The sequence below is a fragment of the Cryptomeria japonica genome, chromosome 3 (genome assembly GCF_030272615.1).
Source record: "Cryptomeria japonica chromosome 3, Sugi_1.0, whole genome shotgun sequence".
NCBI lineage: Eukaryota > Viridiplantae > Streptophyta > Pinopsida > Cupressales > Cupressaceae > Cryptomeria > Cryptomeria japonica.
Window position 1 is genome coordinate 460,553,673 of NC_081407.1, and position 72,089 is coordinate 460,625,761.

Here is a 72,089-nt window from a genome sequence, read left to right on the forward strand (position 1 = left end):
TCTACAACAAATTAAAAATTGGCAGGTGTTTGGAGCAGGCATAGGAACCTTCAAACCAAATGCAATCTGGTTTAGTTCCTCCTTGTTGGGCGTTGAAGTTAGCAACAGCAAAAATAAAAAACAAACTTTCAAATTAAATGGATTTGGGCAGGTGTAAAGTGCCAAACTCCACGACCTTTGCGAGTCCTCCCTCCTCTATGCATAATGAAAAGGGGCAAGGTATTAAACAAGAAACTTCCAGGCGCACTAAGGAAACTCCAAAAAACAAAGTCCCAAGCAAAAACGTTAATCCCGCATTGGCTGGGAAATGTTCTTTTTTGATATTTAAATATAAAGCTCCACAGTAGTAATATGTCTAAGCCATAAAGGCTTTTGATGGATGGTGCTTGATGGCACCCAAGGTGGGCCCAAGCGCGAGCACGCATCCCGAGGTGACAGAGGAGGTGACTGAGCAGTGACCAAGTGGACCCCACGCAGGCACACTTCTCGAGGCAAACAGGCAAAATTTTGCAGAGGAAGGCCGGCTTAATGAGTGAGCAAGTTCGAGAGAGATCAACGGTGCGCGCTATTTCGCGAAAGGAAGATGCACGCGAGTTACACCCTGCGAAGTTGCGAAAGCCAGGTGGCGGGTACAGTCAGTGGTCCAGCAGGCGGGTCCCGATGAGGTGGCAGTGACGTGGCACGCAGTTGGTGCATAGGTGGCACCTAGGTGGCGATGACATAGTGCTGAGGTGGTGTACGCGTGGCAGCCAAGTGGTAGTGACAAAGCAGATGACGTGGGGGTGATGAGGTGTCATCCCAGGTGGCGTCTGGTCAACCCCATCAGCCAATCAGATCCCACCATGTGGCAAAAGCATCAGGACCAAATGGAGGCAAAAATCAAAATTAAAATGAATAAATGATATAGTTTAAACTATATTAAATTTTGAAAAATTTAAATGACTGAGCACAAATGGGAATTAATTCGCCCAGGGTCTCAATTTTGGCCAAAATATAAAGTGTTATATATCATCAAAAAGCTCTCGGAGTGAGGAATCGAATTATGAGGTTAATTTTGACAAATGTGGGATATTTTGGAAGCAGTTTCCATGGGAAGAAAATTCAGTTAGAGGGGAGACACTTGGCAATTTTCAGTTGTAGATTTGATTCTCTTCCCTCTCCTTCTTATTCCCAATTCTTCTCAGTTGTAGGGGTTCTAGTTTTTGAGAGATTTGCTCCAAGAGAGAAATCCAAAATTGCAGGTTCCAGTGATGGCATCCTTTTATCAATGCAAATGACAGTGTGTTCGTCTATGTTTTCAGTGTTGTCTTTACTATAGGTTTAGTTTTAGTTTGCAGGTTCACACATATGCAAGGCATGTGTGAGTTTCCATGAAATTGTCTCCAAAATGTACTCAGTTTCATATAATTTCATATTATCAAGGATAATTTGAGTTGTCTCTTTTAGATTCCTCTAAGAGTGTAATGTTATCTTTTGGGTATTCTTCAAGGAAGGATTTAAATCCTAAAACCCAACATTAATGATTTTGAATGCATATTGGATATCTACATATAAGTATGGTTTTGTGACAGAGCAGAGGATTGTATTAATGTAAGGCATTGATACATGAAAATTTAATGTTGAAAAGAACTTGCATCTGAGATTTCTCTTCCAGTTTTATGCATGACTCTGTGGCCTGGATAAGGCACTGGTCTCTTGTAATATTTAAAGGTTGTCAAAACACCATTTAAAAATCCAAAATCAGAATATCTTTTTATATTTTATGTTATGTGGAAGTGTCCCTCCATCTCATGATTCAAAATGTTGAGTTGCAAGTGTGGATCTAGCCCATTTGCAGTTATCTCTTAGTTTTTGAACCTTTTAAGATCCATCTGCTTTTGATTGATGCAGTCTTGTGTGTAATAGGTCTGATTAAATGCATCAAAGGTATACCCGCCTAGGTTTTGCAGAGCCTGAAGAGTAGAAGGATTCATATCCTTGTCATGTTGTCCAAGCCCTGAGGTGTTTCATTGATTGAGATTGGCTATCTCATAGATAGATTTGCAGGTATACTTAGGTTATCACTTTTGGTGAACAATAGGCTCTTCTTCTAAGTGTAAAGGAAGTTGAAAATTTTAAACCTTAGAGTTTTTGAAAAATAGAATCAACCACCCCTTCACGCCTCTGGGAACTAGTATATCTTCTTGACTCCAACCTGTTTATAATGCACTAGACACTTCAAACAAGAAGGAGATTAATCCATTCATAAGACAAGCCTATTTATCTTATGATTACACATCTAGTCTTGTTATCTGACTCCTCAGTAGAGTCACCAAAAATCTGTTGGTTAACAGATTTGTCTTTTTCAAAATCTCTATTCTTCACTTAACCTTTGTTACCCTTTAAAGACAAATTTGCAACCGCACAGTTGGATAAACAAAAAATAATTCGTTCTTCTTTGAATTAAGGTACAAAACCCTTCAAAGATCTTCAATGAATTAATTTAATCTATGGGTTCATGTACACTTTTAACACGAAAGCATTAAAGGCATTCATCTCCATACATCAAGATGTTATGAAGATGCAGAATACTCATATATCAATTTAAGAAAAAAGCTCACTAACTATCTTAACTGATCCAACTTAATGCACAGAAATGAAAGAAGAATTTTTAACTCCTAACTTTGTAACTATTTTCAATATGAGGAATGAGATCAATTTGAACAAGAATTTATTCACACATAAATAAATTCCTCAGATTCAAACTATCAAAATCGATTTCATATATTCAATTCACAGATGAATATCTTTCCTCATATCTTCAAAAATAGATAAAGTATCAAGAGTTTACTTCAACACACTAACAAAATTTCTCAGACTATTCCAGAGTATCCAAAAATAATTTTTATAACCACAACCTGGCTAACGGTTTTAAAAGGGAAACAAGGAAATTCAAGATTTCTGCCCTGAAGTTTTAGAGAAGTTTTCTTAAAACTTTAAAAACTAAATCTGCTAAAACCAATGATAAGAAAACAGTTATGGATCATTTTGATTGGGCTCGGCAGTTTTGATAGTTGCTTCATTCTTCCATCCAGCATAAGAAATGGAGAAATCCCGAATTAAGGCACCATGAGGGAGTCCCGCGTGTATCATCCTCTAGTTCCAAACCTCTTTTTCCCTACAAACTTGCGCAACTTTGTCGAAATGACTATCCAGGTGTCCAATGCATAAAAATAGAAGAGATTCAATCTTTGCAATGGTGGACAAATCATTCGAAACTAGGTCCTTAGGCTCTTTGACATAATTAATTTTGCCTTCAAATGATTTTGTTATAAGCTCCGCAACTTCGAGGGTCTTCCCGTCATCTTTTAAATACTTGATTCCGATGCACGCAAGTTCATTTCACAAAGATGCAACTAATTCTATTAGTTGGTCCACTAGTTTTGCAAATTCTTCATAAGCTTGCTTTAATAAGGAATTCCTCCATTCGATGTTTCTCAAGAAAACATACAGGATACTATCATCTAAGCCAGTTACAGGTTTCTCAACAAGAAAATTCATTTCCCCGTAGATTTGCACTTCTCGCATCTGTGCTAGTTTCGTTGCCCATTTAGCTTCTTCTTTTTTTCAATTCATGATTTCAGTTTCCAACTCTTTCATCACCATTAACGCCCCATCATAAACTCTGCTCACATTAATAAAATACTCTGCACCCGATTTCCAAATTCCTTCTAACCACTCCATAAAATTTTATGTAATGACCCTGCATTTCTTTATTTCCTCCAGAGTCTCTTGATTAGCAGGTGATTTAGGGTCAAAGGATGTTTGAAGTTGCAACAAAGGTTGAGGGTTTGGATTATTAATTGCTTCGATATACTCAGCCATTCTCCTTGGAATTTCCTTCATATCATGCTTATCCCTCTCATCCTTCCATGTTCTATTGAGTATTTTCTTGGTCGATGTTTCAAGATGGAAGGCATTGGTTGCTCGGGTTCCAGCACCAAGATTTAGATTTTCAACTGTAAAATATTTTGCAGTAGGGCTGGCTACGACTTCATTTGTATTCGGGTGACCAATTTCTAGTGTCCAATTACCTATGTTGTCATCAAAATCAATTTTGGAAATTGTCTTTAGTTTCTTGGCTTTTGGTGTCTTTCCCAAGCATTTACTTACCCTATCTTCCAATGGAACTGAAACATGGACTATGTTCTTTTTTTACTACTGAGAGTGTTTTATAACCACCAGGGTCCAATGTGCATAGGAGTTTTATCAGGTTTAGATTTGGCTTCCTTTCCTTTATTTACCACCAATGTGGTAGCAGTGTTCAACACATCACCCACCTGATGATTATCACTTGCAGTATCAAAATTTTGCACCTTTGAGTCTGGATGGGATGAGGTGTTGTCCATGATAGGAGGGGCATCCAAATCAACTACCACTGTATCCATAGATGGTTGTTTTACTTTGTTTCTATCTTTAGAGCGAGTGATCCTAGTAGGAGTTGATTCCTTCTTCACCATCACTGCCCTTGCTGCATGTTCAGTCCTAACCTGTGTTTTGGAGGAACCTGCAACACAAGGTGTGACAAGAGAGTTAGCTACTGGAACCTCAGTGGTTGAAGTAGGGATTTTTCTTGAAATTCTTCCCATTCTTCACCCTCTTAACCATTTTTTTATTCTTCTAATGACTGGAAATGTTCTTTCTTGAATCTAATCCTCCTCATCTTTATCCCAGTCCACTTCTAAAATCACACCTTTCTGTCTACTATCTACAAATTGGGGGTCAATCAATTCACTATCATCTTCTTCAACATTAGAAACATTCATTTTCAGATCATAAGCTATGACCTACTGTAAGGTGAACCTTTGATCAATGCAACTATTTTATTCTTTCCATCATTTATTCTAAGCATAACATAACACAATTCCATTTCATAATTGCAAATGCAACTCTTATACATATAAACTATAGCATTCCACTTTCACATAGATATCATAAACTCATATTACATAATGAACATTGATACATCAAGGAACTCTTCTCCTAATCACTACATCATGTCCTATTACAATTTCCTTTACAATTACATATAGATACCAATTACAAGATACATAATCCCCTTTACATGTTCAATTTATCATGATACAATATATTCTTTCCATGAACATAGAAATCAGCTTCGAAGAATAATCACATTAAGAAGCCAAGTATCCATGCACGCTACATCCAAGAAGAATATCCCAATGGAAGAAGGCATCAAACCACCCTACCATGTGGAACCAAAGAGGAACCACTCCCCGTGCTAGGAGATTACAAAGGTTCCAACTCACACTCAAGACCTAAGTTGACACCTAACAACCATAGGATACAACATGACTCACAAGACTCCAATACAAACATAATATACAAGCACATCACAAGGCTAAATCAAATCAATAAAGCTTCCAAAGGCATTATCAACAACATAAACATATGGATAATGGATACATGTATGGAAAGAGTGTCATCACATGCTATCCTCACAACAGAAGGGGCCAACCCTCACCCTGATAGACATGTGGAACCATCTCAACCTTGGAGCCATTCAAGGGAGATCAGTTTACTGCTCCAACGGTCTTCCCAAGCTCATCCGGAGCACGTACGATTCTAGGGGTATGAGGTGGGGCACAAAACCAATTATTATCTTATTTAGTAAATTCAAAAATACCCAAACCCACTAATCAATTATTAAGGTTATCACTTGCAATTATAAATAAACTCTTCATGTGGTTCCATCAAGTCTAGACCCCCTCCTAAAGGCCTAATTCTCAAGACCTTGGTTCACACATGCAAGAGCCCACTCTCCCTACCATGGACCAAAACCATAGGGTAGAAATAAATTTCCAAGTAACATAGAACAACGTCATGAAGGCCCAAAAATGATATAAAAACAGTCACATGACAATTAAAACAAACTAAACATACAGTAGCACATATGACCACACACATGGAAAGAGCCTTCACCAAATAAATGTAAATGAGAGACAAACATAAATATAATCCAAAGATGAATCCAAAAACATGTCAAGTCCTTCACAGTGAAGAAAAACACATCTCACTAGAGAAATAAAACAATCCTCAACAGCAAGGCATACATCCTCTTGTTGGAGCAAAACGTTTCATAGAAACACTTCAACGGTAAGGCATGAACTCTCTTACTGGAGAATAAATCATCATAAATAAAATCAAGATGAAATCGTATAAAACTCTAAGAAGCTCAAAAAAATCATACTCGGCCTTTGGAAGGACCCAAAAATCGGTTGAAGAAAACCCAGACGATGTAAACCTCAAAAACTACAAATTACTCAGACTGGCACATACCAAACATGTTTTGGCGCATATGAAACACACATTAGAACATATGAATTATCTTTTGGCACATATGATTAATATTTTAGTACATATGATCATTCTTTTATCACATTTGAATCAGGATGCAAAATTTACAAAAGACAAAACCAGACCTTGATGAAAATGCTCAGTTTGGTCCCCAGGTTCACGAAATCACTAATGATCATTCCCAGAAGGCTCAAAAGGATAAATACAACAATGATTTAACATCTTAAATAGTGATTATAACAATCCAAGTAAGATTAACCAAGATACATGAACAAAACTATTCTCAGAATCCACACAGAAAACACTCATTTCCACAACACAAGGATATACGCACAAGGATATACAATAACATAATGAAAGGTTATAAGAAGCAATAAAAAGGATTTCCCAATCATAAAACATGACTCAAAGGCTCACGAGAAAATAATACCCCAAAATTGCAAGTTACAAGTGTGCAGAAACAAAACACCCAGCAACCATAATTTCCCAAAATTTCAAGAAGATCCAAACACAATAATGAATCGTTTCCCCAAATCTTTCAAATGCTAAAATGGATAATTAGATCTAATCTCCCCCAAGCAATCTTTCAAGCAAACACAAGGAAGACAATCTTTGTAAAACTAAATTTGCAGAGAAAAGAGAAGTTGAGACTCCAACCTGGAAAAACGCAATCCAAATAATGTTGATTTGATGAAGAGAAAGAATCCACAACAATTCCAATCTTTAACCATCCAAGACTAAAAATCTCCAAGCAATCTCCAACCGAAAATTGAATCCAAGATCAGAATTTCCGCGAATGATTAACCCGGCAACAAACATAGAGAGCCAAATAAATAGAAAATAAGTCAAAACTATGGCCAAACATCGGCCAATCAAAATATTCTGAAAAACAATATAACCTACCTACCCAAACTTTATATTATTCTTTATTTTCCCAAAACAATCTTACCCAATAGTAATAAAGGGTAGATAACTTTTATATTAGATCTATTTACTCATGTAATAAGAGAATATGAATTAAATATTCTAAAATCAAACAATAACCAAGCCCAATAAAATCAATTAAATAAATTAAATGAATAAGGCCTCGAAAATAGGATACTTAATTAAAATATAGAATCAAACTACAAATAATTTTACAAAGCCAATAAATCAAAAACCAATAATAATTATTAATTAAATAAATCAAATCAATAGTAAAATAAATAAAAAATCATAAATAAATAATAAATCAAATAGTAGATAAATCATTAAATAAAAATAAATAAATAAATAAATCATTAAAATAATTCATCAATAAATAAATAGATGATTAATAAATCAGTAAAGCAATTAAATTAATCCCAATTGGTTGAATAAAATCTCACAATGAAATCACCATCCAAAAATAATCAAATAAATATCTATAATCAAATAAATAAACTATAATCACACTATCCAAATAAATAAGCATAGACTAAAATCATCTTACGCCAAGGGGACAAACATAACACAAGATTCTAACCATGACTTGTGTCATGGCACAATTGACAAGGTACACATCTTAGACCTAGAGTGTGTGAGGGAAACTATGTCATCTCCGACAACTTGTCATTGGGATAAAAACATGCTCAAACCTATGAAGTCAGGTGGAGTCAATGTTTGGTACCTGCAAACCTGCATCAAATACCAGCACAAGATATATGATACATATACATCATAATAAAAAGATAAGTGATAGAGAATCACGACAACATATCCCGCCCACAATGAGTGATATGGCATCGTCTCTACTCACAAAGACATTCACACAATAGATCATAAATATCGCATAAAATCATAAACATAGAATAGGGCTAGTATCATATAAACCATATAGTCCACATAAGCAATGATCACATATAAAGCAATGAATCATATAAATTCATTCATCAAGGTGATGCTATGTATCAATATCCATAAGAATCGTCAAGATACCACATATCATATAATAGGTCTTGCATCATCAATTACATAAATCTCCAAAACATAATGAGTCATATCAAATAATCATAAATCCGCATAAGTCCTAACATCAATTATATCATCTAAGATAACAGAAGAGCCATAAATATCCATCCAAATATTCATCATAAGTCTAAATAAGTCTATCAGAATGTAAATCAAAATACAAGTCTAGGAGGGACACTACATCCTCCCCCCCTTTGACTAGGCTTACTCCTAGAACCTTGATAACAAATAGGGTATATCTCTCTCATCCATGCAGCATCCTCCCAAGTCGTCGAAGAATCATTGTTCAGATCCCATTGCACCCTTACCTACTCTACGTCCCAACCCTTGAGGGTCAACCCCCAACACTAAAGAATGCACAGGGGTTCCAAAGAAAGCTACCCATCCTCTACCTGCAGTGAATTCTAATCCAAAACATGTATTACATCAGGATAATGAGGCCTCAAAATTGATACATGAAACACATAATGGATGCGGGACAAGCTGGGTGGCAAGGCTAGGCGATAAGCTACAAGACCAATCCTCTCCAATATCTTGAATGGTCCAACAAAACAAGGCACCAACTTAGAGCCTTTTCCATATCGGATATGACTCTTTCATAGACGCACCCTCAAAAACACCTTGTCACCCACTGAAAACTAACGATCAACCCGATGAACATCTACATATTTCTTTTGTCTATCTTGTGTTGTTGGCATATGCTCTCTAATATGTCGCACCTGCTGCTCCAAATCCTGCAACATCTCTAGTCCAACAAGCACTTTGTCCTCTAATCTATCCCAACTCAAGGGTGTATGATGATAGTTCTGATACTTAATGTAAGTACAGATCCAATAGCCAACAAGATGAGAGGGGGGGGTGAATCATACAAACTTAATCTTCCATAAAAACATCAGATTCAACCTCGGTAACATATACTTCAGTAATATAACCAAAACTGCTAAACATGCAAACTCAAAAGCATATAAACATCATAAACCTCATAACACCAGATTTAATGTGGAAACCCAAATAGGGAAAAACCACTGTGGGATTTCGGACCCACTAAGAAATATACTCTTCTAGAGTATGCTCGGTTAAAAGCAAATCCTGTTAAAGATTACAAACACATTGCTAGATGTGACCCGGTTAAGGGATTTCCCTCAGATCTGTTAGGATCTTCACCTTGTTAGAAGTGACCTTGTTAAAGGATTTCAAACACTCAATCAGAATGTCACCTTGCTAGAGGGTTTTACAAATAAGACTGTTAAGTCCACTCGGTTAAGAGAGTTTCTGTTACTTTCACAAAATAACAGTAATAAAAATTTATCTGCAACTTCACATCTAAAATGCTAAAGCATATTCTTATTTTCTCAATACAATCTAGACATAGAACTAATCTTGTCCATCTATTGGGCTTCTATACTCTATTATTCAAATAGGTCTTCAAGCTTCTGTGCTCGGTAATCACTATGTAGCATCCCTGTGCATACATTTGCTCGCATACATTGTTTATCAACAGCTCCCTATTTATAAACAATTAGCTAACTGCTTAATCTCTTTGATCACATTTCCCATGATCAATCATAGCCATCAGATCTTCAAACTTGTCCAGGTTCAATGTATCCTTCAATCTGAGAAACGTTTTACCCTGCCTTGGAACTTGCATACATTTCTTGGAACTTGTGCTAGGGTAATGCGGTTCAATCTGCGTTGTAGATCTTCATGTCGATTTTCCTTTGCCATAGATTCATTAACAAACTTCATGCACGACATACCAATCATTTAATCAGTTCCAGCTCATCAGCTTCCTTCATTAAATAACACATGTAACCATTTAATGTATTATGTTACAGCTCGGTTACAACTCGGTAACAACTCGGTAAATACTAAACTTCACTCGGTAGACATTCTGCCTTCATTAACTGATAGCGATAACCTTAGGGTTTACCGACTAGGTTCTTTGCTTGGTAACATAGTATAGTATTAACCTTACAATTTACAACATATGTATGATGTTAAAACAATCTAAACATCATGATCTCATCATTGTTTGACTCGGTAATAGTTGCCCATTGAATACCTTATTCATCCTCTTATTCATCATATTCTTTCTGTGTCTTTTACCGACATCTTTATACTCATCAAATCATACTTCTCAAGATATGGCAACATCATACTAAATTAGAAAATCAATTTCTTGACATCAATGACAAAATAATAATATTAAGACAGTAAACATCCTTAATCGGTTATATCCATAATCATCAACAACCTTCTCAATATCCTTATTGAAATGCCAACAATCTCCCATTGTCTGTTATAATGCCAAATGCCAACATATGACATGGGCGACTATACAAAGCCTGAAAAGGAGACATACCAATTGTACTATGATATTCATTATTGTATGCAAACTCAACCAAATGTATATACTCCTCCCATCTAGACTGTTGATCCATGATGTACATCCTCAACATGTCCTCCAACACCTAGTTAACCCTCTCCATCTAGCCATTTGTCTCTTGATGATATGCTCAACTAAAGTTCAGCTGTGCTCCTGAATCATTTTGAAGGGCTCTCCAAAATGTTGAAGTGAATAGTGGATCACAGTCCGATATGATCTATTGAGGAATACCATGCAATCTCACTATTTTCTCCATGAAGATACGAGCCACTAACTTTGTTGTGTAAGATGATCTGACTAGCAAGAAATGAGCTACCTTGGTCAACCTATTAGTGATGACCATAATAGCATCATGATGTTGTGAAGACATAGGAAAATCGACTATGAAGTCTATACATATGATATCCCATTTCCACTCTAGAATCAGGTTCGACTGCAACAATCTTGCTGGATGTCAGTGCTCTGCCTTCACCCACTAACACTCTAAACAACATGATACACAATTGCTATGTCTCTCCTCATACTTGCCCAAGGATATAGTTGATACAAATCCGCATGCATCCTCTTGAAACCTGGATGTGCCGAGTAAGGTGGACAATGAGCCTCCGATAGAATCAATGTTCGAAGACCATCTGAAGATGGAACATAGATACATCCCAAATGATGAAGAAGACCATCAAACTCTAAAGAATATCATATATACCTGCCATCCAAAGGTCTCCCTGAAGCAATCTCCTCTCTGACCTCTAGATACCAAGCATTTGATGGAAGTGCACTGAGAATATGACTCCTCAAATCAACACTGAGAACCATTGTTGACATCTCATGCCTCATACGGCTCAATACATCTGCTACCACATTATCCTTACCTTGTATGTACTTCACCTCGAAGTCATACTCACACAAAAACTCCATCCAACGTCATTGTCTAACATTTAGATTTAGTTGCATAAAGATATATTGCAAACTGTGATGATCATTGTGCAACTCAAATCGATGCCCAAGAAGGAAATTCTTTCATCTAACCAACGCATGAACAACTGTCGCTAACTCTAAATCATGAGTGGGATAGTTCCCATCATGATCTTTGATTTTGTGTGACTCATAGGAAATCACACATTCATTCTGCATAAGAACTACTCCAAGGCCCTCCAAAGACGCATATGTGCATACCAAAAAATCACCCAAAGGATTTGGAACTACTAGAATAGGTGCACCAGTCAAATGCTCCTTCAAAATCTGAAAAAGTTGTCTCACACCACTCTAACCAAATAAACTTCTTCCCTTTCCTCTAAAGAGAAGTAATAGGATATGCAATCCTGGAGAAATCCTGAACAAAACACTGATAGCAGCACGCAAGACCCATAAAGCTACGTACTTCACCCACATTAGCGGGTGCTAGCCAATCCACAATCGCCTGAATCTTAGAGGGATCAACTGTGATGCCCTCTCCTAAAATAACATGACCAAGGTATTTCACCTTAGATTGGAAAAACTCACACTTTGCCACATTGGCGTACAACTTATTCTCGCAGAGACACTATAAGACTAGCCACTTATCCTCCTCATACTCCTCTGACCTTGAATAAATCAAAATATCATCTAGGAACATGAGAACAAATTTGTTGAGATAAGTCCTGAATACTCCATTCAACCAACTCATGAAAATCGATGGAGCATTTGTCAACCCAAATGGCACCACTGTGAACTCATAGTGGCCATACCTCGTGCGAAAATCTGTACAATGAATGTCTGCCTTATGTATCCGCAACTGTTGATATCCGGACTTGAGGTCTATCTTAGTAAAGACCTTCGCATCCTTAATTTGATCAAAAAAATCATCGATCCTTGGCAAAGGATAATGGTTCTTCATTGTCACCTTATTCAACTGTCTATAATCAATGCATAACCCAAGAGACTCATCTTTCTTCACCAAAAACACTGACGCACCCCAAGGTGAAACACTAGGTCGAATGAATCCCTTCACCAATAACTCCTCTAGCTACAACCTCAACTCACTCAACTCTTGAGTGGTCATCCGATAGGGAGCCTTAGATATAGGCTCTGCTCTTGGAATCAAATCAATCTTGAAATCAATGTCATACTTAAGTGGCATACCTAGAACCTCACTCGGGAAAACATCTGAGAACTCCTACAAAATAGGATGACGAACAAAGACATCATCTTGACTCTCACCCTCATCCAACTCATCCACTCTAACTGCAAAAATCTAACATCCCTTGCGCACGCAGCACTTCATCTGCATCGCGGAAATTGTGCTAAGAGAAATAGGTCTCTAAATACCTACTACCTCCACACTCTTCCCACTATCATCCACACACTACACTCTCTTACCCCGACAATCAATCCTAGCTTGATGAGACTCAAGACAATCCATACCAAACACCACTCCATAGGAACCCATAGATAAGACACGAAGAGTTACCATGGTAGAGAGTACACCCAAATCCAAAACACAACCATGCACAAGCGAATCCACATCCACCTTGGATCTTGTAGCCAACTCAACCTGCCACCTATCAACCTGCTTTGCCACATCAAGCCCGCATCTCTCTACTAAAGGAGAAATAAAATAATCAAAAGCACCAAATTCAAACAATATTGAACAAGAGATATCACCTATCTCACATGTAGTCTCAACAACTGTGCCCTGATACTCGGCCTGACGGTTTTCAACCACTACAAAAACCTAATGGGATCTACAGCATCACCAACTATAGGCTCTAAAGTTGCGGGTCTCTGTCTCGACCTCTGTGTGGATCTCTATGGAAACTGAGATGAATAGTGACCTAGCTGGCCACATGTGAAACATCTCCCTCTAGTGAAACCTCGAGCAACCGGAGGGACACTAGATTGTTGAACACTACCTCTACTAGATTGTTGAACACTCTATGCTAGTTGAGAGGGGACTAATTGTCTATCACACTGCCTAAAATGATCCATGTCCTACTGTGAACTACGCACAAAGTTTAAACCCTAAAAATTCTTCTTTCAATATCGCTAACCACCTTGGAAAGAAGAAGGATAGCTACTAGCCTGTCCTGAGAATTGTGACTAAGCACCTCTCGCAACCAATCCTAAAGTTGGAGCACTGATAGTCTATGCACCTGAAGTACCTCTTGATGCCAAGGATAGCTTCTCCTCAATAAATCATACCTTCTCCACCGCTACCTCCATTGACTTGGGTTTGACAACCCGAACATCACCACCAATGTGGTCGTTAAGACCTCTAACAAAATTTTGTACAAGCATCACATCATCATGTGTAATCCCAAAATACTGCCTAAGCTCAAAGAATTTCTTCTTGTACTGCTCAACTATCATGTTCCACTACCTCAAATCATGGAACTCATCATCCCTACGCTACCTCCAAAGATCAAATAGAAAACGACCACAAAAACGCTCAAGGAACAACTCCCACAATATTGTCGCAATATCTAAACAGAGCTTCTGCTCCTCCGTACTCCACCAAGTGGAAGCAAAATCTTGAAGATGCATAATTGCACATCTAGCCTTGGTGTTACTACCATACGGATGCATGGAAAAACACCTACCCAAATCGAACAACCAAGTCTCTGCTTTCAATTCAATGCCACAACCATCAAAAGTAGGGAGACAAGACCTAAGGAGATCTCTCATATGACCAGCTGAAACTGCATCCTGATCCACCACAACATCTACTCTCCTACAAGGTGATCATGAATGCTCCCTCTCATGCTCCTAATACTCAACTCTATCCTCATGGACAGAATGATGAGACTCCTAAAGATTATCCACCTATCCTAGTCCCAATCGCTCAAGGAGATTCTGAAGTGTCGTAACCAGTTGTTGAATCACATCACCACCACCCCGGTCCTGTTGTTGTTGCTACTCGTCGTGGTGTGACTCTTTAGAATCCTTAGGACAAGGATTCCGATGAGTACCCATATGACCACCACGACCATGGTCATGACCTCTGCCCCTAGCAAACATCTTCTCTAACCAAGACGCAAAGATACTGTAAGAAAGAATCTAGGGAAACTAATGAAAAAGAAATAACAAGTAGGGTTAAAATGTTGGGCTACCCCATGCTAATGTGCTAACTCGCACAATGGGCTCATGTGAAACTAGAGTACCCAGTGTATGAACATGGTCTCTGATACCAGATGTAATTCCTGCCAAAATACCCTAGAGAAATAATCTAAAAATCTACTAACAAATGGAAATAATTTACTTTTTAAAAACATCCAACATACTATGCTAACATTAACATACAAACATTAGCTAATTGCATGAATTATTATAACATGTATAACTCCATAATTCCATTATTCCATATTACGCGAGGGTTAATTCTTTCTAACATCAACATATTTCCAGATATACTCTTAAAATACATCAATTCCCTCAGGTATCTTAACGTCACTACTTGACATTATTCTAACATTACATTTTTCTATCTAGAAGATCATATTCTATTATACTTAACTTTTTCTCTTATGCATAAATCATTCACATAGTGATCTCTAAGAAAGCATTCTAGAATTCATTTTAACATTTAATCCCAATATTCTCCTAGTTACTCAAGTAAGAATCAATTCAACTATTCTATTATTTCCATAATTTATTCTAAGCATAACATAGCACAATTCTATTTCATAATTGCAAATGCAACTCAAATACTTATAAACTATATCATTCCACTTTCACATAGATCTTATAAACTCATATTACATAATGAACTTCTGATACATCAAGGAACTCTTCTCCTAATCACTACATCATGTCCTATTACAATTACATATAGATACCAATCACAAGATACATAATCTTCTTTACATGTTCAATTTATCATAATACAATATCTTCTTTCCATGAGCATAGAAATCTTCTCTGAAGAATAATCAATGAAGAATCCAAGTATTCATGCACGCTACATCCAAGAAGAATATCCCAATGGAAGAAGGCATCAAACCACCTGACCATGTGGAACCAAATGGGAACCACTACCCGTGCTAGGAGACGACAAAGGATCTAACTCACACTCGAGACCTAAGCTGACACCTAACAACCATAAGATACAACATGACTCACAAGACTCCAATACAAACATAATATGCAAGCACATCACGAGGATAAATCAAATCAATAAATCTTCCAGAGGCATAATCAACAACATAAATAGATGGATAATGGATACATGTAGGGCAAGAGTGCCATCACATGCTATCCTCATAATAGAAGGGGTCAAGCCTCACCTTGATAGACATGTGGAACCATCTCAACCTTGGAGCCATTCAAGGGAGATCGGTTTAATGCTCCAACGGTCTTCCCAAGCTCATTTTGAGCGCGCGCGCTTCTAGGCCTATGAGGTGGGGCATAAAACCAATTATTATCTTGTTTGGTGAATTCCTAAATACCTAAACCCACTAATCAATTATTAAGGTTATCACTTTCATTTACAAATAAACTATTCATGTGGTTCCATCAAGTCTAGATCCCCTCCTAGAGGCCTAATGCTCAAGACCCTGGTCCAAAAATGTAAGATCCCACTCTCCCTACCATGGACCAAAACCATAGGGTAGAAATACATATCTAAGGAACACAAAACAACATCATGAAGGCCCAAAAACAATATAAAAAATAGTCACATGACAATGAGAACAAACTGAACATACAGTAGCACATATGACCACACACATGGAAGGAGCCTTCACTAAATCAATGTAAATGAAATACAAGCATAAATATAATCCAAAGATCAAACCAAAAAAAGTTCAAGTCATCCATAGTGAGGCAAAACACGTCTCACTGGAGCAATAAAACAATCCTCAACAGGAAGGCATACATCCTCTTGCTGGAGCAAAACATTGCATAGAAACACCTCAATGGTAAGGCATGAACCCTCTTACCAGAGCATAAATAATATCAAGATTAAATCATAGAAAAATCTAAGAAGCTCAAAACAATCATACTCATCCTAATCACTACATCAAGGAACTCTTCTCCTAATCACTACATCATGTCCTATTACAATTTCCTTTACAATTACATATAGATACCAATTACAAGATACATAATCCCCTTTACATGTTCAATTTATCATGATACAATATATTCTTTCCATGAACATAGAAATCAGCTCCGAATAATAATCACATGAAGAATCCAAGTATCCATGCACGCTACATCCAAGAAGAATATCCCAATGGAAGAAGGCATCAAACCACCCTACCATGTGGAACCAAAGAGGAACCACTCTCCGTGCTAGGAGATTACAAAGGTTCAAACTCGCACTCAAGACCTAAGCTAACACCTAACAACCATAGGATACAACATGACTCACAAGACTCCAATACAAACATAACATGCAATCACATCACAAGGCTAAATCAAATCAATAAAGCTTCCAGAGGCATAATCAGCAACATAAACATATGGATAATGGATACATGTATGGAAAGAGTGTCATGCTATCCTCACAATAGAAGGGGCCAAGCCTCACCCTGATAGACATGTGGAACCATCTCAACCTTGGAGCCATTCAAGGGAGATCATTTTACTGCTCCAACGGTCTTCCCAAGCTCATCCAAAGCACGCACGATTCTAGGGGTATGAGGTGGGGCACAAAACCAATTATTATCTTATTTAGTAAATTCATAAATACCCAAACTCACTAATCAATTATTAAGGTTATCACTTGCAATTATAAATAAACTCTTCATGTGGTTCCATCAAGTCTAGACCCCCTCCTAAAGGCCTAATTCTTAAGACCTTGGTTCACACATGCAAGAGACCACTCTCCCTACCATGGACCAAAACCATAGGGTAGAAATACATTTCCAAGTAACATAGAACAACATCATGAAGGCCCAAAAATGATATAAAAATAGTCACATGACAATTAGAACAAACTAAACATACAGTAGCACATATGACCACACACATGGAAATAGCCATCACCAAATAAATGTAAATGAGAGACAAACATAAATATAATCCAAAGATGAATCCAAAAACATGTCAAGTCCTTCACAATGAAGAAAAACACATCTCACTGGAGCAATAAAATAATCCTCAACAGCAAGGCATACATCCTCTTGTTGGAGCAAAACATTTCATAGAAACACCTCAATGGTAAGGCATGAACTCTCTTACAGGAGAATAAATCATCATAAATAAAATCAAGATGAAATCATATAAAAAACCGTCACATGACAATGAGAACAAACTGAACATACAGTAGCACATATGACCACACACATGGAAGGAGCCTTCACTAAATCAATGTAAATGAAAGACAAGCATAAATATAATCCAAAGATGAATCCAAAAAAAATTCAAGTCATCCACAGTGAGGCAAAACATGTCTCACTGGAGCAATAAAACAATCCTCAACAGGAAGGCATACATCCTCTTGCTGGAGCAAAACATTGCATAGAAACACCTCAATGGTAAGGCATGAACCCTCTTACCGGAGCATAAATAATATCAAGATTAAATCATAGAAAACTCTAAGAAGCTCAAAACAATCATACTCAGCCTCTAGAAGGACCCAAAAATCGGTTCAACAAAACCCAGATGACGAAAACCTCAAAAAATGCAAATTACTCAGACTGGAGCATACAAAACTTGTTCTGGTGCATATGAAAAACACATTGGTGCATATAAATGATCTTTTGGCGCATATGATTAATATTTTAGTGTGTATGATTATTATTTTAGTGCATTTTAATTAGAATACAAAATTTACAAAAGACAGAACCAAACCTTGATGAAAATGCTCAGTTTGGTCCCCAGGTTCACGAAATTACTAAGGATCATTCCTAGAAGGCTTTTAAGGCTAAAAATAATAATTATTTAACATCCTCAACATGGATTATAAAAATCCAATGATTATCAACCAAGATACATGAACAAAACTATTCTCGGAATACACACAAAAAACACTCGTTTCCACAACACAAGGAGATACAATAACATAATGAAAGGTTATTGTCGTGCTCTGTGAAGTGTACCTATACCTACAAACATAGTGCACTCAAATAATTACAAGCAATGGTTAGTGAATTAAATCAAAGAAAGACAAAACCATAGCTAAGCGATCTATTGCCTCCTAGTAAATGCGAGTATGAATTTTGCTCTCTGATCTTGGTATGCAAACTCCAATGACTTGACTACACTTAAATGGAGGATTTAAATGATGAAGATGCATGATCTAGCAATGATAGTATGATTAAGCTACATGATTTCATGGTTATTCTAGAAAATAAGATAGAATGAAGATGCAGTTAAGCTAAGATTTGAACATGATAACAATGCTTGAAGTGAGAAACTAGAAGCTAGATGCCTATAGTAACAATGCTTTAATGCAAATGAGATGAATCAATCAAGATGCAAAATGATATGAAATTTGGGACCCTTTGTGATCCAAAATGGGGTCTATTTATAGGATTTCCCAAGGCTAGGGGTGATGTGGCAAGAATCAACGGTCAAGATTGATTTGAAGATATCAATGGTTAAATTGGAGGAGGTTGGCAAAGGGGTTGGACTAAAGGGAACATCTGTCATCCCTATGGTGACAAGTGTCAAGAGGCTTATAGAAGGGGTAGGATGAAAGGGAACATGTGGGTAGGTAGAATGGGTTAGGTTTAGAAGAAGTTAGGTTAGGTGGTTAAAAGTTAGGAGAATTTGAATTTAAAAATTTGAATAATGGGAAAAGGCTAATTAATCTCAACAACTCATGAATTTGATTTGTTTTAATTAATTAGGGGATTTAGAAGAAATGAATTTGATGGGGGGAACTAATTAATTTAAGGGGATTATGAAATGAACCTATTAAATAAATCCTTGGATTTATTAATAAGTAGATGAAAGGGGAAATTTAATCAAATTGCTTAGTGAATTCGATTAAATTGAGAAGGGGGATTAATTAAATAATTGCTTATTTAATTAATTATCTTCAGACCATTTTTAGGTGTATACATTTTGCCCCTCTTTGAAGCGAGGTGTGATGACGCGTTGATTCAAAGACTAATCTCATTTTGATGATGATATTGGTTTGATAGGATGCCCCAACTCTTGATTGCTAAATTCTGGTACGATGATGCCCCCTCGGGAGATCAATTGAGGTAATTGATCTTTGGAGTTGCAAAATCGATATCCCGATAGATTTGATTTGATCTCTGCAACTGTGTTTTGATGAAAATGCGAGTTCTTTTATTATCTTGATTGCTTAGATTGGTAAGATAGATAAATCTTGATTGATTAGATTGATAAGATCGAGATTGAGTCTGGTTTCAGAAAGGATTCATCCTGTATAAGACAACGATGATCAAAGCATCTGGTTTCAGGAAGGATTCATCCTATATAAGACATGATCAGAACGTCTCGTTTCAGGAAGGATACATCTTGTATAAGAGATGAATCAGAATCAAATCGTCTGGTTTCAGGAAGGATACATCTTGTATAAGACATGATAGAATCAATTAGGTTTGATTGATTGATTTGATTTGATTAGGTTGATTAGATAAAGAACTGACAGTTTGTTGATATCAAGTTGCAGAAATATTTGGATATGTTGATTGTTGATTCTATTGAGGGAGATAGCATAAGATTTGAGCTAGGTTGATAATATCATGAAAGAGATGAGTTCATCATTCTAATTGCATATACACTTGTAATGATGCTTTGATGATTCCTGCGATAGATTTAACCTTGGATAAAAGGAGCGTGCAGGATCCCATGCAAGAATGAAATGTAAGCTAAAAAGCAAATGAAAAATGTAATGAGATGCAAATTATGACCGGACTAATCACTAGATTATTTTGCGTTTTTGTCATCATTGAGCTTTTGAAATGTGGGAAGTGAGTGCAAACATCGATGATATAATCAAACCATGATGACCTGAGCACTATTTTTCTGGATTTTGATATAGCAAGTTAGCACAAGCATCGAGGTATAATTGAACTGAGATGACCTGAGTGTTGCTTGCATCAAACAAGCAGCATTAATCATTTCAATACGCAAATCGGAAATGTCTTCAATGATACTCTGATGATCATGTCTCAAGACAAATTTGCACATATTAATGATTAATTTTCAGACAACAGACAAGAAAAATATCATGTTCCTTCCTTGCTTCTCTAGTCAATGACATCCTGGAGTCACTCAGAAATCATGATAGCGAAAAGCAATATAGAAAAGTTGAACAATCATGTTACAATCATTATCCAAAAAGATATTATCCATTGAAAAGTGTGTGATGTTCTTAGATTGACTTCGTGATAGCTTGATAGTTGATAGTTTGATCTTGTGTTCAATGTTGGATGTGTCTCAGTTTTCGCTTGATAAGAGTTGTCTAACTGTTGTTCTACCTGTTTGATTTAGCTCAAAATGATCAAGAGTTTGCCCCCAGCTAGGTGTAGGATTTTGCCCCAAGCCTAGAAACAAAGTCGTTATGATATATCCAATGATCCAAACCATGGCGAGAAGCCACCTGGGATGTCTGAGTATGTACAAATGCTTTATGATGGTCAGCGCTGATGAAAAATGAATGGATGCAAGTGGAAAGATACATGAACTAATAGATGGAAGAGCCAGCGGATAGATAGTGCCTGTTTGCCAAGTTTTCACTATTTTTTTTTATTGCACTTTTTCTCATATTTGAATTTTTTTTTTGAATTTTCTGCTTTTTCACTGTTTTTGATTTTTTCTGATTTTTCACTATTTTTTATTTTTTCTGATTTTTCACTGTTTTTTATTTTTTGTTTTTTTTTGTTTTTTTTGTTTTTGATTTTTCTATTTTTTCAGTGTTTTTGATTTTTTCTTCAAACATAGAATTTCATCAGGTGCATGCTATTGATGGGTTCTTCAGGTTGATCTTCATCCTGTGTTGATAGCTGATATGTTCCTAACCTAAAAACTGTTGTGACCACAAACGGACCTAACCAGTTTGGTTCAAACTTTCCTTTCTTTTCTCGATCTGCCTGGTTGCGTGGATTTTCCTTTAGCACTAGTTCTCCCACTTGAAAGATTCATGGTTTAACCTTATGATTATAGCTCCAACACATTCTTTGTTGATATATATTTAAATGATCAAAGGCATTTTGTCTTCATTCATGAATCATTTCTAACTCTTGCAGTCTAGATACTCGTTGTTCTTCATCTGGGATGAGACCTTTTGGTGATACACGTAGAGAGGGTACATCTACTTCGATTAGCAATATGGCTTCTGATCCATATACAAGAGAGAAAGGTGTGGCACCCGTCGATGTGCGAATACTGGTACAGTAAGCCCATAGAGCAGGGTTTAGTTGAATATGCCAATCTCTTCCAGCATCGTTCATTGTCTTTTTGAGGATTTTCAGAATAGTTATGTTAGATGCTTCTGCCTGCCCATTTCCTTGTGGATAATAGGGTGTGGAGAATTTGTGTTGGATTTTGAACTTCTCACATAGCTCTTGTACATCTTGATTCTTGAATGGTTGCCCATTATCCGTGATAATGGTCATTGATATTCCATAGCGATAGATGATGTAATTCAAGATAAATGCAGCAATTTGTTTTACTATGATGTTTATGAGAGGTACAGCCTCAATCCATTTTGTGAAAATTTTGTAGCTACAAGGATGAATTTGTGACCATTAGATGAAGAAGGATTTATCTTTCCTACTAGATCAAGAACCCATTGGCAAAAAGGCCAAGATGTTGCTAAAGCATGAAGTTCTTGTGCTGGTGCATGGATCAAATTCCCATGGATCTAACATTGTTTGCATGTTCTAGCTATCTGAAAAGAATCTCATTCCATAGTCAACCAATAATAGCCCAAGCGTATGAATTTTTTTTAAAGGGTAAGACCACTTGAATGAGTGCCACAAATTTTGTTATGGACTTCATGTAAGGCCTTCTCAAATTCTTCTTGTTCGAGACACCTTAAGAGAGTACCATCTAGACCTCATTTAAACAGGGTATCCACGACAAGAGTAAAATGGGAGGATTGGTGAATAAAGTTTCTCTTTTGGTTCTTCAATAAATCTGGAGGTAAGATGTTATCTTTCAAGTATGTGTAAGTTTGGCCATAGCGGGAGGAATCATGTCCAATAAGTTGACAAATGGTTTGAGAATCAGGACAATTAAAGGCGGGATGAAACAACTCTTCAACCAGGAATTCATAATGTTGTTGATTTTCCTGTGTCTGTAATAGAGAAGCAAGTGTAGCCATGGCGTCTGTTGCTTTGTTGTCATTTCTTAGGATCTATTCAAAATTTATTTCTACAAAGTACTTCTTGAAATCATCCACTATTTTTTTGTAAGGCATGAGTTTATCATCTTTTGTTTGATAGTCATCATTAATTTTAGTAATGATGAGCTAAGAGTCTCCAAAGACTTGAAGTTGTGTTATATTCCATTATACAACCATTTTGATACCTGTTACCAATGCTTCATACTCTGCTATATTGTTTGTGCATGGAAAGCTTAATTTGTATGCTTTTGGGATTGTATGGCCTTGTGGTGTGATGAATAGAATTCCTGCTCCTGATCCGTGTTGTGTATATGAACCATCGAAGTATAGTTGCCATGTTTTTGTTGTGACTGCTAGGATATCAGCATCAAGAAATTCAATCTATAAAGGATGATCATCTTGAAGTGGTGCCTCTGCTAGTTGGTCAGTAATAACTTGTCCTTTGATAGATTTTTTGTCAACATACTCAATATCAAACTTGCTTAGAATCATGATCCACTTTGTTCGTCATCCTGTTAATGTTGCTTTGCTGAGTAAATATTTCAGAGGATCAATTTTAGCTATCAACTTAATGGAGTGAGATAGTAGATAGTGTCATAGTTTTTGAGAAGCAAAAACTACTGCCAAGCATGCTTTTTCTATTGATGAATAGTTAACCTCATATCCCACTAGTGTTCTACTGATGTAGTAGATGGCTCGTTCTTTTCCTTCCTTATCCTCTTGTGCGAGCAAAACTCCCAATGATGTTTTCGTAGTTGATACATAGAGTAATAATGGTTTTCCTGGAATTGGTGACATTAGAATAGGTGGTTGCATGAGATATGCCTTGATCTTGTTGAATGCTTCTTCACATTGATGGTCTCATTTAAAATTAAAATGTTTGTGCAATAGGTGAGTAAATGGTTGGCATTTATCTGCTAATTGAGCAACAAATCTTCTGATTGACTGGAGTCTTCCTTGTAGTGATCTTAGTTGACTGATATTCTTGGGAGATGCCATTTCCATGATTGCTTTAACCTTAGCTAGATCTACTTTGATTCATCTTTCTGAAACAATGTATCCCAATAGCTTTCCTGAAGTGACACCAAAGGCACATTTCTTAGGGTTTAGCCTTAGCTTGTATTGTTCTAACCTGTCAAAGATCTTTTCCAGTATCTCTATATGTTCTTCTCTATTGTATGATTTATCTAATATGTCATCCACAGTCTTCCATGAATGTATGCATCATGTCATGAAATACTCTTTGATATGTAGCACCTGCGTTCTTTAATCCAAATGGCATGATGTTCCAGCAAAAAGTACCCCATGGACATGTGAAAGTTGTCTTTTCTTGATCTTCGGGTGCTATTTTGATCTGATTGTATCTGGAGAAACCATCCATTAGAGAAAAAAAAAGTGTCCAGCAGTTAAATCTACAATGATGTCGATGTTAGGCAAAGGAAAGTCATCCTTTGGACATGTGTTATTGAGATCTCTGAAGTTTGTGCATATTCTGATGCTTTTATCTGGTTTTGAAATAGGAACGATGTTGGATACCCATTGAGGATATGCTACAGGTCTGATGAATCCTACATCTAGTAATTTCTTTAGTTTTGCTTTGACTAGGAGAGCGATATGCGGACGCATTTTCCTTCACTTTTGTTTGACTAGTTTGGCTCCTGGACTAACATTCAGGTGATGCATAATAAGCTTTGGATCTAACCTTTGGTATGTCTGCATATGACCAGGCAAAATTGATTTGTCGTTGTTTGAAGAATCCCACATATTGTTGCATTTCTTCTTTGGATAGAGAAGTCACTGGATGAAGAATCTTTGGTTGCTCTGTTGTGCCAATGTTAACTGCCTCTGTTGGTTCAATCAAAACGGATGACCTTTCTTGATAGTGCTTAGGTAAAGTGTCAAATCTCCCATCTTTCGGTGCCTCGAGGAGGTTTTCACCGTTAGATGCGCCCTTTCTTTTTACTTTTGCCTAATCTATGTTGCCAATAAATGGTTTTCAACATTAGACTTGATATTCTTTTCTTTATTTTCACTTTTGCAACTAGGAGATTTGGCACCCACTTGATTGGAAGATGTGTTGCTAACATTCCTGGTGAGAGTTGTTATGGGTTCGATTGCATTAAGATATATAGATATGGCATGGTCATTTGGAAAGGTATCAATGGCGGTATGTCCTTCATTTTCCCAATCAATAAGGTCGAGGTGGATTAGAGGTAAGGGATCTTAAAGTTGGGATGTTTCAAGGGTTTCAAGGGTCATGATGGAGGTATCAAAGTTTTCAATATGTATGTTGATGTCTAGGACAGTACTCTCATTAGAATGATCTCACGTAAGAAGTTCCTGATTGTCCTCGGTTAAGTCTAAGTTAGCCAAATGTGATTCTGATTCAAGTAGGCTAGTTCTTGACGTTTGTCCTACAGACGTGTGAACTATATCGACTTTTATATCTCCTTTAAAGAAATTTTCTTCAGTTGATTCTTCAGAGTGATAGGAATCCCATTCCCATTCATTAGAATCTGTATCACTTGCAGCTTGCAATCTACAGATTTGGTCATATAGCATTTCTTTCGCTTTTCTTGCTATACTTTTCCTTCTTTCATATTCAACCTCTTCAGGACTGAGATTGAGTTTTGTCAACTTTTCTATGAGTTCTCTTGGACTTATATTAGCTTATTTCTTGTTTTGATTTAGATTTAATGCTGCTTGAGAGATGATTTTAGTTTGTTTCTCTTGTTGATTTGGAGCTTGCTTCTTTTGCCATTTCGTGTTTGCTTATGCTTGTTGCTTAGCATATTTTTCTTCCCTTTCAATTTCTAGTTGTTCTTGTCTGTTTTCATATTCCTCTTGTTGTTGACTAAAAGATGTGCCTTCCGGTAGAGTGACCTGTCCATACCCTAAACCTATTTTGTCTATAGTCTGCTGAGTATGAGGCTGAATAGGCTCTGAGATACCTTCTTTTCTTTTTCCTATAGGGCCTGTTCCAGTGTATCCCATCCTTCGAAGAATGTTGAATCCTTTTCCATATTTTTTTGTAGGTATTCTGACATTGTTGACCTTTTTTTGAACTTCTTCATCTTTGTATAGCCACTGTAGCACATCTTTGTCTTTTGTTTCCTCTGATAAGGTTCCAGCACTAATGAATGCTCCATCAAATATTGGAAGATGTTTCACAATTGGTTGTTGTTTAGATTTTGATAGTTTTCCCAAGGATTTAGGAGAAAGTGGTAATTGTGATATTGAGTATTCTCCATTCCCTCGGTCTCTTAGCTGCATTTGTTTCTCCATGCTTGATATAATAGATGCAAATGATTGTTCCTTGGATTGTGTTTTTGATGTTGTTGCCTCCCTATTATGTGGAACAATTACTTCTTGAGCCATTTTTAGATTGCTGCAGTATTGGAATGGATTTGCATCTGCAAAGATTGTGATTTCTTGTCCCTCGTAGGGAAATTTGACACATTGATGATATGTTGATGGTACATCTTGTAAGTCATGTATCCATGGTCTCCCTAGGAGTACATTATATGTTAAGTCCAAGTCTAGAACTTGGCATGCTGTCTTTTTGTAAAGGTCCCACTCTGATGGGTAGTATCACAATTCCCTTGGAGGAATGTTCTTCTTCATCATAGGCTTTTATAGTGATTCTTTTCCGGACATCAACTGCATCTTCTAAATATCCTAAGGCATGAACAAGACTCAATGAACAGATATTTAGGCCAGCTCCACCGTTTATTAGAACATGTTTAACGCGCGTTTTGTGAATGAGGACTTCAATATGCAAAGGAGCGTTGTGAGGGTGTTGCAAGGACATGTCATCTTCTTCAGTGAATGATAAGCAATGAGGGGTTGTGAGGTGTCCCACCATGGTTTGGAATTGATTGATATCAAGATCTTTAGAAACTGTTGTATCTACTAATGCTCGTTCTAGAATTTCTTTGCGTGAAGGTGAAAGTTTTAACAATTCTAAGATGGATATTTGTGCGGGTGTTTTCTGCAATTGCTCCATTAGACTGTATTGTTTGGTAGTGGATGATGTGTTTGTTGTAGGACCCGACAAAACAACTTTGGCTTTGCTTCTTGTGATAGCATGAGCATGAGCATGTTCTTGATTTTGTTTTTCTTTAACTACAATCATGTTTACCACGTTGTCATATGCATGAGCGTAGTTTACCTTCGCTTTACCTTTGCCATTGTTTGTTGTTGATGATTCACCTTTCTCATAGTTTGGAAGCAAAGTCTTAAAATTTGTATGAGATTTGTTTGTTGTATGTCCATCCACTGTTATTACTCCATTATCAATCATATCTTGTATGATATGTTTCAACTTCTGACAACTATCTGTGTGATGTCCCTTGTTTCGATGGAAATCGCAATACTGATTATCATTCCACCAAGGTGGTTTGATTTGAGGTTTGTAGTTCCTTTCTTTTGGTAAAGTGATCAATTTGTTTGCGAGAAGTGTCTTTAGTGCTAACCCAAGGGGTTCACCAATGTTTGTAAATTGTCTTCGAAAGAAAGTTTTAATAGTTTCTCTTTGGTGATTGTTGTTTTTTTGAGTTGTTGCTAAGTGAGTGGATAAATTAAAAATCGGTTGTTTTGGTTTCACATTGTTGTTATCCACTATTCCATCATTGACGACATTTTGATTTCTATTCCAAAACTTTGGTTTATCAATGTGATTGTTGTTATTGTTGTTGTTAGGTGGATGGACTCGTTCATTGTATATTTTCAACTCACCTTTATTTATCATGGCTTCCTCTATTCTGATTCCATTATCAATCATTTTTTCTGAAACTTTGATTTCCTTACATTTTTAAGTAATAACTCATTTGATCATTTAAGTTATCTATGAATATGTCCATTTTTTCATATTCTGGCACTGTACGAGGATACCGCAAGGCTAACCATCTCCATCTTTGTAAAAATATCGTGAAAGGTTCTCCAGCCTTTTGTTTGGCGTTACATAGGTCTAGAATTGTTACTTCATGTTGTATATTGTAAGAGTATTGTGAAACAAACTTATCCACCAACTCTGAAAATGATCGGATTCCCGATGGAAGTTTGGAGAACCATTCCATAGCTAATCCAATTAAGTTTTTCAGAAATAATCTCATTAAGTAGGTATCCTCATGTGCAAACTCCATACTCATTGTGCAAAATTCTCGTATACGATCTTGAGGGTCAGTGCTTCCATCATATTTTTTTGTATCTAGGAGTTTCAAAACCTATAGGAAATTGTATCATGTTTAGGTTTCTGTCGAATGGATAAGGACAGATTTCTTGCAGTGAGTATCGTCTAACATTTCCTCTTTGCATATCTTGAATTTGTGTTTGCATTGCTTGTAGTTGTTGTGTGAGAGTTGTGATAGGATTATCGACATGATTTGTTCTTGCATGACCATGATTTTGTATTCTAGGAGGATGTGGATCTCTTCTTGTTTCATCTCTACCCCTTCTTATATCTTCATTGGATTGAATTTTATTCAAAATTTCTACTTCATCTCTTTTGGGTATGTAAGTTTCTTCATTCGTTCTGGTGTTATTAGGGATTGACATGTCATTCATTTTAGAACCAAAGATATCCTCATATTGTTCGTTATTAGAAGGAAGATCACTTTTCTTTTGTGTTAATTTGTTTACATCAAAATCTTGGGGAAGTGTAGCACCAGATTTGGCTAACATTAGGAAGTATTTTTCTTTTTCTTCCTCCAATAATTTCTGCATAAATTTGTCAAATTGAGGATCCTTTTTGATGTCTCTGATGTTTTGTTATGTTATTTCTCCTTCAACTTGTATTTCATCTTCATGTTCCATGGTTGTGATTGTTTCCAATGTTTTGATTTTTGTCTCTGCAATTCTTTGTCTCTGAGCTCTAGTTAGAACGGGCGTACACGTGTGTTATTTTGCTTAGGATTTTATTGTCCAAAAGTTTGTTTTGGGTAAGTGATCAATTGTCAAGGTAGATACGCTAGAATGATATGACACGATAAAATGATTCAAGTGTTTAAAGGTTTGCAAGTTTGTCGATCTTCGATTTAGGAATGCAATGATGATGATTTGATAAGAACCAAGTCCAGTAGGAATGATATATCCTACGATGTGGGACAAGATTATCCTGATCAAACGTTTTAGTTTCGTGATAAAGGATGATTGATCCTGATGAGAAACTATGTTTGAATGATCAATTTACCAAAGAGGGTGATAATGCACTTTGATATGTTTAGATTTTGAACTTGTTGAGGGTGAGCACTTGAAAATATTAAGGTGTATATTTTCTAGAGTCTGATTTTGACGAATGATAACTTGACCCAGTGAACCAAGATGACAATCTAAGCACAGATTGATAGATAACAGGTGTTTATGTTTACTGCAAATTGATCAAGCAAAAATGACAAATCTAAAATAGGCATGCAGGATACAGCTCTGAATTGACAAATGCAGAGTTTTGTATGACAGGATATGCAGCTTAGAACGACAAAACTTACAAGACCATATGATAAATCAAAAATTTCATGTAAAAAGCAGTATTTCATACGACACAAAATGTTGTATAGTAAGACACAGAATTCTGTGTAGTACTACACCAGATTCTATGTAGTACGACAAAAGATTCTGTGTAGTACAACAAAAGATTTTGTATAGTACAACAAAAGATTTTATGCAAACAAGTTCGTACGACAGAGAACCTAACTCGTACGACCGAGGGCAGGATAGAGATAAAAAAATGTTTGTTTGGTTAAATTTTTATAACTGAAGTTTAATGTTTTTCTTATGTCTTCCAGTTTTTGGATGTCTGATTTGTCGATTTAGAGATGAATACATAGAAAACACATGATATGATAAGTGACTCCAAGCATGCTAAACCCTAAGGAAGTTGGCTAAGAATGAAAACCTTTTCTTGTTGACTTAGGTACACACCCAATAGCTAATCAGAATATGGCTGTTGAGTCTCACGCAATGGATTCTCAATGCTGTATTATCTGACTCCAAATGCTAATGGGGGCACGATATGGCAAGTGTCTTGGGAGAGTTACTATCTCTCTTGCACAAAGATTATAACCCTTTCGGAGGTGAATCGGGTAGCTTCTATTTTAATCGGCACTAGTAAGGGATTCGTTCGGCGCGTCGGGGTATAAACTCAATTAAGAGGTCTCCCAGCATTGAAAACCAAGGTTTGATATACCCGAAGGTACGAAGGAGAGCTATTCCTAAGCACTGTTGTTGCTTTGATTTTCATCAAAAACACATTTATTTTATAGTGGGTTGGATTTAGCATTAGCCATTCCCACTTAGGTCGTTCCCCTCTCACCAACCTTAATGGCTAAGAGTTATTACTCCTCGGGAGGGCAGGCCTACTAAAGAAATGCACTAATGAAAGCAAAAGATGAGTCTAGCTTTCTGATCACCTAAGAAAGGTGAGAGCATACTTGCCTATCATCAAAGACACGAAATACACGATTATTCATTTCCTTTAACAAAATTGAAGTGTGCCTAGAAAACTTTAATGAATACACAAAGTTTAGTTGGATTCGTAGGCAACCTGCAAAATAGATCTATTAGTAGTCATTGATTGGTTTTTGAATTATGTCTTTGACAAGTGTATCTTCATCAATTGTCCTGCAGAAAAGAGTTAGGCTGCCAAAAAGCTCACAAACCAGTTAGGGTTAGTGTTAGAAAATTTCATATTAGAATCAAAAAACCCTAACTTGCAATTTATCAAAAATCACAGATGCAGAGACTTGTACAACATGATTTATCAGATAAAATGACAAATATTTAGATCTCTGACACAAGCCAAAACCAGCTCGTACGACATAGGATTATGCTGGTACGAATAAAGAATTTGCAACATAGAAATTCGTACAATGTGCATTTAGCTCTAGTACGACAAAGAAATGGAGCTCGTACGAGTCAAGATGAAGTTTCACACCAGACTAAAAGGTAGTTCGTACGAGTTGGAAAATCAACTCGTATGACATTCTGATTCTGTCCCAACAGAGATGGATGTTTGTTGAAGCTTGAGAGGCCAAAAATGATGACTTCGGCCCCACGGTGGGCGCCAAAATGTCGTGCTCTATGAAGTGTGCATGTACCTGCAAACACAATGCACTCAATAAATCATTACAAGCAATGGTTAGTGAATTAAATCAAAGAAAGACAAAACCATAGCTAAGCAATCTATCACCTCCTAGTAAATGCAAGTATGAATTTTGCTCTCAAATATTGGTATGCAAACTCCAGTGACATGACTACACTTAAATGGAGGATTTAAATGATGAAGATGCATGATCTAGCAATGATAGCATGATTAAGCTACGTGATTTCATGATTATTCTAGAAAATAAGCTAGAATGAAGATGCAATTAAGCTAAGATTTGAACATGATAACAATGCTTGAAATGAGAAACTAGAAGCTAGATGCCTATAGTAACAATGCTTGAATGCAAATGAGATGAATCAATTAGGATGCAAAATGATATGAAATTTGGGACCCTTTGTGCTCCAAAATGGGGTCTATTTATAGGATTTCCCAAGGCTAGGGGTGATGTGGCAAGAATCAATGGTCAAGATTGATTTGAAGATATCAATGGTTAAATTGGAGGAGGTTGGCAAAGGGGTTGGACTAAAGGGAACATTTGTCATCTCTATGGTGACAAGTGTCAAGAGGCTTCTAGAAAGGGTAGGATGAAAGGGAACATGTGGGTAGGTAGAATGGGTTAGGTTTATAAGAGGTTAGGTTAGGTGGTTAAAAGTTAGGAGAATTTGAATTTAAAAATTTGAATAATGGGAAAAGGCTAATTAATCTCAACAACTCATGAATTTGATTTGTTTTAATTAATTAGGGGATTTAAAAGAAATGAATTTGATGGGGGGAATTAATTAATTTGAATTAATTAATTAAAGGGGATTATGAAATGAACCTATTAAATAAATCCTTAGATTTATTAATAAGTAGATGAAAGGGGAAATTTAATCAAATTGCTTAGTGAATTCAATTAAATTGGGAAGGGGGATTAATTAAATAATTGCTTATTTAATTAATTATCTTCATACCATTTTTAGGTGTATACAGTTATAAGAAGCAATAAAAAGGATTTACCAATCATAAAACATGACTCAAAGTCTCATGGGAAAATAATACCCCAAAATTGCAAGCTACAGTTGTGCAAAAACAAATCACCCGACAACCATAATTTCCCAAAATTTCAAGAAGATCAAACACAATAATGAATCTTTTTCCCCAAATCTTTCAAATGCTAAAATAGATAATCAGATCTAATCTTCCCCAAGCAATATCTCAAGCAAACACAAGGAAGACAATCTTTTCAAAACTAATTTTGCAGAGAAGAGAGAAGTCGAGACTCCAACCTGAAAAAATGCAATCCAAACAATGTTGATTTGATGAAGAGAAAGAATCTACAACAATTCCAATCTTCAACAATCCAAGACTAAAAATCTCCAAGCAAGCTCCAACCAAAAATCGAACCCAAGATTAGAATTTCCGTCGAATGATTAACCTAACAACAAACACAGAGAGCCAAATAAATAGAAAATAATTCAAAACTATGGCCAAATGTCGGCCAATCAAAATATTCTGAAAAACAATATAACCTACCTACCCAAACTTTATATTATGCTTTATTTTCCCAAAACAATCTTACCCAATAGTAATAAAGGGTAGATAACTTTTAAATTAGATCTATTTACTCATGTAATAAGAGAATATGAATTAAATATTTTAAAATCAAACAATAACCAAGCCCAATAAAATCAATTAAATAAATTAAATGAATAAGGCCTCAAAATAAGATCCTTAATTAAAATATAGAATCAAATCACAAATAACAAATAATAATTTTACAAAGCCAATAAATCAAAAACCAATAATAATTATTAATTAAATAAAGTAAATCAATAATGAAATAAATAAAACATCATAAATAAATAATAAATCAAATAGTAGATAAATCATTAAATAATAAATAAACCATTAAAATAATTCATCAATAAATAAATGGATGATTAATAATTCAAAAATACATAGTGATTCAAATTGATTAATAAATCAGTAAACCAATTAAATTAATCTTAGTTGGTAAAATAAAATCTCGCAATGAAATTACCATCCTAAAATAATCAAATAAATATCTATAATCAAATAATTAAACTATAATCACACTATCCAAATAAATAAGAATAGACTCAAATCATCTTATGCCAAGGGGACAAACATAACACAAGACTCTAACCATGACTTGCATCATGGTGCAATCGACAAGGTACACATCTTAGACCTAGAGTGTGTGAGGGAAACTATGTCATCTCTTACAACTTGCCATTGGGATAAAGACACGCTCAGACTTGTGAAGCCAGGTGGAGTCGATGTCTAGTACCTACAAACTTGCATCAAAGACCAACACAACATATACATCATAATAAACAAACAAGTGATAGAGAATCGCGACGACATATCGCACTCGCAATGAGTGATATGGCATCGTCTCTACTCATGAAGACAGTCACACAATAGATCATAAATATTGCATAAAATAATAAACATACAATAGGGTTAGTATCATCCTAAACCATATAGTACACGTAAGCAATGATAAATCCATGAATCATATAAATACATTCATCAAGGTGATGCTATGTATCAACATCCATAAGAATAATCAAGATACCACATATCATATAATAGGTCTCGCATCATCAATCACATAAATCTCTTAAACATGAAGTCATATCGAGTAATCATAAATCCGCGTAAGTCCTAACATCAATGATATCATCTAAGATAACAAAAGAGTCATAAATAGTCATCCAAATATCCATCATAAGTCTAAATAAGTTTACCAGAATGCAAATCAAAATGCAAGCCTAGGAGGGACACTACACTAAGAAAATGTTTTTTAGGGAATCATATGTTAAGATGATTAATCTTTAATGAGGTTTAAACATTAATTCTAAGGAACGTACACCTAGTTATGGATGTGAATTCACTAAGTACTTGAAGATAAGATTGTCCTTTATTATAAGTTTTTACTGCTTGGTATTTTTTGCACAAGGCAATCTTGTATGTCACCCTTGGTCTACTTGGTAGGTGAATGATCCATGAGGTATTTCTCACTTGAATATCAAATGCATATTTTAATTTTTGCGGATTGTGATCTTTTTATATGAGTTAGTATTGAGTACCAAAATTTTTTATGACTCATTACGAAGAATTGGTTTTATGGTTTTTTTGTTCTCATTTTTTGGGGTCTTGATCTACGAAACCATTTTTTGAGGACTTATTTAGAAAGGTACATAAAATGGTGTATGGAATTGGGAATATTCCATTTTTTGTGGTAATGATTGATTTGTTTGATCTACCTTAGGTATGAGAAGTTTACATCTAATTTTGTTATGTTTTCATCTTAATTTTTTTCATATGTTTATATCCTTTTATTTTAGGAATGGTGAAGGAAATATGAATTTATACATCTTGGTTTATGCTAGAGTGAAACAAGGATAAGATTTGATTTGCAGGTTCTCTCTTTGGTCTCATTCTTCTACCTAAATGTTTATATTCACATGACATTGGATTTGAGTTATGGTTGGTGTAATGGTGAACATTGTGTTTGTTTTTATATGTTGTTCATTTTTCTTTGGTGACAACATGAAGGTTCATTGATCTATTTCTTTTATCGAGTGTGAAGAACCTGGGAGAGCTAAGGAGAGTGGTTAGAGATGCAATGTTCATATTTATTGGTATAATTTGTATATCATTGTATGTTTCATTGACACTATGTAATAGAGGAGTTAACCACATCCCCTATGCTATAGGTATACCTAGCATGCCTTGATCTATATCAATATTTGACATTACTAATGCAATGGGATTTTTGGATATATATATATATATATATATGTCAAACTTTATCCCTTTTCATATATTGGTTTTTTATTTGTTGATGTGATGATGAGTTTGCATGTTTTATTGGTTTAGGATCTATGAGTTATGAAGTTGTGTGAGCTCATTACCCATTTGATTTTAAAGGAATCACTAAAATGTGGACTATCTAGATGTACAATATTGACTCAATGTTGTTGCGGACTTTGTTAGTTTTATTTGTCTACAATCATTTGTGTATTTGTAGTGACCTCCCATCACACACTCCTTTTATGATGCATATTACGGTTACTTATGGACTTGTTTTAGATTCATTATGTGGAGATAAGTTATGGTGACTTTTGATACACTATGTTTCTATGTTGGATAATGTTGTACTTAGGATTTTGATGATGCAAGGTTTATGTTTGGTTATTGATGTTTACTCATTATCATGTGATGTGGTTTATATTTATTTAAAATGATGTTTTTCAATGTGTTAGCCCTTATTTCATGTTTAAATTAGATATTATGTTGATGCTATCAATGATGTTATGTCTTTGTTACATTGTCTTATTATTGTGGATATGAAAGGGACGATGTCACGTCACTCATTTATGAGTAGGGTGTGATGTTGTGATTCTATTTCACCTGTTTGTATGTGTGTGTGTGTGTGTGTGTGTGTGTGTGTGTGTGTGTGTGTGTGTGTGTGTGTGTGTGTGTGTGTGTGTGTGTGTGTGTGTGTGTGTGTGTGTGTGTGTGTGTTGTGCACAAACATTTCATGTTATGCAAGATGCAGGTACTAAGCATCGACTCCATCTGGTTTCACAGATTTGAGCATGCCTTTAATCCCAATGGCAGTTGATCGGAGGTGACATAAGGCCTTATCACATTCTAAACCTAGTCAGTGTCTTGTTAGTTTCAATGTTTAAGCCTAAGTCATCTTTTTGTGTTTTATGTGGTTTGAGTTTGATTTATTTTATTTAACTTTATATATGGGTTGATATTATATGGTTGAGATCGATAATAAATATAGTATTATGCATAGCCCTACGAGTAAGTAATTAATTATGTTATATATATATATAGTATTTTATGAAATTATATTATTTTAGTATTTATGTGTATTTATGAATTTAATTATTTATTTTCATGTTATTGGTTATTTGGAGTTGTGTTTAGTAATTAATGATTTTTACCTTTTCTTTCGAATGTTTATGTGCAGTGAGGTTGTGTTTGCATGGGGAGTTGCTAAATGGGTCTGGATTGCAAAAGGAAAGGGTGGTATTTGATTTTCAAAAGGTTTTTTTTTTTTTTGGGAGGTTTTACATGATGGTGGTTTTGGGTTCGTGTTTTTTTAAATCTGAGAATGGGAAGAGTTGAGTGTCTGCATTTGGATTTTTGAAGGTTGGATCTTGTTCTTTGAGTTGAAGGGAGATTTCTTGTGGATGGGTTTGAGAGAGGATTAAGATTGCTTCTCAGATTTCCTTGTTGTTGTGTTTACATGGTGGAATTTCTATGGTTAATTTGTGTGCCAAAAGTTGGTTGTGCGGGATCTCTATTCATCTCAACCTTTTAGTCCAATTCATCTTATTCCAGGACGGTGATCTTTGTGTCTTTTTCTATCTTTTATGTAATCTTTCTTTTGAAAAGGAAAAGAAATGTTTTTTTTTCTATTTACATGATGTCTTTAATGTTTTGAGAAAAACTTTGGGTTGCCATTTTGTATTTTATTGATTTGGTGAGAAGGGTGTGTCTATTTCATTTCTATTTGAGGTTGTTTTTTATATCGGTTGTTTTATGTCTTGGAATTTTTTGTATTATGGTTATTGAATCATGTTTCTGGGTAGGAAACACCCTCTTCTCAAATGGGTAATAGTCATTTTATGGGTTTAAATTCATTATGGAGTCCGTTGGTGGGCTCATTTTGTTTGTGTCATGTTTTAGTCTTTGTCATACATGCGCTAGAACAGAGAGCATATGCGCTAAAATAAGTTGTATATGTGCTAAAAAAAATTGTATATGCACTAAAATAAGTTGTATATGCATTGAAAGAAGTTGTGTATGTACTAAAAGTGTTGATCAGATTGAAAGCATCAGAATACTAAGAGGGCGGCTGAACCAGTATTCCCATAGATTCAAAAACAATAAACTTTTCACCAATTATAACTGTTAACAAACACACTTGACTAATATAGAGCAATTAATCCATAATAGACATGAAGAACACAACCATAAGATAAACACTAGATTTAATACATGGAAAACCTAAATGGGAAAATCCACAAAGAGTGTTACCTCTCAAGAGAATATAACTAGTTATAGTTTGAGTTTACAAAGAGGTGGCTCACTACCAAATTACAAAAATGGCTCACTGGCGAACTGCTTACTGCAGTTATACAAAAGATGGCTAAATGTCAGAATTCTCACTGCAACTGGAAATGTTGAATTGAAAAGGTTTACATCTCCAAATGCATGGGATCAGTTCCAAGTTTAATCTCAAATTACAAATCTCAAACTCTATAGTAGATACAGTTAGAGATCTTTGTACAACTATCTTGTAGCAGGTCCGGTAAAGGACTACTACACTACTGCAACATTGATTGTTTTTGTTGTTTGTAACTAACACTTCATGTGCACTCTACTATCTTTGTTGTCAACTATCTTTACCTTCACATTCACACTCACTTGTTTGATCTCGTATGCCACTACACATGTATATGTTGGCAACAACAATGAAGGAAAATTGAGAGGGGGGGTGAGTCAGTTTTCACCAGATCATACAATTTAAGCACAACTTCATATATGATCAAATACAATAAGAACAAAGATAAACACAATAACAACAACACACATAACACCAATATTTTGATGTGGAAAACCCAATTAAGGGAAAAACCACTATGAGAACCTACCCACAATAAGATGATACTCTGCAGTAGTATGTGAAAATATTACAATGGGGAATGCACATGCATTTAAGCACATTGCCTAGAGCTCACTACTCAAAAACAAGAAGGGCTACAACCCTGAGGAAGGCTCACTGCCTTACAAAGATCAGACAAAAATCTGGATTAGATGAATTGAAACAATAACATCTCCATATGCCTGATGACAGTTCCCGTTAAGCACATTTGTCTACCCTACAACACTCTGCTCTACACTTCTCAACAAAATATGCATTCTCTTATTTGCACATACACCACTCTTTGATAATGCAAACACAACACCGATATCCAAATTACATGAATATGACGCCTATTTATACAAATCATCAACCTTAACTACAACGTCATCTCAACCCTTAAGACCTAAATACAAAATTACATCACACGATACATAAATCAACCACTGAACCAATACAATTCCATGATGACATAGCATGGACCCATATCAAATCCTACGAACATGCAACACCACCAGAAATCCTACTAATATCATCCTCAACATGCTACACCACTGAAAATATCACATAACATGAAGAACATTACTGAACCCATAAGAACTTCAATAACATGCACAATGATCAATGCAGGTCAGCAAAACAAATAGGAGATGATTAGGAAACACCAACAAGCATGTTAGAACCATCTGCAATATCTGCACCAGCACCACTTAATCAAATCTTCATCGATAAACACGTTGATACTCAACAACACCAACTAGGACTAGAAAGATAACTTTCAGAGCACCAAATCATGAACCATGTGAATTGAAGACACATATGAACATCCCAAACACTCTCCTAAATCTGCAACTCAAGATATAATCATTTCGGAGCACAATGGATCAAATACTAGAACACTGCAACACTAAACATTGAAAACCAATCCTCATACCGGAATCCATAACCTAATCAAATCACCACATATCATCATGAAACCAACACTGAATCAGCTAGAGATACTTCATTACTGAAATCACAAATGCGCACCAGCACATCTACAACACACCAGCTGAAATAACCAAACCAACTCTCTGCAATACATGAGCACAAGAATATGTTGACATCAATTACAACATATCCTAGCAACAACAATATCCAATAGTATAAGTATATATATATCAGAGGGTATAGATACAAAATAGTGTGTCGATCAAGCCCAACACGTTACCAATATGCTCATGTCGGCCTCCATAAGATTTCTACACGTTTCCTTTTCATACTTCGATTATCAATGCATATACCAGGATTATCGAAAAGGGTCAGGGTCATTTGGACCCAAGAATACCGACCCATTATCTCAAGATCAAGCCCAATATCTCCAAAAATGTGGTCTCCACACGAACCAAAGAAATTGCAACACAAAACTTGAAGAGATACTTTTGATAATTACCAAAGTTTCTAACACTAGGACACATAACTGATACCCGAGATCAATAAGAACTCCTAACATCGGGATACCAGGATCAATGAGAACTCAATGAATCCACAAAAATCATCATCCAAATTTTTCCATGTTGCATAATAATTTTTGGCCAAAACCGCAACATTTGAACTGCACATACATACTGCATACAATATTATAATATCTATAATATCCATAATATCTGGACTAATATCCGAGCCTCAAAACATAGTCTGGTCCAAAACTAGATTACTGGTTTGACACCAATGACAATAATATTCACACAAGTCTAATAATCTCCCCCTTTGTCATTGATGGAAAAACATACTCAAAACATAAATGCATGACTCTCCCTTACTCATGTAATTCCTCAAAACCTCATTCCTTGAATTCTTTTCTCCCCCTTTTGACATCAACAACAAAGGATTCCTTTGATGAAAAAGAAAAGAACAAATATATACAAAATTGTCAAAAAAACTGAACCTTACACAAAGAAACTTTCATTTTCTCTTCTTTGGAAATATAAGCTTGTACTTTTCCTTAAGATCAGGAAGAAGAACTTCTCGAGAACTTATAACCAGTTTGATACTCACTGAAAGACTTCTGCACTCAACCAACAAATCAATCGAATTTGAGAAATTATTCAGAGCACTTGGATTTTGCTCATACTCGACTGTGTTCTCAAGCAATGTCGAAAAGTGTTCTAGCTTAGCTTCAACAATTTCCTTAACCTTCCAAAACATTGATGCAGGAGCATCCCCGGTTCACAGCAATCTTGCATCAACCAAAAACATTTTCCTTTTTGTTTTGTTTTTTGTTTGCAGTTTCAGTTTTCCTTTCTGTGTGTCCTGGTTTTGGCTCACCGGATCCTGTGGAGTTGGATTCTACTTGAAGACTTGATCATCTTCCTTTCTTTTAGACTGCATCGCATTTGGATCACTTTCTGGCAAGATATCACTACCGGTTTCCATGACAATTTCTTGTTACTGGTTGTTCCTTTGTTATCGGTTTCCTGAGACATATTCTGAAGCTTGCGGAGCCTTGGGTGTTGATTTCAATGTTCCATGGCGTGTGGCCGACCTTTTCTCGCGATCTACGCTTCATCCTTTAGATTTTTCGGAGGAATCTCTTGGTGGAAGTCGACCTTGTTTATTTTGCATGTTAGGTCTTGTTCTTTGAGTTTTGATCCCTTTTGGGCCGACTGGATCCTTTGGATCAATATATATATAATCATGCTTTAGAATGTAATCAATTAGAATCAATTAGAGTATCAAATAGATAGACTGCGCCTAGAAGATAGATCTTTCGATTCAAGGTCCCGGTTGTGACCTATTCTTCTAGGCCTATGTGCCGGTATGTTGTAACCCAGTTGTTACTAATCAAATTTAATACAATAAATCAATCTATTTTGCATTGCCTCCATCATATCTTTGTGTTTCCATTGTGTTTACTCTTGTTGGCCAGTCCAGATTGATCTCTTTGAGGTCCCTCCTCACCGATGACTACTTCAAACATACTCACAAAGTCTTCTTTCTGCCTTTGCAATAGAAGGAGCTCAACTTCAAGAGAATTGAATCGTTTCCTCTACTCACCATCCTTATCATTCAGAAAACCAAAAGACTTGCCTAGACTTGTCAGTTCATCTTCAATAGCATCAATCTTACCTTTGTTCTTCACAGCAGCAGTTAGCCAAGACATATATTATTTGTAGACTCTGCTAGCATTGTGGATACAATCCCTCAATTCCTCTATACATGTTGATAAGTTATTTTGTGCATAAATGCATTCATTTAGCAGACTCTACATATCTACGCATTTTTCCTACACATACATTCTTTCTTTTAGGACCTCATTCAAAGACTCCAGGAGCAAATTACTGATATCTTCTAGACTGATGTTGTTCTAGATCAAATGCTTCATCAGAATGCTCTTAATTTTATCTAACTTAACTGAGGTCAACCATTTCAAACCAATATTTTGAATTCCATCTACACTATCACACAATTTTAGCAAATCAGACTCATCATCTAAGTCTCCAACTTCTTGCTCACCAGCATCTGAAACTCCTTTAGTTGCAGGGGATTTCGGATCTTCAATTACCACCACATTCTCCATCTTGCTTCTCTTTGGCTTTGAAACACTAGTAGGAACTGATTGTCTCCTTTTCTTCTTCCCGAAGGAAATATCTTTTGAACCAGAAGAGAAAGGCACAGAAACCAAGCAAACTCTCCATATATTCACAAATAATTTGAAATAACCATTGCAAACTTCCTCTTTGTTAGCCAAATTGTTCAAATATCTAAATATATATCTTGCAATAGGAACACCAGACTCCCAAATGACATTATTTTTTGTCGGAAGGGATTCTGAATAGTACATAACCAAACTCACAAGAAATGACCCAAACTGGAAAGAATAATTCTTCTCTTTTGTCATCTTAATATTTTCAAACAATAATTCTTTCAACAATTCACATAAGTCGAATGATTTGTTCTCCATTACAAGCATATGTGTCATATATACCGCAATAGCTGAGGTGGCTCCTTCCCTATTTTGAAAGTAGATTTTATAAGAGATGACATAGGCAACATAACTCACCATAGGGTTGATGATTGTATTAATGATTAGAGCTTGTTGATCACCCTTTACATCGGTTAGGGCTTCCACTTCTCTATTCAAGATCGGCTTCTTTTCAAGAACTTCTCCACTGTCACACAAGTCAATGACCCTAGAAATGATTTCCTTTGTGATTGGATAGGGTTTGTCCAATACGATGCAATTATCTCACACATGGCTAAGAATTACCCTAACAACCTCTGCATTATCGAACCAAGGGAATTTGGTCCATAGAATCATATCTTTGTCTTCCAATTCTTTGACCTTCTGCAATTCATCATCCTTCAAACCCGCTTCAACAACTCTGATCTTCTCCAAGCTAAACTCATCCAGGCGCACCTTGTCCACAAATTGAAATTTCTCACTGCTAGATTCTCCGACAATCAATTTTCCTTCCATGATTGTTGTTGCTTCTCACTTTGCTACTTCTCTGCTATTCACAATATTCTCAAGCAAATTACCGATGTGCAAGAAATGAACTCAAAAATTGTTACTTATCTTGCTAAGGATAGTTCATTAGAGTTTTGCCACCAAGAATGGTCTTTTTAATGATGTCATTAGATTCCTCTGATTACCAGATACCACTCAAGCATTGTCATGTCGGGTTAGTGACATGATCCATTTAGATATGAAGGATAGAGGATTTTTCTTTCAGATTAAAAACTCCCACATCCCGCTGGGATTTTGAGATGCTCGAGAAAAATGTTGATCACCTCCTGAGAAATTTGGTTGAGAAGCAAGTCATTTATGTTGGTAGATCGCTAAGTGTATTACTAACAAAGTTGGTGAACAAAATAGCTACATATACACCAGAAAATTCTAAAGCACTCTCATTATTTGATAGATGCTTGTTAGTATCTGTCGGCCAGAGCCCAGATTTTTGGGAATTTTGTACGTACATAATCAAAAAAAAGTTTGTAGAAAAATAGACAAGTTTTAAGCACTTCAAAGGTTGGGAAAGCACATCTAATACTTTGATATGAAAGAAATTCAACATTACAAGGTACCGCCTCCTCAAAGACAACCTCTCAAAAGGTATTGGAAAAGTTCAACAATTGTCGCAACAACTATTAATGACAAAAGAAGATAAGTCATTGCCCATGAAATGCATGTACTCGTAAGCTTGGCTCCTTGGGGTCCTATTTCTACCACGAATGTCATTCCACTGGTGGCAACGTTGGGGTCAAATGCCTAGCTATTTTTCAAAAAGGGATGTACCTCAGATTTCAATTCTAATGTTCTCTCTCAAATGGATGAAATATGCCACCTCACAATTCTGTTTCAGCATGTCAAGGTAAGGTAGATCGAGCTACATTTAGATGTTTACATCGTGAAAAATGTACAATGAAACGCTCAATTTTTGTTTTGCAGGGAATGAATGAAAAGTTGAGCAAGTGCGAAATGGTGTGGTTATATGACGGAGATCCTAAGAAGATTAGTGATTTCAAGAAAAAGCTAAAATCTGTAAGATTTAAGATTGACAAAAAATGGGTATCCAGATCCTATATGTTGGTAGGGGACGGTTTCTGCATGATGCTAATAGTAGAGAGAAAGAAGTTGAATTACACAAAGAGAATGAGAAGGAAGTATCATTATAGGAAGAGAATGGTAAGTTGCCATGGTCGATCTTATCCTTCGATGATATGAAAAGCTTCTGGCACCACATACATTATTTGTTGTTATTAGTAACATCTACGAAAAATCAGGTGAAGACAAAATTAAAGAGAATACAGAGGCTACTACTAGCTCTTCTATCTTTTGATTGTCTATCCAAAATAAATGGTATTGTGTGGATGATGGTGATTGATAACACTGGGAGTAACATATTTGCAGGAAGAGAAAAAGAGCTAGTGGAAAGATTAGTAAGTAATATTAAGAGCTCCCAAAAGTCATTAGTAGCAATAGTAAATGGGGTAGTGGAAGTGATAATTAAAAAGAAAGGGGAAAAGGGACCATGGATAGAATTGCGAGTGAAAGGCAACAGTGGAGAAGAAGGGTCATTTAAATAATTTTAAGTGAAAGACGTGGCTGAGCCATTGATTGAAACTAAAGAAGGAAATATCCAAAGGTTTGAAGATGCGCTATGGCTTATAGCACATCCCTCATCACAAATTGTAGAACAAGCCTCAACTAAAAATTGTTGCTTAATTTGCTACTATGGAGACCCTGCCTATCAATGTGATATGTGTGGATGTTTTAGCATATTCCAACAATGCTACATCTCCCAGTTTATAGGAAGAATCTCCCAATTTGTTGGAAATCACAAAGGTGAACGTGGAGCGTAAATAACTATTGAAGTTGGCCAGCACTAGTTCATCACTGCCCATTTACCTTCTGTGCTATTTTCTATAACACAAGTTAGCACTTCACACAGTTTTTATTTTAATGTTACATAGTTGGTCACAGTTTTGATAGATAAATTTGGCATTCCAGATGGCTATCATTTGGATTCATCATTTCAGTGGGCAAATTTTTCACCTTTTTATCAATCGTCGTATAACCACACCATTTCGCACACTCCCAAAAGAATCCTCTATCTTTGCTCTTTCCATCAATCTTGAATTATTAGAAATACAAGAAGAATTTTCACCATAATAACTCATAATTCTAGTCCCTCCTTAATTCTCAAATCGAGCTTATAATGCACACATGGAGTTTTGGGTATAATTAGAAGACCAAGAGTAAAATAGATGAATAAAAAACATTTCAAATCCCACACTCTAGATCCTCTTTAATGAATCAATCTTTTTATATAGATCAATATATATGTATTTACTAATTTCATTGACACTGTATAATAAATATTTTGAGAAAGAAAAAACAATTATCTTTACTTGTCACAAAAAACAAGATCTTTCGAATCAACCTTATCATAGGCCTTTGCAATGCCAGGCTTTATTAGCAGATATTTTCATAAACTAACTTGAAGGGAGTGAATAATATTATGCACAAAAACTTTCCCATCCATGTTTGCCTTCCTTTTAAACCCCCTTCTTCCCATCATTTGATTTTATTATCCATGTCACCTTAAAGATAACCTCATCTACACAAAGATATAGGGAAAATCCCTCCTAGTTTACAAGAATCATTGTGATCGAGTATCGGTAGATTTGAGAATTGACTTGGAAGCTTTTTCCTTATGTACCACATCCCATTAAAATCCACCTAAAAATCCCAAAAATTTTGAGAGAATAAAGTTGAGAAGCTACACTGACCAGGAGATCTCTCATTCACCATTTTAAATAAGGTTATTTTGACTTCATTCCTAGAAACTTATAACAAAAGTGATTCAATTTTGTACATAATTAAAATATTTAAAAGATTGTTAAGAAAGTGATTTTCCTCCTCTTTCCATATTGCCATCAAAGAACTTGATTTCCCAGCAAGAAATAGAGAATTCCTTTTCTCTCGATAACTTTTAAGAACCTAACCATCAAGAGTCAAATTTAGTGACACTTTCCTTTATCTCCTCATTTTAAATAACCAATAAGAGACTTTAGAGTTTATATAATCACCATGTAATTATATATTTTTATATATAATAGTTTTCTTCTAATATATCCTAGAGATCTAAAATCCTCATTGTTCATCTTAGAACCAACTCTCACCAACTTCGATGTGAGACCGGGCAGTGGAAAAGACCAAAAGAGACTTGGGAAGAAAGAGTTTGCCTGTTTTGCAACACTGGGAGGGTGGAAACTGAAAAACATTTTATGTTGGAGTGTGAAGCACTTAAAGACAACATGGATAAGTTTGTCAATATCTTAGCTGATAACACATGGTATGATTTACTCAGCAAGGAACATATAGAGAAGCTGGGCGCACTCATCATCGACTTGCATAGGCAGAGATCTGCTCTTCAAAAATTGGTTCAGATTGGAGAGGTTGTTCCATAGACTATTCTTGACCGTGTGGACGTTAAAATTCTTTCTTTCTTTTTATAAGTATAATCCTAAAAAATCATTGAATTATTTGGTTGATTAGTCAACTTCTATTCCTCTCATGGAATCATATGGGAAAAAGGTACATCTTAGTGTTATACCTTTTCAAAGGGTCTTATCATGTTTTCATCACCATCCACTCTAGATTTATATGTTCAAACCACATATTTTAAAACTTATAAGGCATCATATGGGAAATATTATCCTTCTTGATCCAATGTGCTATGGGCCAATGATTTGACCTCACCTCCATTGCAAAATTTGAGTTGACGGTGATATTCCTATCCATCTAGTTTGTGAAGCAATGCACATGCCAATTATTTTCACAATATGAACTTTTTCTTTCTTTTGTTTGACCTCATTGGGGAGTACTTCCTCAGTGAATGTGGGAGAGATTTTATTTTCATGAGGGTTCAATTTTCATCCCTTCTTCTTAGATAAGTATAGCCTACCATTGAATTTTTTAGCTAGAATTCAATTGATACCATTAAAGATTTGAATATAGTGTAATATTTGGTACTAGAATCTCTCTTTATAAAAAATAAAACATGAAATTGAGATTTAATAAGGTTTATATCATAGCTTTGTTTGTGTTAGTTCTATTCACTCCTTGTGTCATATTGTTTCTTAAAACTAACTCTCAATTATTGTTCTAGATTTATTACAAATTTTTAAAAAAATAAAAAAATTGCATGCATTTGGGCATTCCCCTTCTTTAAATGGCCTCAAAATTCATCAATTTAACAATTGTTGATGGTAAACATGGTTTGATGGTGTGTAAGGATGGATCCATCACAAAAATGACCCAAGAAGTTAACCCCCAAGGATTTTCACTACGTATGTCTTCTAAAACACCTATGAATATGGTGTTGTCCCAACCCAGAATTGGAAATTGCATATAGATGGCTTTAAAATGTTACTTTCTTAGGAGGAACCCCCCTTAAAGCATTCTTTTATAGGTGAAAAATGTTTTGGTGCCACAAAAGGTTTTCCTTGGTGATGTTTGAAACCTTGCATAAGGGTTTGTTTTTTTGCCTTGTTGAAGACAACCATGTCAAATCAATTCTCAAACACAGCCCTCAGACTATATGTATTTCTCTTCTATTTTTTGTTGTTGTCTTTGAGAAGAGATCTCTTTGTGTCCCTATATAGATGGAATTATTGGGTTTACCTTTACCATGTTAGAACTTCATGGCCAAAGCAACAACTTCCTTAGGCAATGTTTTTTATTAAGTAGGCAAGGAAGGGCCCTAATCCCATACAAGTTCAACACAAAACAACAACCACAAAAAAACCACTAGAACAAACAACTAACAACCCCTATCAACCATCAGACATACTAAATAAAAAATAGTTAAGAAATAACAGAGTATCTAGACCAACCACAACTACAAAACTCCTTAACAAACCAACCTAACATAAAGGTAGCATATAGGCCGGATATGAAAAATAACATGTCTTAAAATTGTCATCATATACATAAAACCTATAGTTAAAAGCAATAAACATGGCAAAAAAAAAAAGGAGAAAGCAACCTAATGTTTTGGGTTTTCAATAAAACCCCAATATTGGAAACTCCAATTTTGCTCCAAAATGTGGACATTTTGCTTCCAATCATCAACAACAGGGTCACAGTCCTTAATCTCTTTCCAGACTTTCTTCTACTTCCTTGTTAGCTTACCCTGGTTGGAGACCACACTAAACACTACCTTTCTCATAATACCAATCATAATCAGGGTGAGGGAGTTAACTACTTTGATCGGGGACTTATTGACATCCCTTAGGATTTCTATAGTAGAATATGTATTTCTCAGTCTCACCTGCAAATCAACCACTTGGACTTTGAGATAATCCACCCTATCATTAACATTCGAAGGGGTGTTCTCCAGAGCCAACAAAATATCCTGCATTCCCTAAATAATTGGCTTTCCCATCTCCTGTACCACTACATTCTCCTTTGTCTCCTCTTCCTACCCCTCAATCACCATTGTTTCCTCAATATCCTCTAAACCCATCTCCTCATCACTATCATCATAAAAATTTGGGAGGAATTAATCTTCTAAAGGCGACTCAAGTTCCTCATCTTCTTTGGGTTTCTCTTTACCTTAAGGGTATGTACAGGATCATGGTGTGCCAAAACAAGCCCTTAAGTGGCAATGAAATTTCAGAAAATCGGAGTTATGCAACTTGACATGAAAATTTGAATAAATTATGAACATTATTTTTAAAATATGTAAGAAGATAATCTATAGAAAATTGAATGTAGTTTATAAGCTACTAGTTGTTTTTTGGAAAAAAAAATCCTTTTTGATGAAAATTTCAAATTTCAATGCAGTGGTACTAAAATTTTAGGAAAAAGATAATAAGTAGGCGTATGTCTGACCACCCTAATCACAATCAAATCATAATATTTTTTATAAGATTTATAATATAAGTATTAGACTCATGTCTGTATGTGACAGGTATTTTTTTATAATTTTTTATAAAATAAATAATTATTTATGAATTTTTTACAACTTTTTAGAAATTCAAAAAACTCCTACGTATGACCACCTTAACTTGGTCAAAACCTTATGAAATTCAATTTTTTTAAATTTTTCCCTATAGTAGACGAAGCATAGGATGCGACGCATGTTTTGGACTCAAAAAATGTTATACCGTTTGAAAGTTATGAGTGTTTTTGAATCAATCTATCAATCAGGACTTTTGTTAGAATTCAATTAGAAAATAAATAATAATTATTTATTAAAGTCGAAATAAGACAATCCTTATATTGTTGGAAAGTTGAGAACGTCCTTAAAAAACCCTTTTAGTTTTATCAATTTTGGCTATAAAAAAGTCGTCAGCCACTAGTGTAAAGTCTAGAAAATCAAGGAATATTGAAAAACACGTTTTTTCGATTGACTTTCTAGGCTTGTCACTTCCAAGCCAAATCCCAAAGCAAACCCGAGCCAAAATTTCAAATTTCAAATTTGTACAACAGAAATCGAATATCCAATTTTAATAAGTAAATTCAATAACTAAATTTGCACATAATTAATCTGTTGTTTATTAATATATTAATATATTATATATTAATATACAATATATTAATATATAATATATTAATATACAATATATTAATATATAATATATTAATATACAATATATTAATTTATAAATATATTAGTATATGATATTAGGGAGAGAGAGAGAGAGAGAGGGGGGGGGGGAGAGAGAGAGAGGGGGGAATGGAGAGAGAGAGAGAGAGAGAGAGAGAGAGAGAGAGAGAGAGAGAGAGAGAGAGAGAGAGAGAGAGAGAGAGAGGGTAGGGGGAATGGGTCATATTGTGTCCTATGACCCCTTAGGACACCATATGACCCCTTAGGTGTCAATTTTTTGTAAGAAATATTGGCACTGCTTTTTATATTATAATAATGGTTCATCTTGGCACCTTATGACCCATTATGACACCATATGGTGTCGTTAGGGGTCATGTGATACCATATGAACCCTAAGGACAACATATGACCCCTTATGACACCATATTGGGTTGTTATGGGTCCTATGGTGTCCTAAGGGGCTATATTGTGTCCTATGACCCCTTAGGACACTATATGACCCCTTGCGACACCAAATTGTGTGGTTATGGGTCATATTGTGTCCTAAGAGGTCATCTGGTGTCATATGACCCCTTAAGACACCATATGACCCGTTAGGACACAATATGACCCTTTATGATACTATACAGTGTTGTTATGGGTCATATGACCCCTTTATGACACCATATGGTGTCGTTAGGGGTCATAAGGTCTCCTAAGGGGTCATGGGATACCATATGACCCCTAAGGACAACATATGACCCCTTATGACACCATATTGGGTCGTTATGGGTCCTATGGTGTCCTAAGGGGTCATATTGTGTCCTATGACCCCTTAGGACACCATATGACCCCTTACGACACCAAATTGTATCGTTATGGGTCATATTATGTCCTAAGGGGTCATATTGTGTCATATGACACCTTAAGACACCATATGACCCCTTAGGACACAATATGATCCTTTATGACACTATAAAGTGTCGTTATGGGTCATATGACACCATATGGTGTTGTTAGGGGTCCTATGGTGTCCTAAGGGGTCATAGGATACCATATGACCCCTAAGGACAACATATGACCCCTTATGACACCATATTGGGTCGTTATGGGTCCTATGGTGTCCTAAGGGGTCATATTGTGTCCTATGACCCCTTAGGACACCATATGACCCCTTACGACACCAAATTGTGTTGTTATGGGTCATATTATGTCATATGACCCCTTAAGACGCCATATGACCCCTTAGGACATAATATGACCCTTTACGACACTATACGGTGTTGTTATGGGTCATACTGTGTCCTAAAGAGTCATATTGGGTCCAATGTGCCCTTAAGACAACATATGACCCCTTACGACGCCAACTTGTGTCGTTATGGGTCATATTGTGTCATATGACCCCTTAGGACACAATATGACCCCTTATGACACCATATTGGGTCGTTATGGGTCCTAAGGGGTCATATGACCCCTCTCCCCTAATCTCTCTCTCCCCCTCTCCCCTATTCTCTCTCTCTCCCTCTCCCTCTCCCCTAATCTATCACTCTCCCCTTATCCCTTACCAACCTCTCTCTCTCTCTCTCTCTCTCTCTCTCTCTCTCTCTCTAATTTCTCTCTCTCTCTCCCTCTCCCCTAATCTCTCTATGTCCCCTAATCTCTCTCTCTCTCTCAAATATGAGTACTCAAATCAAATATCCAATTTCTGCCACTACCACTAATGTGGCAACTGGTAAAAAAAGGCGGCAATGGGAATTGTTTTTGGGACCCCAAATTTATGCATTAAAACTGGATATCCGATTTCTGTAAATAAAAAAGAGCCTTGTGGGCCATTTTGTGGATTCCAACAGCCCACATTCTTCACATTCTGGTTTCTATCGACAATCACGGGTTTTCAGACAAGTTGAGACATGCTTTTGACAGATTCTTAAAGTCAAATCTTACATTGTCAATCATTTAGGAGCATCTTTGTGGAGGTAAATGGGGAGTAGCAGTCGTCGAAAGTCTAAACGCGAAAGAAAGCTTTCAAATGACCAAATTGAAGTGTATAGAGAAAGAGATAGAGAAGGTCATAGGAGGAGAAGACAAGGTATGTTAAATATTTCTAATGTTACTTCAAGTGAAGAGAAAATTGAATTTGAAAATGTTGAACAAGTTATTGAAAATGAAAATGTAGATTTTAAAAGTGAACATGTTGAAAATGTTGAAAGTGATAATGAAAATGCTCAACATGATGTGAGAATAGAAAGTGAAAATTTGGGAGTTGACAATGAAGGTGTCCATAATTTTGGTGTAAATATGATTTTTTTTGACATTGGAGGTGAAAATGTAGAAAATTTTGACATAGGAGGTGAACAAGTGGAAAATTTTGACATTGGAGGTGAAAATGTGGAAAAATTTGACATTGAAGGTGGAATTTCTCAACCAAGTGAACAATATGTAATACCTAATTACTTCAGAAATGAAGACCCTCTCATTGATGAAAGACAAATTTCGAATCCAAGACCTTCAAGAACCCCAAAATGGTTACTTGAAATTGATGAGAACATTATTGCGAATCTTGAAGGCAAGAGGTCAACAAGAACTGTTCGATTGTGGGCTACACAACTTTTCAACCAAAATTTTAGCAATAAGACATTGACCGAGCAATGCCAACTTTTTGTTCAATTGCTAAAGATGATAAAGATGAGACCATTGCTAAACAAATTGAAGATTTGTATGAACAAGAAGATGAAGAGAAATGCTATTATTGCCAAAAAATTATTTGATGCTCTCAATTCTATTGGAAAGAATACCAAGGAAAGAGATAAGATAGTTGCTTGAAGAGTGATTAAAACCTCCTTAGTAAGCCATCAATTGAGGAAGGCTCGTCAAATGAGACAAACTTGTGTTGATTTGAACATAAACCATAAAACTTTGGATAGAGCACTTGCACGAAGACAAAGACTTGACGATCCACTTCAACATGATACATGGGCTTTTGGTGGGAGGCTTCCACGTGTTGATATAAAGTTGACTAACAATGTGGTGAGTTGTCAAAGTTTGTTTCATGTTTTAATGAGGGCAACGAGCATGAGTTTGGAAAGTATTATGTTGAGAAAAAAGGATATGAGACAATGAAATATACTTTGAAGAGTGGAGGCGAAGGTTCTCGATGCGAATTAGTCTTAAGAGAAGTGAGTGTTGTTGATTTTATTTTGGATTTTAAGGAAAATCTTTTCTACAAGTATGCAAGGAACACCCATAGGTCTCAATGGTTGGATCAACAATTCAAGATGTGTAAGAAATCTTTCCCGATGGGCACTATTGTATCAGTGGTTGATTTTGCAGAGAACTATACATTGCAACCATAGAATGAGGTACAGTCTCAGTACTACAATTCAATCCAGATTGTTATTTTTGTTCACATTACATATAGACATGCTCTTGATAGTACAAAAGAGGACAGGAAGATAATCAGGGAATATCATTTTTATGAGTGATGATAGATCACACTCCTTCGAGTATGTGTAACATTCTTTCGAGAATTGTTTTGAGTTCTTGCATGAGAAAGATAGTGTAATTGATCGACATCTTATATGGTCAGATAACTGTACGGGTCAGTTCAAGAATGCCCGCATGTTTCATTGGTTTATTAGAATGCATGTAGAGAGGCATATACCTCATATTTGGTGTTTTTTTTAGGCAGGGCATGGGAAGGGGGAGCATGATGGAGCAGGTGCATGTTTGAAGAGAGCTCTAGTTAAGGAGCAATTGAGGATTTTAGGTGCAAATTTCTCTAATGCACATTCTATTGTTGATTGATGTAGTTCAACATTGTCACATGGAGGTACTCTTGATTCAGCAGTGACCAGATTCTTTTGGTTGGTTGAGGAGGGCACAGTGGGAGACAGATTGGATTGTCAAACAATTAAAGATTCTTCAAAGATGAATTCATTTCTCAGCTCAGATGCAAGTACATGGACCATTTGGACACGAGTGTTGTCTTGTTTTTGTTAGAGTTGTGTTCGGTGTGATTGGGATCAGTGTGAGTCAAGTGAGTGGGTTGATACGTGGGTTCCACAATATCTAACTCCTTTATCTCAAATAATATCCTTGTTAAACGATGAAATGGAAAGTTCACTTGAGTATGATTGTCTATCAGATCTTGTATAGCCAGGACATGTTTTTGCAGTTGTTGCACTGCAAGGGAATAAAGAGATATCAGAATATTGGTTGGCACGATGTGTACAGGGAAAATAGAAGCTAACACAACCAATGACAGATGATGATGGGTTCACCTATCCTACAAGTTCAGTTGTTGTTGTGGGAACTTGGTTGCGAACATACATGATTAGAAAGAATGGCATGCCTGCATTTGAAGACTATGAGAGACACAAAACCATTCTCATGTATTCACACCTTATTATAGCTACAAGTTGTTGAAGCATCAAGCAAAACCGAAGACCAAAGACCTATGGACAGTGACTACTGTTGATAATGAAGAAATACTGGATACTCTTAAGCAAAGAGATGACCCTTCAGGGCATACTTGAGTAGTAGGTATTTAATGGTGCCTTGTTTTTTTATCATGCATTTCATTTCAAACAATGATCATAAAACCTTAATGTTCAAGTTTGTTCCGTGTATATTAAGGATGTGTTCAAAATGCAGGTCTATTGTTGAACGTTTTTTTTGCAACGCGGTTTTGCATGCACATAGCAGGTACACTCGATATAATTCGAAGGGACGTATTTTTGCAACATGACTTATTATCATGCATTTGATGAGCATTACAATTCTTGATAATAGACAACACTATTTGATAATTTTTGATGATATAATTATCGCAAAACCTTTATGCTCATGCAAGTCTTTTTGATGATATACAACACTATCACATTATGATTTTTGCGTCAACATAGTGGGTTCACTCGATATAATTCGAAGGGACGTATTTTTATGGTATATAAGCCCACCTTTTCATTTATTATCATGCATTTCAGTTGAAGTGATTATCATAAAGCCTTTATGTTCATGCATGCATTTTATGTGTAGACTAACAATTCTTAAAAATACAAGTTCATGCTAGATCATTCGTCGTTGACTAGTTTACTCTTGGTGATCGTACATATTCCTTGGGGTTATCAATATTTAGCTAATTTTTAAGTTTTCTTTTCAAGAACTGTTTTGCAAAAATTTACAGCCAAACACAACACCATATGCTCTGTGTGCATCAATGAGATTAAATTTTGTGTGTAAACACTAAGGCCCTCACTTTGTCAATGTGATTAAATTTTGTAAACTTTCACACACTATGCAAGTGAATGTATTGCCATTTACAAATGATAATATCTACCATCATCTTCAACCATGCAGAGAAACGCAGTGAGAAATGTAGTGAGAAGGGCTTTAATCAACATGCTTCTTTCTTCAAAGTAATGCTTGTAGACTTTGCACAGAAACTGGCAAGTTTTGTAATTATACAATCTTGTACGTCTTTAAAATGTTTCAAATTAATTTATAATTTGACAAAATAATTTGTATTAATTGTTATAATTTGTTTCTTGTAGCACATTCATTCCGTATAAAAAGGTTGCTTATTTTGGTCTTCATTTATATGCAGGCATTGCTCTACGTAAGCTTTTCTCTTAGGACACGAGGATGTCTGATGCAGATGAAGTGGGATGTTGTATTCGTATATGGATGTGAATTGATGTAACTTTGTTATGATGATATACAATGTCCATGAGCAAATTGGTTTAGTTATATTGATGATATACAATGTATTTGTACATGAGTACATTGGTGTAGTTGTTTTGATAATGATGAAAAATCATGTTTGCATATTCGTTCATGGATGTCACATGAAAGTGTAATGATAATTATGTGTATACAATACATGGAAATATTGATGATCATTATGTGTCTACAATGTAATGCTTGTTTATCTATATTTTTTCATTGAATGAGTCTGACGATTTTTTCATCTACTAAAAAAATGTCACCCTAATAAAATCGTAGGGAATCTTGAAAAACCAAGATAGGATTTTGTAGGGACCCCTCTCGTGGCCTCGTAGGTTCAAATGGATCATTTGCAGGTGCCACGATTTTGAGTTAGGGCCCATCAAAGTTTGACAATTTTTAGCACTTAGGGCGCTCAAGGGATGACGTCGGCAGGGCATGACCTCGAGCGTTCGATTGAGTGGGGGGGGGGGGGGGGAAATAGGAGCATGCATAGGGTAAGAATTCCTAACTGGACATGTCAAAACTAATAGTTTGTGATCACAACGAGCAGAACGAGAAATTGGCCACGCGACAACATTTGATTGAATGAGACTGACGATTTTTTCGCCAACTGAAAAAATGATGCCCTAATAAAACCGTAGGGAATCTTGAAAAATTGAGATAGGATTTTGTAGGGAACCCTCTCATGGCCCCGTCGGTTCAAATAGATTGTTTGCAGGTACCACGAATTCTGAGTCAGGGTCCGTCAAATTTTGACAATTTTTAGCACTTAGGACACTCAAGGGACGACGTCAGTAGGGTATGACCCCAAGCGTTCGACCGAGTGGGGGGGGGGGGAATTGTAGCATGCAGAGGGTAAGAATTCCTAACTAGACATGTTGGAACTAATGATTCATGATCACGACAAGAAGAACGAGAAATTGGCCACGCGACAACATTTGATTGAATGTGACTGACAATTTTTTCACCAACTGAAAAAATGTTGCCCTAATAAAACCATAGGGAATCTTGAAAAATCAAGATAAAATTTTGTAGGGACCCCTCTCGTGGCCTCGCAGGTTTAAATGGATCATTTGCAAGTGCCACAGATTTTGAGTTAGGGTCCGTCAAAGTTTGACAATTTTTAGCACTAGGGCGCTCAAGGGACGACGTCAGTAGGGTATGACCCTGAGTGTTCGACCGAGTGGGGGGAGAAAAATAGGAGCATGCATAGGGTAATAATGACTAAATAGACATGTCAAAACTGACGGTTCATGATCACGATGAGCAGAACGAGAAATTGGCCACGCGACAACATTTGATTGAATGAGACTGACAATTTTTTGCCAACTAAAAAATGTTGCCCTAATAAAATCATAGGGAATCTTGAAAAACCGAGATAGAATTTTGTAGGAACCACTCTCGTGGCCCCGTAGGTTCAAACAGATCATTCGCAGGTGCCACGAATTCCGAGTTAGGGCCCCTCAAAGTTTGACAATTTTTAGCACTTAGGGTGCTCAAGGGACGACGCCAGTAGGGTATGACCTCGAATGTTTGATCAAGTGGGAGGGGAAAAATAGGAGCACACATAGGGTAAGAATGCCTAAATGGACATGTCGGAACTAATGGTTCATGATCACGACGAGCATAACGATAAATTGGCCACACAACAACATTTGATTGAATGAGACTGACGATTTTTTTGCCAACTGAAAAAATGTTACCCTAATAAAACTGTAGGGAATCTTGAAAAACTGAGATAGGATTTTGTAGGGACCCCTCTCATGGCCTCGTAGGTTCAAATAGATTGTTCACAGGTGCCACATATTCTGAGTTAGGGCATGTTGAAGTTTGACAATTTTTAGCACTTAAGACGCTCAAGGGACGACGTCGGTAGGGTATGACCCCGAGCGTTCGACCAAGTGGGGAGGGGGAAATAGGAGCATGCATAGGGTAAGAATGCCTAACTAGACATTTTGGAACTGAGGGTTCATGATCACAATGAGCATAATGAGAAATTGGCCACATGACAACATTTTGATTGAATGAGACTGACGATTTTTTCGCCAACTGAAAAAATGTTGCCCTAATAAAACCGTAGGGAATCTTGAAAAACTGAGATAGGATTTCGTAGGGACCCCTTTCATGGACCCGTATGTTCAAACAGATTTTTGGTAGGTGCCACAGATTCTGAGTTAGGGCCCGTCAAAGTTTGATAATTTTTAGCACTTCAGGCGCTCAAAGGACGACGTCGGTAGGGTATGACCCCGAGCATTCGACCGAGTGGGGGGGTAAAAATAGGAGCATGCATAGGGTAAGAATGCCTAACTGGACATGTTGGAATTGACGATTCATGATCACGATGAGCAAAACGAGAAATTGGCCACGCGATAACATTTGATTGAATGAGACTGACGATTTTTTTGCCAGCAGAAAAAATGTTGCCCTAATAAAACCGTAGGGAATCTTGAAAGACTGAGATGAATCATTTCGACACATGAATCCCCCATTGACAAATTTTTACAACTTTTGAGTAATTTTGTCAATATGAGTAACCTAATTTACATTGAAAATCCATCAAAACACTTGTCTTCCAAATTTGACCTTGTGGAGGCCTGATGAGAAAGGAGGTCATTAAATAAGAATCCAGAGTCTTTACTGACCCTAACTCAACCAAATACTCCCCCATCAATTTGATCTTATCCAAGTCCTTCTTTCTGCCAACCTTCAAAATATTCTTCGTTGCTCATTTTTTAATGTCTTTCTGAAGAAGACCCAGATGTAAGCAGATCTTATTGCTTTTAACCCCAATAGATTCCAATTTATGTGTTGCAGGAGAAACATCCCCACCAACCAACTTCACTTCCTTACTAGAGATGGGTCCCAACTGAGCCACTACTTGCTTATCCATCTCTATTTGTTGACTCCCAACCACCTGCTAAACCTGGGTGGTATCCCAATTCACACTATTAGGAACCAACCCTGTTGCACTTTGATCCAAAGGAATCAACCCCGGATTCACCTCCTATTGGCTAAGATCATCCAAGGCTTCAAATCTGTTAAAGGTATCCTCCTCCTGTCTCTCCTGCAAAGACCTCTTTTGACCTCAGTTCCTGTTCTTTGTCTTAACTGGAACAAAACCATCAACACCCACAACCTCATTAGACATGGAAGCTTTTCCTTTATCAGCCCCATCTAGGTTATGGGAAGGTTGTTGAGGTTGATGCACAACCGGTTTAGACCTAGGGCACTTGCGCTGCAAATGACCATACTCATGACATAGACGACACATAAATGGTAAAGTCTCATAATCCAACTGCTGGACCCAAGAATAAGAGCCTACACACATATCTATAGCATCCGACAAAGGCTTACTAAGATCAATTTCAACACAAATACGAGCGAAAGTCATTACCTTTCTCCCCAAGGTTTGCGTTGAAGATCTAACTGGCTTCCCAAGCAATCAAGCGAGCATCCACAACACATCCTCCCAACAACATTCTACTGGAAAATGAGGTAATTGAACCCACACTGGGACCCTATTAAGGAGCTCCTTCGAAGGGTTAAACCCCGCATGCGAAGGTTTGATGAACAACCCCACCTAGTTATAAAAACACGAGCCTCCTTCAAAGACCCTAATGTGATCCTCCATGCAATTGAATGTAACCATGAAGTAGTTGTTTGCCAACAACATAATCTCCATTTACCCCTCCAACGCCCAAATCCTCTGAGCCCAATTCTCTAGAAATTGCAGAGAAACCCTCATCCCCAAAAAATTGCAATAAAGCGAATGCTTCGAAAAATATTCAACATCCTCGGCAATCATCTCAGGCATCCTTCTTTTGCACCAAATCTCGTATGAAGTGATATTTCAAATCAAAATGCTTAGTTTTGCTGTGATGAACTGGATTCTTAGCTAACTTGATAGCACTCACATTGTCACAACAAATTACTGTAGGCTGAATTTGTTTTTCTCCAATTTCTTCCAAAAATTTTCTGAGCCAAAGAGCTTGTGTACCTGCTGAGGTAATTGCAACATACTCCGCTTCTGTAGATGAGAGAGCAACAATAATTTGTTTTTTTGAGCTCCAGGTAATCAAACCAGAACCAAAAGAAAAACAATTTCCAGATGTAGATTTACGGTCATCCATACTACCTCCCCAATCTGAATCACTAAAACCTACTAGATTGAACTTTTCAGAAGGGTAGTAATGAATACCAAAACTTAAATTCCCTTTCACATACCTCAAAATCCTCTTGGCTGTTAAAACCTTCATAATCTTTACTTACAGTAACCGTCAATATATTTGGGCTTTGTAGAGGAACAACATCCTCTCTTCCATAACTGTTGGGACTCCTCCCCATCTTCTCACTTCCACTACTGACAACATTTCTTAGTATTATTGTCTTGTGCATACCTGGAATCAGCTCTCCATAATCCGTGTCACCTCTTTCCCCCACTAACACACACGTGTTAGCTATATCCAGACCCCATCTGACATATAAGTACCTTAAAGCTTGAGATCTGGAGGCATGCAAAGGCAAGATCCACAATCGGGAACAATTTTGACAGTAAATGACATGGCACCGTGCACCTCTCATTCTCAGTTCCTTCCTCAAAGCATTTGCTTTGGGAGCAGTGGATAGGTTCTTCACTTTATTGGCCAAACAATGAGAATTAGATGCTAATGCATCTTGCTCAAAGAATGGAGAATCCTTTGGTCCACTCAAATTGAAGCGCCCTTCTGGCCGCCCGCAGGGTAAGCTGGAGATTGCGATCTGTGTGAGGGAAAAGCGATGGCCCCAGCAGGAGTACCCTTACCCACAGCCCTACGGCACAAGGGACTATGCCCCTCGCCCTGCCCCGCAGCCCTACGACACAAGGGACTATGCCCCTTCTGCCCCTTATCCATACCAGCAATACCCATATGGTGCAAACCCTCCTCCACAGTAGTACCCATATGCATATGGTTCAACTCCTCCTCCACAGCAATACCCATATGCATATGATTCAAGCCCTCCTCCACAGCAATACCCTTATGGTAGGAACCCTCCTTCAGGGTACCCTAGTGGACCTTATGGGAACCCTTATCTAGAAGAGGCCCCTGTTTCTTATGGGGGTTCTTCTGGTTATGGCAGTGGGCCTGCTTATAGCGAGACTGAGAAGCCCAAGAGCAGTAAGTTTGGTCTCCAGTTTCAGCCTCTCTTTGCATCTCTCAAGACAATCATTAAACTTTGAAATCCGGGATCCATTAGACACACCAACACCAACAACCCCCGAGTCGGGAGCAAAGAGATTATTATCAAAGGTCTTAACACCATGATTTGGAGAATGCGAACCCAAAGCTGCTCAAAAATCCAAGCTAGGAGAAGCCTCTAAAGCCACTTCTCGTGAACCAACCATCATGCTTGATCGAAAACACACCCTAAGTGGATAAGGGAAAGAAAGCGCTCTCCTCGAAAACACCCACCCCACTCACCTCCCAAACACAAGCCCTCCCTACCACGCCGACACCACCAACCATAGTAGAAAAACACAACAAAACAAAGAAAGCAGAACTAGGGACCCCCGAGTCACCTCCTGTGGAACACGACACCACTAAATCCATGCCCCATCTTGCAACACCGAACATACCCATCCCCCGCGCACATGCTGAAAGGCTCATGCACGAGCTAGGGCACAAATGCCCTAGCTCGACCCCTGTGAAACCCGCACCCGCATGCCATCAATTAATTTAAAAACCCAGAACTATTCATATAATATATAATATATAATATATTATTATATATTATATAACGTATTATTATATATTATTATATATTATATAATGCATTATTATATATTGTATATTATATAATGTATTATTATATATTGTATGTTATATAATGTATTATTATATATTGTATGTTATATAATATATAATTTTTTTTAATTTAAAATTACTTATAAAAATTGGATATCCGATATCATCGAATATCTGATTTGCCTAGGTGTTTACCATGCCAAGGTGTACTAACACCCAGGCCAAGCAAAAAGTCAACACGAATTTTCATGTTTTTAGACTAGTGGAAAAGGCTATTTTTTTCACATCGCCACTTTTTGGCCCCCCATGATCCTGCACTAACCCTTAAGTGTCCTTTTCTTTTAGGAAAGCAAACCTATGACCCCCCTTTCCTTCCTCTAGTTTAAAACATTCTTCCAAAGAGCTCTCCTCTTTCATAGGCTCTTTCTCGGGATCATCCAAATCATAATCACACTGTAGCTTTAGATTGTGCCTTTGTTTTTTTTACTTTTGACCCCCCAGTCGAGGACTAGTAGACTTACTTTTTTGGGGGGTTGGTTTTAGAAAATCATCTTCCTCCAACTTAGTATTAGACTTAGCACTCTACTTTCCTTTTTTATTCCTATAATAACTAGATTCTTTTTTTCTAGGGTATGCACCTTGGATTCAATTAGTTAAATCTTGATAGAGCTGGGATTCACATTAGGGTTATCAAGGTGGGTGAGAAGTTGACTACTTTTGGGAGTGAGGCTAGAGATATAACTGTAGAGGGCAAAGATTAACCCTTCATGGAGTGGTGGGTTGGCTCCCTTAACCTCTATGTTAGAACTTAGAGAGGAGAACAAAAAAATTGCAATAATGAATTTTTTATGTCTAATATGGTTTGGGATAGGAAAGTGATAGCCATGGATCATGAAATACTAATCTTAAAGAGTAAAATAACACATTATATGATAGCTAACTAGAGCATAAGGAAAGGGGAGGATAGACCTATCGAATCCATTATGAAGAACAACCACCTTCTCACAATCTTCAAAGAACTTGTTCATGAACATTTTGTAGTCCCCGCTGCTTCTTCTAACAACCTTAACCCCTTCATTTTTCAGACCTGTAGCCTTAGCGATTAACTTCAGAGAGACCTTAAATTGAATGTTTCTTATAGTCAATTCACCTTTTTTCAAGGAGTTGCAGAAAATTGTGGTAAGGCTTCAATTGTAACCCCTCTTGGATTCGAAAAAAGGCATTAATCCCACATTAGCGAACAAATCCCAGAGCTTCTCATTTTGTTTGAGATCATCACATTTCCCTAGTTTTGACCATTTTAGAGGCCCTCCCATACTGTCTTTTGTATCACGGAAGGCATAAAATATTAACAACCAATTGAAATTATGCAAAGTAAAATTACCACCAAGAACCCAACACAAATTGTGGCTTAATTGATATGCTTGAGCAAAATCATTAAATATTAAAGCTATCACACAAACATACTGAAAATCAATAAATATTTCCAGTCACTGACGCATACTTCAATAGAGGTTTCCATAATTACACAACATGCAAATGGGAAAAAAAATCTTGGAAATGACCACCCTCCCTTTCCGTCTGTGACGTGGCAAATAAACTCGTGCCAAGGAGATATTCGAGCAAGGCAGACACCCATTGATTAACACCCTTAATAATTAAAATGTATCATTATTAAATGAATTAAAGGGCTTCAATAGAAGTTGGCATAATTATACAACATGTAAATAGGAAAGAAACCATCTTGGAAATGACCACCCTCCCTTTCCATCTGTGACATGGTAAATAAAATCATACCAAGGAGATACTTGAGCAAGGAAGACACCCATTGATTAACACCCTTTAAATTAAAATATATCATCATTACAAAAGAGAAAAAAATGGGGAGCGAAAAAGAGTAGGCGACTCACAAAAATTAGAAGGGCAATTGTGAAGAGGAGAAAAGTGGACCCGAGGAACATCTGCGAAATCCAGTCAAATGGAAAATTGTGGAAGTGGAATGGGACGATCAGAAACTAGAGCAGGATGATTTCAAGGAGGAAACCACCGCCCAACGGCCCCGCGATAACAGAAACCACGGGGACAAGCACCAAGAATCTGAACCGTAAAATCGAAATTGACCTGACTGAACATGTCGAAGAAGAAAGATTCATCTTCGAAAACCATGTAGTCATCGCCAGATTTATTGGCTCGAAAATGTCTAGGAAAACTATTTGTGCCTGGGTTGACATGAATTGGGGGAAACACATCGTAATTAAATTCATCCCAAAGGGTTTTTTGTCATTGTATTCCCAGAAGATTCAGAAAGAGATCACATCCTTGAAAAGAAAACCTGGTATATGGATAATCATCCATTATACATACAACCTTGGGCTCCAAACTTCAATCCATTACCACTGGCGGTCTACGAAAAACCTATCTGGATTCGACTATTTAATCTTCCAATTGAATATTGGGGCGACTTAAGTCTGGAGAAAATTGGTCGAACCCTTGGAACATTACTAGAAATTGATGAGGAAATTACAGAAAATGATCTATACACATATGCAAGGCTGAAAATTGTGGCCATTATGAAAATTCCACAGTCTGTTACACTCCTATCGTCGGATAGAGAATGGAACCAACAAATTGAGGTAGAAAAAGAAACTAGGGTATGCTCCAAATGTGGAAGCAAATTTCACCAAACCAACAAGTGTAAAATATTGTGAGAAAAGCCTATGACAAGCCACAGAAGAAACCCAAGAAGGAGTGGAGGAAAAAGGTGGATCGCACACAATTAATGCTGGAAGCTCCTAAAAAATATACCAAATCCCCAATACAACAGCGGAATGATAATATTTTCCAACAAAATGTATCTTAGAACATCACTAGGGCTGAAAACATCAATCCAAACATTACGGCTATGTCTAACGAAGGTAACTCCTTAAATTATATGATACATAAGGAACATGGTAATACAGATACTATTATGAATGGTCAGGAGGACACTAGCTCAGAGAATTCAGATACGTTTGAGGAAATGGATGACATGGATACACTGGATCCTAGATGCATTAGCCAATTTGCCAACACACTAGTAGGTAGATCTAAAGGATTGAGAGGTAGGAAGAGCAATAGGCTAGTCAGAGAACAAAGAGAAAATGAAAAAGGGCTCGTCGGTGTTTTGAATTACGTGAAAGCATCCAAGGGAGGAAACCCCTACCTTGGTGAGAGATGAAGATAACCTCATGGAATGTCAGGGGCTTATTTGCCCCTGACAAAAAATGCTTGGTCAAAAGATCTTTGATCAAGCTTGACTCAGAGTTGATAATTTTACAAGAGACAAAGTTTAATGGAGAAAAGGTTGTAGAATTTGTAAAGTATTGCTACAAATGGGAAGGAATTTTTTAGGATGCTAGGGGAACGGTTGGCGGCCTGGGTTTGCTGTGGAATCTGTCTCTTATAGAGGTAAATCCAATCACATCATATGATCATTGGATTACTTGTGTTATCCACTGTAAGAGAACAAACATTCATTTTCCCTTGTTTAATGTTTATGGGCCAATCAAACCTAAGGAGAAGCTAAAAGTTTGGACTGAGATTATCCTGCAAGTTAATCAGTTAGAAGCGGATAAGGTAACAATGGCAGGTGATTTTAACGCCATTCTGGACATTGATGACAAGGAGGGTGGCCTAAGGAAATCCACCAAAGTTATGGATGATTTTCGAGATTTTGTTTCAAACTGCAAATTGGTTGACATCATTCCCAAAAATGAGAAATTTATTTGGACAAATAGAAGATTAAACCTCTCTAAGATATCCGAGAGACTTGACAGGTTCTTAGTAGGCGAATGGTGGATGAAGGGCAGTTTCTTAATGGAGACAAACATTATCCCTCGGACTAGATCAAATCATTTTCCTATTTCCCTCTCAATTGATCAGGATAACCCCTGTCAGAAGAACTACTTCAAGTTCCTAAGCATGTAGTGGCATGACCCAAATTTCAAGGACAATCTTAGGGAGTGGTGGTTAGAAGGGGATATTTTCTCTGGTTCCCCAAGCTTACGATTCACAAAACGAATCCACTTTCTGAAAAACAAACTTAAAGCCTGGAACAAATTCTCCTTTAGGAACATCTTTGCGGAAAAGAATAAGATTGAGACAGAAATAGAAGCCATTAGCAATCGGATTATGACATTTGGCATGACAAACAGTGATTATGAGTATGAGAAACTCCTAAGAGAGCAGTATTTGGAGATTCTCAAAAGGGAAGAAATATATTGGAAAGATAAATCAAGGGAATTATGGAGTGTGGATGGGGACCTGAACACCAAATTCTTTCACGCCTCCTCCAAAGCCAGAAGAATTAACAACATAATTTGCTACATCAAGGATGACAATGGCAATTTAAAAAATTCGGTGAAAGATATTGAACAATCTGCTATTGATTATTTTACTGATCTTTTGGGAAATGGCAATCCGGATAACAATTCCATTTATCCCTTAATTGTCGAGGTCATTGAACCACTCATCACCAATGAAGACTGTGAAATGTTGCAAGCCCTGTACACTTTGGAGGAAATAAAATGTGCTACTTTTTCCCTACATCCTCATAAAGTGCCCGGACCTGTTGGTATGACAGTTGAGTTCTTTCACAATTGTTGGGATTTCGTGGGTTAAGATATTTGGGTGGTGGTTGAGGAGTTCGGGGAAAAACAGAGATTTGTCAAAGAAATCAATCACACTTTGATATCCTTGATTCCCAAGAAGCATAACCATGACACAATGAAGGACTATCGACCTATCTCACTATGCAACACAATCTACAAAATTATATCCAAAGCCATGGCAGAGCGACTCAAAAAATTGCTACCTAAGTTAATATCAGAGAACCAAAATGGCTTCACCCCCGACAGGGAGATTGCCGACAACATCATTTTGGTGTCTGAAGTCATCCATTCAATATGCAAAGAGAAACATAAAGGTATGATCATTAAACTCGATGTTGCTAAAGCTTATGATCGGGTGGTCTGGAACTTTTTAATAGGTGTTCTAGAAAGATTGGGTTTCCCTAAAAAATGGATCAAAAGCATTAAATTTTGTATCTCTACTGTTAATTGTTCCCTTATTGTCAATGAAAATGTATGCAATTTCTTTGGTGCCACTAATGGTCTGTGCCAAGGAGATCCTTTATCCCCTGCCCTGCTCTTATTAATGGCAGAAGTCCTAGGGAAATCAATTCAAAAAAGACATACAAATAACTTATGGAAAGGGATTAAAGTGCATAATCCATTGAATGTCATCACCCACTCCCAATTTGCTGATGACTCTGTGATCTTTGGGGAAGCTTCATTGGCTGAAGCCAAGAACATTATGAGTAAGCTGAAGATCTATTATGAACAACCTGGGCAACTAATGAATAATCACAAATCGCATATATTTTTCTTCAACACCAACAAACAAACACAACTAAGAATTGCAAGCCTTTTTGGAATCACTGTTTTAGAACTCCCGATTAAGTATCTTGGGGTCTGAATTGATAAAGGTGGCAGGCAACCATAGATTTGGGATGATGTGATAAAATCTTGTATGGCTAAATCAGAACTGTGGAAGAATAGATGGTTAACACGGGCAGGGAGATTGACCATGATCAAATCTGTTCTCTTGGCCCTACCTATCTACAGTATGTCTTGCTTCAAGGTGTCGTCTGCTGCTGGAAAAAGTATAGACAATTTACTAAGAAAATTCATTTGGGAAGGAGCCAAAGACGCAAAGAAGATACCACTAATTAATTGGGACACTATGTGTCTATTGAAAGAAGAGGGAGGGGCAGGATTAAGGAAAATGGAACTACAAAATATTGCGTTGGGAGCTAAACTAACTTGGAAAATGTACACAAAACCGCAAAAACTTTGGTGCAAAATATTCAAGAAAAAATACTTGGATTTTGAGATCCCAAATAGAATCCTCATAGTGGCAAACTCAGAAAGAGGATATGTCACCTGGAACTTTCTATGGGATTGCAGATTTATAATAACATAACATATTTCATGGCATATTGGCAATGGCAGATCTGCAAAATTCTGGTGGGACTCTTGGGATGGTGCACCTGCACTGTCAGAGATAATTTGTGACAATGATTGGATTAATCTTTTTGAATCCACTTATGGATTGTTTGTCGAGGACTACTTCGAGCATAATAGGGACAGAGATGGGAAGAGAGTGTGGAAACAGGTAAACATTGGCAATCCGATACTACGTGATAGATTGTGGGAAGTATTGAAAAGTAGGAGTATCCCGGTGTCATATGAGGAAGACAAGATATTCTGGTGCGCCTCCAAATCATGGGAATATAGCATCAAATTAGGATATGAGGTGCAAAGACAAAGAGGCACGTGCTTGGATTGGCCATATAAGTTATGCTGGAGCAACAAGCTTCTTCCTAAAGCAGGGGCCTTTCTCTGGATAGCATTGCATAATAGGATCCTCATAGGGGACAGACTGAAAATGATTGGTATCTCAGGTCCCAATATGTGTGTCATGTGTAGAGCGGACGAAGAAACTGCCTATCATTTACTCTTCAATTGTCCTCTGGCAGAGGCTTGTTGGAATTGGTTTTTTGATAAAACCAATCTTAAGACTGTCAGGAGCGAGCTACTCAAGGACTTCCTTATTTCATGGCCTTGTACCCTCTCTTTGAGATGGAGTGATCTTTGGTTAGTTGGACCTTCAATGATTGTTTGGCACATTTGGAAAGAAAGGAATAGGAGGATCTTCAAAGAGGCTCTGCTTCTGGTTAATAAAATAATTGATAACATCAAAAGTGCAGTAGAAGAAGTGATAAATGGGAAAAATGCTATGAGAAAAATCAGTAACTATAACAATTGGGACCGTAGGATGGAAATTTTTTGGCTCCTCAAAGACCCCAGACCCGTACTCACATCCACCAAGGCAAAAATTGACAGGAAAAATAATAGATGGAAGGCCCCACCAATGTATTGGATGAAACTTAACTTTGATAGAGCAAGTAAAGGGACCCCTAGAGATTTTGACTTTGGTGCCATTATAGTAAATAATTTTGGCGACCTTATCTATGGGGTGTATGGTGGATTAGGATCTGCCACTAACAATGAGGGAGAGATCAGAGCTTTAGAGGCTAGATTAAATCTATGTGTGCAGAATGGTATCTCGAGAGTAATCATTGAGGGAGACTCTCAAATCATTATAAACGACATCATTAAGTCAAATTTCCAATGCTGAAAGCTAAGAAAATGGCTCCCCCGCATAAATTATCTCTTGGAAAAGATTGGCACTTTTGAAATTAATCATGTATACCGCGAACAGAATCAAATGACATATTTTCTTGCAAACTTGGGAGTTGTGATCAGAGATGGCATGATCAACTTTGATCGACATTCTGCGAGTGAAGATATAATCAATCAAATCATGCAAGATTCTTCATGTGAAGGTATCAGATAACAATTGTATGGTAGAGGTAAGAATACCAGAGCTATGGGTATAGGTGGCACCAGATAAGACTTCGACCTTCGTTCATAGTACCGTGGCAGGATGAAACTGTCATTCCAATCCTAATATTAGCAAAAATATGGAATAGTGTAAACTCTAATACTTATGTATTGGTGGCATAAACACATCATTATCTCTGACTAGATTCGACAACTTGCTCAAAGACACTGTGAGACTGAAATAAGAATAGAAAAATCTAGACATATCCGGATTTATAAAGGTCTTCATCCCTCATTCTAAGTTGGCTGAGCCAAAAGAAGGTAATGGTGCATTTTGGTGATATAATTTGTGTTAACTATGATAAAAATCTAGGTGCCCAGCTTAGAGACTTGTTTGTTACCGAGGATTATGTGTATGATGCTATACAAGGGTTAGTGGGCATTACTCTGAACTTTGACAGGCATTGGTGTGATGCCTTCATTTACGAGGCTGTTATCTTACCATTAGTGGACATTATCGACTCAAGGGAGCGATCTGTTGAACTGCTAAATGACTTTGTCAAGTCGTTTAATGGAAACTTAGTTGCCAACGTGATCCTCAGCCTTGAAGAAGAGGTGATGGAAAGTATTCTAAAAACTTATTTCCAACCCGAATACTATTTGCTCTCGGATTCCGGCAAGGAAACAAACGATTCGAGTGAGAAAGGGAGCTCAGACTCTGAGGACAGTGAAAGACGCAGGGCCAAGGAATGGTGAATTGAGAAGGCTGTGGAAAGGGAGAGAATTAAGATATTCAAGGAGAACACCCGGGAGGTATTTCGGTGCGCTGCTCTGAATAAACACATGGCCCCATTCAGAAGATTAACAAACTATGAGGAATGGTGGTTATCAGACAACTCCACCGCAACCGTCATCAGTCTGGGCGAATATGCGGCCCTCATATTCTAGGCAATCTGAGGGGATGATTAATATGCCCAATACGGACATGGTTTTACCTGCTCTTAGGTTTCTAAGTTCTCTGTGTCAAGCAATTAATGTATAGGACCTCTGCTACTGTTATTTTTGCCTACCCGCTACTGATGTTGTCTTTCCATAAGAAGGTTTTAATGCATTCAACCTATGTTCAAACACCCATGTTTTGTAACTATGCGGGTGGCATTTTTGTTTGTATATGTTTTTAAAAAAAGCTTAATAGAGGGCGCTATCCCCACTCTTGATAGCACTTATCCAAAAAAAACAAAAAAAAAAATATATCATCATTAAATGAATTAAAGAGGTTGTCATTATTATGAAAGTTACCTTTGTCATTAAACAACGGTTCTTCACCTTAGTTGAACAATTAATAAACTCAATATGCCTCCATTCATTAAAATTAATGGCCTAGTTTGAAATTTCATCAGTAACCTTATTAGCTTCCCTATAAACATGCATGACCTTAGAATAAGTGAAACTTCTAAGGATACGTTTGTTGTCCTCCATGATGCATATGATATTCTATGAACTAACAACAATCCCATTGAGGATATCCACAATGTTTATAGTCCCTTTCAAGGATAATTTTCGGGTAATTAAGGTTCTTCAATCCTCTCCAAGCAGCAATTGCCTTAGCATTATTACTAGTTCCAATTCCAAGTTTCTTCCCATAATATTCAATAAGTATGTCTTTATTATCTTTTATAACCCCTCTTACGCTAGAGATCCCAGTATTTCTTTTGGAACAACCATCAAAGTTACATTTGACCCATCCATCCTCTCTAGGTTGCCATTTTCTTAATCCTCTGAGGATAATATTTTGCCACTTTATCTTTGTAAGGTCTTGGTTTAGACCCCAAACTTGTTTTTGCTTCATCTCAGAGTAGGACAACATGGATTTAGAGAATCCAATGGAAATAGCATTGGTTTTCTCTTTGATTTGTTGTTTTATCATCATAAACAACTCATTAGCTGATTTAGATTGCTCCCTAAAAATATAATTATTTTTGTCCTTCCATAGCCCCCAACAGACAAAAGGGGCAATTTGCTTCCAAATCTCAACAATTACCAGGTGGGAGAAGGGACAAAGGTTTCAAGAATCCTGAAACTATTTCATATTGCTAGGGAGAGTCCAACAAATAGCAAGATCAAAGAGAACAAGCGACCAACAATCCCAGGCAAAGTGGCAATGAGAAAAAATGTGCTCAATACATTCAACATCCTTATAACAAAAGGAGCACCCATTGACAAACAAGAACCCCCTCTTATTCATGTTATCAATGGTGAGGATATTATTGTGAGCACTGATCCACCAAAAGACATTTATCTTAGGGATTAATCTTGAAGTCCAAACATTTTTCCAGTTAACATTAATTTGAGGATAATTAATCAATGAATTGTAAGCAAATTTCACAGAATAGTTGCCTTAAGAGTTGGCCTTCTAGATTCTTTCATCCTCCCTACAATTTGAGATAAAGGATAAATCTCCCATATGTTGATAAACGGCTTCAAATATCTTATCCCTGACATGTTGTTGTGACCTATCAATAGGCTGATTATTGATTAATTGATCACCAAAATCTTCCTGCCTAGGCAAAACATTGTTTCAGTCCACATACCCATATAAAAATTTCCCATTACACCTAGTGGGAGTTGTTTTGATTAGCTTGGCCCCATTAATTGAATATAAAACATCATTCCCATTCTACTCATTCTCCTAAAACATAGTACATTTTCCATCCCCAACTAGCATTCTGGTACCTTGCTTGATCATGATCCTAATCTTCATTGAATTGTTCCAAATCACTGACCCTCGGGGAAGAGCAATATCATGAATAAAGTGATTGGGATGACCATTACCCAAACATTTAGCTCTTATGATCTAGACCCAGTCCTTACCACCTTTTAGGATTTGCCACCTAATTTTAGCAAGAAGAGCTCTATTGAAGATTTTAACTTATTTTATACCCAGTCCTCCAAGTCTCTTGGGTCTATAGACCTTATCCCAATTGACTAGGGAGACAAGATTTTTCTTCATGCCAGTCCATAAAATTTTCCTTTGAATTTGCTCAAGTTTATCCGCCAAGTTGGCCGAAATCATGAAAAGAGAAAGATAATAAACATGAACAAACTTTAGCAATTGAAGTATACTAGCCTGACTTAGAAGTTTCCCTTTCCAACCAGTCAACTTTTTATACATTTTTTCAACAATATAGTTCCAAAAATTAGTGGTAGGATTTTTAGAGATAAGAGGCAGCCCTAGGTGAGAATCTGGGAGAGAAGCGACATTACATCCCATAATTTTAAGAATTCTTTGTTATTCGAGGTTTGGGGAGGTAGGAAAAAAATAGATTTTAATTTTATTATAATTAGTGTGTTGTCCTAATATCAAGGCATAATCATTTAGAATTTTCTTCCATCATCTAGCTTCCACCATAAAGGCTTCAATAAAAATGATAGTGTCATCCACAAATCGTTGATGAGAAGGAGGAAGTAAGAAAGAGGCAGCTTTCACACCTTTTATCCAATCTCTACCCAGGCACTTTTGAATATTCCTTCCAAGGACCTCAACAACAATGATAAAAAGGTAGGGGGAGAGAGGATCCCCTTTCTGTAACCCACACCCACAAGAAAAATAACCTCGAGGAGATCCATTAATCAACACACAATAGGAAGGGGTTGTCATGCACTCAATCAAAATTTTTAGAAATTTTCTAGAAAAATCGTATTTCTTAAGAACTTCAATAAGGAATTGCCAAGAAACTCTATCATAGGCTTTAGAAATATTCATCTTAAACAACACACATGATTTCTTATTGGTCTCCATGGAATGAATCAACTCATGAGTGCTGAGAGTAGCATCCAAAATGAGCCTTCCTTTAACAAATCATTTGTGATTAGGAGAGATCATCTTATCCAGAAATAACTTAAGCCTATTAAACAATGCTTTAGAGAGAATTTTATAAAGCGTGTTGCATAAGCTAATAGGCCTAAAGTCTTTCATAGAAGCCACATGCTCATATTTTTGGGAATTAAAGCTACAAAATTAGTATTAACCTGTTTCAGTAGGTTACCTGTCCTAAAAAATCATGAACAACATTAAAGAGATCATCAACAATCACCTCCCAAAAGTCTTGAAAAAAGGTTGGGGGGAACCCATCTGATCCAGGGGCTTTGAAGGCACCAAAAGAAAATACAACATCTTTGATTTCTTGAATTTTGACAGGTTGAGATAAATTCTTCAGATCCTGCTCCTCAATAACTTGGGGAGTACCATCAAGCATTTCCTCCATATCCCCATTTATACTATGCCTATGGGCTTGAA